Below are 60,948 nucleotides of genomic sequence, written 5' to 3'. Positions count from 1 at the left end.
TCTAGTTTATAAAAATTAGAACATTTTTGTATTAGCAATTGCTATAACAGAATTAAACATTTTTTATGGTTATCTGCTACAAGCTAATAAATGAGAAAGGTTGAATAATAATCTTATGGTTTACTACATTTCAATTTTAGGTGGTTGTAAAGAGTATAAATGTACTAAAGTATTTCCAATTCTGAAAAAAAATGGGCGGGTGCTGTGGCTCACGCTTGTAATCCTAGCACTTTGGGAGGCCGAGGCAGGTGGATCACCTGAGGTCAGGAGTTAAAAATACAAAAATTAGCCGGGCATGGTGGCAAGTGCCTGTAATCCCAGCTACCCAGTAGGCTGAGGCAGGAGAATCGCTTGAACTAGGGAGGCGGAGGTGGCAGTGAGCTGAGATCACCCCATTTTACTCCAGCCTGGGTGACAAGAGCGAAACTCTGTCTCAAAAAAAAAGAAGAAAGAATGACTGAATTCTGAACAAGTTCCGCTATCTTTTATAATAACATTCAAAATTTTAGTTTTATATATACTGTGAATTAAAATTAGAAAAATGAGAAAATGTAAAATGCAATTCTAATTCAAAGGTAATATTACAAACTCTTTCAAAATTTTAAAAATCCTTTCAAAATTTATAGCCTAATAAAATTCATGAAATTGATCTTTTAATTTGGAAACTTCTACTGCATTTAGCTATTACTCACTAGGATATATTACTGAAATTATTAGAAGGGAATTATTTTAGCATTTTATTGAGAAAATTCTACCTCATTCAATCACTTACCTGAGTCTTGAACTCTCACTTTTAATAATGCTGGCAAATAGACATTTACCCAAATGAGTCCTGAAGTGAGTCTATGCATGAGGGATGAGGCCCCCAATATATACTTACAAGGAAGCCATGCCATTAGCACATCCCCCTCCAGACCCATAATTTTAATGTAAACTCTATAAGAATGACAAGTCCTAGCTTTCTGATAATTAGAAATGGAGCCACAAAAGGAAAAACTGAACAGAATTACTAGAAAACACAATAGGAATAACTGGGTTTTAAATTATTCTGTGTGAACTCACTTTTCCCGATAACTTTGGCCTGGTAGATTGTGTGGTCTTAGTCTTTGGCAGCAAAACCAATACCTCCCAATAACCAAAACATTAAAATAAATAGAACACAATGCCAGATTTCCCAATGTATGCCTGTGGTTGAAGTGATTCAGGGTGTCTTCTACATATATTCTCCAGCGGTCTCTAGTTTTTTCACAGTCAGAATTAGACCAAAAGCGCCTTTGTGGGAATTAGAAAAATGCTACCTCTATCAGACTTACATATGCAAAGTCCTCTGTCTTGCAGACAACACATCTGTGAGCCAGCGGACCAGACATGGGAGCAAAATACAGGCTGCTTTTCACCTCTTCTCTCAACTAACTTGTTGAGGTGCGTTTACTAAGAAGAGCAGAATGCCTCCATTTTAAGCTCCTTGAGTTTTGAGATAACCTGTCTTCTTCAAGAGATCTTGGCTGGGCGCTGTGGCTCACGCCTGTAATCCCAGCAGTTTGGGAGGCTGAGGTGGGCAGATCACCTGAGCTCAGAAGTTCAAGACCAGCCTGGCCAACATAGTGAAACCTACGTTGAACCTAAAAGTTAACCTTTTAGTCTCTACTAAAAATATAAAAATTAGCTGGGCGTGGTGGCGGGCACCTGTAATCCCAGCTACTCGGGAGGCTGAGGCAGGAGAATCGCTGGAACCCTGGAGGTGGAGGTTGCAGTGAGCCGGGATCGCGCCACTGCACTCCAGCCTGGGCAACAGAGCTAGACTCCGTCTCAAAAAAATAAAATAAAATAAATAATAATAATAGCTCCTCATTTGATCTCAGTCAGAACTACTCACGTTATATACTTTTTCTTTTTCTTTTCTTTTCTTTTTTTTTTTTGAGATGGAGTTTCGCTCTTGTTGTCCAGGCTGGAGTATGGTGGCCTGACCTCCACTCACTGCAAATCCCGCCTCCCCAGTTCAAGTGGTTCTCCTGCCTCAGCTTCCGGAGTAGCTGGGATTACAGGCGCCCGCCATCACGCCTCGCTATGTTTTTGGATTTTTAGTAGAGATGAGGTTTCACCATGTTGGCCAGGCTGGTCTTAAACTCCTGACCTCAGACGATCCACCTGCCTCAGCCTCCCAAAGTGCTGGGATTACAGGCATGAACCACCGCGCCTGGCTCACTTTATATACTTTTATTGTCCACAAGTTTTATTCTCACTGCTCTCTCCAACCCAATTTAATATATTATCTTCTGCCATTGATAGGCTTTCCTATGTTAACCCAGTTGGCGTTTTTAGGTATTGATTTGTCCTCTTGAAAGGCCTTTCAAGTTTAATTGAAATTTGTTTTTATTTTTCAAAGAAAAACTGTCATGTAAAAATCCTGTACTAAGAAAATATATTTATTAAAACTAAAGCCTTTAATAACTAAGCTCTTAGTTATTAAAACTAAAAGGCTTTAGTTAGTAAACTATATAAGCCTCAGTTATTAAGGCTTTAATTATTAAGACTAATAACTCTTGAAAGCCTTTCACGTTCAATTGAAATTTTTTTATTCCTCAAAGAAAAACTGTCATGTAAAAATCCTATATTGAGAAAATATATTTATTAAAACTAAATGTAAAATAAACACATTCCAGAGCAAAAAAACTGAGAAAATTTGGTGCTAGCCAACTCATCTTACAGAAAATATTAAACAAAGATAAGGCTAAAATCAACTGACCACAGATAATAATTTGAATTCACATAAAATGACAGAGTATTGGTAAAAGTAATTGTTATTACAAAAGAAAGTATAAAAGAATATTACTTTTTCTTTATTATCTTAGTTCATTTCAAACAAACAATTGTATAAAAATATGAATATAGGCTGGGTGTGGTGGCTTATGCCTGTAATCCAGCACTTTGGGAGGCCAAGGCGGGCAGATCACAAGGTCAGGAGTTCGAGACCAACCTGACCAACATGGTGAAACCCAGTCTCTACCAAAAATACAAAAATTAGCTGGACGTGGTGGTGCGCGCCTGTAATCCCAGCTACTCGGCAGGCTGAGGCAGGAGAATCACTTGAACCCGGGAGGCTGAGGTTGCAGTGAGCTGAGATCACACCACTAAACTCCATTGTGGGCAACAAAGCAAGACTCTGTCTCAAAAAAGAAAATCTCTTGACAATAAATTGATTCCACTGGAATAAGTAAATAACTAATAAAAAGATGATTATCAAAAAAGTTGTAGATATGTAATTACCTTTTTCCTTAAAATAAATAAAATTATATAAAATAAGTGTAAAAATGTGTCAAATTTATAACATATGTGGATATAAGAAGTGTAAAATTAATACAACAAAAATGAGAAAGAGGAACAAATACATATAGAACCAACATGTTTTGTATTTCATCAGTATTAAGTTTGTATAAATGTGAAACACATTCTAATGACATAAGATGTATATTGTGGGGCTGGGCACAGTAGCTCATGCCTGTAATTCCAGCATTTTGGGAGGCCGAGGCGGGCGGATCACCTGAGATCAGGAGTTCAAGACCAGCCTGACCAACATGGTGAAACCTGTCTCTACTAAAAATACAAAAATTAGCTGGGCATAGTGTTGGGCACCTGTAATCCCAGCTACTCGGCAGGCTGAATCAGGAGAATCGCTTGAACCCGGGAGGCAGAGGTTGCAGTGAGCCAAGATCGCACCATTGCACTCCAGCCTAGGAGACAGAGTGAGACTCTGTCTCAGAAAACAAAACAAAACAAAAAAATGTATGTTGTAGGCTGGGCATGGTGGCTCACACCTGTAATTTCCAGCACTTTGGGAGACTGAGGCAGGCGGATCACAAGGTCAACACATCGAGACCATCTTGGCCAACATGGTGAAACCCTGTCTCTACTAAAAATACAAAAATTAGCTGGGCATGGTGGCCCGCGCCTGTAGTTCCAGCTACTCCAGAGGCTGTGGCAGGAGAATCACTTGAACCCTGCAGGCCGAGGTTGCAGTGAGCTGAGATAGTGCCACTGCACTCCAGCCTGGCGACAGAGCGAGACTCCATCTCTAATTCTAATTGTAAGAATTAGAGAAACAACTAAGGGTATAATTCCGAAAATATGTGAAGAAAATTATGAAAGAAATTCGAATGTTACATAATAATTATGCTCTTAATGCAAAACAAAGCAGTAGAAGTAGAAAAATATAACAAAATGCATGAGATATATAGAAAATAATATAACAAATATAAGCACAGCTATATAAATAATAACATTACATATAAAAAGATTAAACAGGGCCAGGCGCAGTGGCTCACGCCTGTAATCCCAGCACTTTGGGAGGCCAAGGCAGGCGGATCACTTTAGGTCAGGAGTTTGAGACCAGCCTGGCCAACATGGTGAAACCCCATCTCTACTAATAATACAAAAATTACCTGGGTGTGGTGCTGCATGCCTGTAGTCCCAGCTACTCGGGAGGCTGAGGCACGAGAATCTCTTGAACCCGGGAGGTGGAGTTGCAGTGACCCAAGATCACACCAGTGCACTTCAGCCTGGGCGGCAGAGTGAAACTGCATCAAAAAAAAAAAAAAAAAAAAAAAAAAAAAAAAAAAAGATTAAACAATTAAGGAAAGCTGAGATTTAAAAAATTAAATATAGAAAAATCTAATTGAATGCTGTTCACAATACATGCACTTTGGATACAAAAGAACAAATACTACAAAAGTGAAAAGGTGGAAGCATGCAAATAGCTACCATAAGAAAGTTGTATTTGTTGGCCGGGCACGGTGGCTTATGCTTGTAATCCCAGCACTTTGGGAGGCCAAGGCTGGCAGATCACTTGAGGCCAGGAGTTTGAGACCAGCCTAGCCAACATGGTGAAACCCCGTCTCTACCAAAAATACAAAAAAATTAATCAGGCTTGGTGGCATACGCCTGTAGTCTCAGCTACTCAGGAGGCTGAAGCAGGAGAATCGCTGGAACCCGGGAAGCAGAGGTCGTAGTGAGCCGAGATCATGCCATTTCACTCTAGCTTGGGCGACAGAGCGAGACTCCGTCTCAAAAAAAAAGAAAAGAAAAAAGAAAGTTGTAGTTGTTATTTTAAAATTAGAATAAGTAGAATTTAAAACAAAAAAATTTAATAGACATAAAGTAGGACATTTGATAGAAATAAAATGGATAATAAAAAGGATGGCATGACAATTATAAACATATATACACCTAAGAAATAATCAGCAAAATACATAAAGTCAAAACTGAGAAAAATGAAGAAAAAATAGAGAATTCAACGATAATAATTGAAGACATACATATCTTTTAATAATCATTTAAAAAGCAGTAGGAAGATCAGCAAGAAAATGAAGCACTTGAAAAGAAAAGATAAAAATAACTAGACCTAGCAGACATGCTTAGTATGCCCCCAAGAAGCAACTGCAGATTATATATTCTTCTTAAATGCATGTGGAATCTTCTCTAGGAGACAATATACTCAATGCCATAAAAATAAAAAATGCAATTTAAATATTTAACAAATGCAATATGTGTTCTCTAACCATAGTGAAAGAAAATTAGAAACTGATGATAGCTATAAATCTGTACAGATATGTAGACATTTCTCCTTGAAGGTGAAAAGAAAATTATCCTAAATAAAGTGTTTGTAAAAGTACACCCTCAGGTAAAGCAGGCTTGCTACTTTGTCAGATGTATCCATGCTTAGTCCAGCCTTAGAGAATTTTTTCTTTGCTCTGTTTCTTAATAGGCTCCATGCTGAACTCAGTAATTATAGCCAAGGAACAGTAGCAAAGTTAGAAAGACCACCTTTTGAACTAAATTACGACTTCCTGAAATTTATCTTGAAATCCTTTTGTTAAAAAAAAAAGTCTATGTCTGTAAAGGAAATCTCTATTTGTAAGGTGTCTGCAATACATTAAAAATATTTGGTCGAATGTTGTGGCTCATGCCTGTAATACCAGCACTTTAGGAGGCCGAGGAGGATGGATCACTTGAGCTCAGGAGTTCGAGACAAGCCTGGCCAACATGGTGAAACCCCATCCCTACTAAAAATACAAAAAAATAAAAAAATTAGCCAGGCGTGGTGGCAGGTTCCTGTAATCCCAGCTACTTTGGAGGCCGAAGCAATAGGATTGCTTGAACCCAGGAGGCGGAGGTTGCAGTGAGCCAAGATCAGACCATTGCACTCCAGCCTGGGTGACAGAAAAAAAAAAAAGTATTGTTTTAAATTTACACAAGTCATACATTTATTATGCTTTTCTGACCATCGTCTCTTAACTGAACTTTTACTTACACTATATTTTCCTTGGTTGAAAAAATAATACAACATTTTAGCCTAAATTGTTAGCTCTGTGCTTTAGAAATATACATTTCTTGTTTCACCTAAGTTGTCCCATTAGAAACGCAAGCTTGTTGCCTAGATAAAAATTGCTTAGAGCAATGAAACAGGTAACTGGAAGTTTGATAGGCTAAATGGGAAAAATGAAAAGTATTTAAAAGCCAGCAGATGAAAATTGTTTAGAAAAGCTATAAGATCTGCTTCTATATGTTTGTCCTTATGTCTATATATGTTATGTGTATGTGACCATACTTGGTAAATAAAGGTAGTTTTTAAATTGTTGGTTAAATAGAAATGGATTTGTAGGCCCAGTGCAGTGGCTCACACCTGTAATCTCAGCACTTTCGGAGGCCAAATCACTTGAGGTCAGGAATTTGAGACAGACCTAGCCAACATGGTGAAACCCCATCTCTACTAAAAATAAAAAAAATTAGCTGGGTGTGGTGGTGGGTGCCTGTAGTCCCAGTGACTTGGGAGGCTGAGGCAGAGAATCACTTGAACCTGGAAGGCAGAGGTTGCAGTGAGCCAAGATCACGCCACTGCACTCCAGCCTGGGCAATAAGGTGAGACTCCATCTCGAGGGAAAAAAAAAGGCTTCATAATAATCATTTAAATATAATTCAATACTTGAGCAAATTTTTGGTTTTGAGCCTGTGGACTCAGGTGTCAGGATGGGTGGCCGTGTTGAGGCCTGGCAACAAATTCTCAGTGCCTACACTGGCAGCTACCAGACAGAATCAAGCCCAGTATGGCCCCTTCATCTCTGTTCCAGCTTTTTCTGTCCAGCTTTGCCTCCTCGCTTTTCTTTAAGAGGATGGAGGCTGGGCGCGGTGGCTCAAGCCTGTAATCCCAGCACTTTGGGAGGCCGAGGCGGGCGGATCACGAGGTCAGGAGATCGAGACCATCCTGGCTAACACGGTGAAACCCCGTCTCTACTAAAAATACAAAAAAATTAGCCGGGCGCGGTGGCAGGCGCCTGTAGTCCCAGCTGTTCGGGAGGCTGAGGCACGAGAATGGCGTAAACCCGGGAGGCGGAGCTTGCAGTGAGCCGAGATCACGCCACTGCAAAAAAAGAGGATGGATTTTTCTTCTGCCCTGTGCTCCACACCTGGTATATAAATTCACGACTTACTCAAAACCTGACTTTTATACCTATCTTGGGTGCCTCATGCTTACTTAAGAGCCAAGATGACTGGGAAATACAATGAGAATAACGCCTGTTTCATAGTTTCAAAATCCTTTTCTATAATTTAAAATATTAAAATCATATTATGGTAATTCAATGATCATCATAAGATTTCTGAGTCATTTGTGTGTTAAAATACTAAAATATTGGCTGGGTGCAGTGGCTAATGCCTGTGATCCCAGCACTTTGGGAGGCCGAGGCAGGCAGATCACAAGATCAGGAGTTTGAGACCAGCCTGGCCACATGGTGAAACCCCATCTCTACTAAAAATACAAAAAAGTTAAAAAGGTAAAAACAGCTAGACCTAGCAGACATGCTTAGTATGCCCCCAAGAAGCAACTGCAGATTATATATGTTACACTGTCTCAAAAAAACTAACAAACAAACAAACAAAACATACAATCCTGAGAAGACAACTGAAACTTCATGTACATTTCTGCTACATGGTGGGCCAGTTAAACGTTTTTACAGATATTTTACTGTAATTTTTAATGCATGTTTTCTGGTATTATAAAAGCTTTCTTATGCAAGAAGGCTGATGTCATAACAGTAGCTTAAAGGATATTAGGAAACATGTTTTCTTCATGGGACATTTCTGAAAAAGTCTCCAATGATAAGGATACTTATTTCATTAGAATAGTTGTAAAACGGTTAAATAAGTTATTATAGATCCACTAGTATTGAGCAAAGCTAAGTAAATTGATTGGATTGCTTTTGTAGTTGCAGATTGATGACAATCAGATCCACTTAGAGTGGAAAAAATATGTTGACCCTTATAAAATAGTCATTGGAAGTCCTATGCACCTAACAATAGAACCTCATGCATCTTCTGCTACCAAAGTCTAATTATCACTAAATTCAGCAAGGCTTTAGGGCATTATGGCCAAGCATATTTTCACCAGGTAAAGAAAGCTAATAGTCTACTGACTGAGGATAGTAAAACCCTTTATACTCTAGAACCCAGAGATTGAGTCTGGCTGCCATCTACACTGCAGCAAGACTCGAGGACCTTGAACCTTGATTTCATAATCTTATAACTCAGAAGGGGCCCTCCAATCTCTTGCAATTGTATACCCATTGGAGATTTTAAGGTAAAGCTAACCAGGGAAGATTCTCCTCAAAAGAATATGGCAATCTTGATGTAAATAGCTGTTTACACAAGATAAAAAATCAAGACATCTCTGCTATCATGACACTCTTAGTTCACAGATTTTTTTTATGGCTCTATAAATAACAAAAATAAAAAAGGGGTCTCTTGTGTGCACTTATGGGGTATACTTTTATATGTAGAGAATTTTCACCAAACCTTATATATGAACAAACTTATGCCTTGATAGGTAAAAGATGAAGGGCCAATGTAGGTGAGAAATTTTAATGGGACATTTGTTGCCTCATAATAACAGAAACAGAATATTGGTCCACTGCTCTTAACCTGCTTCGTAAGTTAAAGAGAACTTATTCAGAATTGGTTAGGGAGCATTGCCAGGAAGCTATTACTCCTCTGAATGGGCATAATTTTTAGGTCTTTTTTCCCATGGTTTAGAGTAAATGAGGCAATGGTTAGAAATTTATCCCCTATAATTGGGTCTATAGCAGATTCTACCATAAAGGCAATGGTTACACGATAGACTTTAAACTTTCTTATTAAAGTTGTGCTAAATAATGAATTTCTCTAGATTACTTACTGGATAAACAGAGAAGTATCTGTGCAGTTGCTAATACTTGTATTTGCACTAGAGAAATACATTGGCTATTACAGAGATTCAGTTATAGGAGATTAATGAACAGGATGCTTGGTTGAAATGAATAGATCGTTTATCTAGCTAATTATTTGATTTATTTAATTGTAGTTGGTTTGTTCATGGGGACCCTGGCTAAAAAGCATACTTCAATCTCTTGGTATTACCCTCCTGATGTCAAAATAGTAGTCTCCCTACTGCACTGTATTCTCTCAAAAGTTATAAATGTTTGCATGCAGTCATCTCTAGAATGTCAAATGGTTTCTCATTAACTGGAATGACAAAAACTCAAAGACATATGTGACCATGAGGACACCATGACCTATGAATAACATAATAGATAAGGACAAAAACCCAAAACAATGGAAACTAAGTGGCACTAAGGCCCTGAGTTTCGGTCAAAATCTGACCCACATGAGAACTTAACCAAATGGAGGGAATTTTTAAAACAAAATTATCGGAGGCCACTATTCCTGACTGAGCTTGTGCACTAAGCCCAAACAGACCAACCAAACCAAAATGGAGTCACTCATGCTAAATGTCACATAAACTGAAAATTTAAGGAAAGAGGTAGATCCCTAAGATCTATAGGCCAGGTTTTGTTTTTCATGTGTAAATAGTAGATTTCAACACAAGGAGGTCCTCTTACTGTAAGCCTTTAAAAAAATAATAACCTGAAGGCCTTATTTCCACTTTATAAAACCCACAGTTTTGTTACTTCACAGTGGGATTTGAAACTAAATAAGTACATTTTTAATGGTGACAGATTGATATCAATGTCTAAAGTTTTGGTCTACATCTGAAAATTGAGAAGGTAACTAAAAGGGAGAAATTGTTAAATTAATTATAGCCTAAACCTGCCTCCTTTCCTGTATAAGTTTGGTCAATAGGTGTTTTTCAAAATAGTAAACTGAAACCTAACTAGATATGTAAGTAGACTGTAACACATTCTTGTACCAACCACTGTGTTTTTGCCAATAAAAAAGTTAACTGTTCAAACAATGTTCAAATAAGGCAAATCCCAAGCTGTAAACAATCTGGCTGTTTCAGTACCTCACTTTCATTTTCTGTGTGTCACTTTGCTTTTTTTGTCCATAAATCTTTTTCCACCAGGTGGCTGTGCTGAAGTCTCTCTGAGCCTACTCTGGATCCACAAGCTGCCGGATTTGCAAATTATTTTTTGCTCAATTAAACTCTGATAAATTTAATATCTCTAAAGTTGGTTGTTTTTAAGTTTTCCAATTTTTTACAATAAAAAATAATGTGTTGGGCTTTGATTTTCTAAACTCATCCCTCAGCGATTTTCCCAAATTATTCTACGTTCTTTCAAAATGCTTCTGCAATTTCTTTTTTTAAAAAAATTTTCGAGATAGGGTCTCACTGTATCACCCAGACTAGAGAGCAGTGGTGTAACCAATTATGACTCACTGCAGCCTTGACCTTTCATGCTCAAGCAATCCTCCTGCCCCAGCTCCCCGAGTAGCTGGGACTACAGGCATGCACCATTATGCCATTATGCCTGGCTAATTTTTTTAACTTTTTTCATGAAGACAGGATCTTACTATGTTGCCCAGGCTGCACTTGAACTTCTGAGCTCAAGTGATTCTCCCATCTCAGCCTCCCAAAGTGCTAAAATTACAGATGTAAGCCACCGTGTGCATCTGCAGTTCTTGAGAGTATTACCAATAATTAAACAGTACTATATGGGCATAAATTTGAAAGGAATCTGGCATCTATTCTAGAAGTGTCACTCACCAGGATTTCAAGGGTCGAAGGCAGTTACTTTAGTAGTGTTATTTATGGAGGTGCATGGGCTTTGGGGTCAGACAGTGTTGATCCTGAATCTCAGCCCAGCCACTTAGTGGCTGTGGGTCTTTGGACAAGTTTCTTGATGTACAAGAGTTCTATAAACCACATATACAAAAAAAAAAAAAAAGGCAGAATGATACTGATTGCAAAAATGGTAGCAATTTTTTATCCCTTCTATATCCACGCCCGTTGCCAGGGATTTTTACAGCTGTTCCCATTGAGATCCAGAATCTGTTTTCCGAAACCTAGATCTGGCTGGCCTTGTTTGCTCAAGGCTGTAAAAACATATGAACATGATAGCGTGCCAGTTTGGGGCCTAGCAGTCTTGAATACTTCTGTTTTTCTTTCACAATGCTGCCATCTCCGTGAAAAAAAGCCCATGCTAGGCAGCTGGAGGATAACATACCATGGGGAGGAGAAGCAAGGTGTCCCTGTTGACAGCTCTGACAGCTCCAGAAGCAGAAGCGCACATCCAGAAGCACAGCTGCCTAGTTAACAAACAGCTGATAACACATGTCTGAAGGAGCTCAGCTGAGATCAGAAGAATTGCTCCACCGAGCCCAGCTTAAATGACTGACCATCTCAATTGTGAGCTAAGAAGCCTTGGCTGGGTTGGGTGCAGTGGCTCATGCCTGTAGTCCCAGCACTTTGGGAGGTCGAGGTGGGCGGATTACCTGAGGTCAGCAGTTTGAGACCAGCCTGACCAACAAGGAGAAAGCCCATCTCTACTAAAAATACAAAATTAGCCAGGCGTGGTGGCGCATACCTGTAATCTCAGCTACTCGGGAAGCTGAGGCAGGAGAATCACGTGAACCCGGGAGGCAGAGGTTGCGGTGAGCTGAGATTGTGCCATTGCACTCTAGCCTGGGCAACAAGAGCGAAACTCTGTATTAAAAAAAAAAAAAGCCTTGGTTGGTTTGTTATGCTGCAATACCTAACTAATACGTGCACCCATTGCAGATAGGATGCCAGGATTTAATGACAGGTTGATTACTGGTTGTTATAGTTACCTTCCAACAGTTGGCACCCTAAAACTACTGATTTTTTTTCTGCTCTAAAGTTGGATGTTTTGTAAGATAATATCGAGTAATGCAGAAAAGTATGTAGGAATGTTTGCATGTGATTGGTACTTGTACTCACATAATCCCCACACCACAGGAGAAAACAGATAAACACACCCTGGCCACTAGGGCCAGGCCAAATAGCAAAATAAGTTTACCTTTAATCTGTTTTCTCTATATCTAACCACTGGAAGTGATGACTGTGGAGAGATCTGAAGACATAGAGTTTAATCTTCTGTGGCCCCATCATCTTTTGTTTACTGTCTGATCTCTGGAAGAAAGGTGGGCAACAGGTGGCCAGCAGTGGTGTATCTGTGGTTATTTTATTCTTGCTGCCCTCTGCTCTTTCTATGGTGACTATCTGTTCCACCCTCAAAACTGTAGAAAGATGTTGGTAAAGAGAGGCTGTCCCCTCACTTCTGGCAGAAAAGGGGTGTTCAGGCCCTTCACCCTCCTGATGTCAGGGCTGCATTTCAATGTGGCAGCTATTGGCCATGTGTAGCTACTGGCTGCCTAGAATGTGGCTGGTCTGAACTGCAATGTGCTAGAAAGGTAAAATGGAGTTAATTTCAAAGATTCAGTTCCAAATAAATATATATACTTTATTAATAATTACATATCACTCACATATTAGAATAAGGTTTTAGATATATTGGGTTAAATTGTTACAATCAATTCCACCTGTTTCTTGTTTCTTTTTAAAGTTTGGCTGCTAAAAAATGTACAATTCACGTGTCGCCCACATTTTATTTCAGAGGATTGCCTTCTTTTTAAAATTTCAGGCTGCCTGCTTAAAAAAACAGAAGCTGGCCGGGCTCTGTGGCTCACGCCTGTAATCCCAGCACCTTGGGAGGCCGAGGCGGGTGGATCACGAGGTCAAGAGATCGAGACCATCCTGGCCAACATGGTGAAACCCCGTCTCTACTAAAAATACGAAAATCAGCTGGGTGTGGTGGCGTGTGCCTGTAGTCCCAGTTCCTCGGGAGGCTGAGACAGGAGAATCGCTTGAACCTGGGAGGCGGAGGTTGCAGTGAGTTGAGCTTGTGCCACTGCACTCCAGCCTGGTGACAGAGCTAGACTCTGTCTCAAAAAACAAAGAACAAAAACAAAACAAAACAAAAAAACCAGAAGCCGGGAAGTTCATAAAATCTGAAAATTTTGAATAATTGGTATTATATTCTTTGCATTTGTGAATAGACATATAATATATTATTTATAAATGCATATGGCCTTATTCACAAGGTTAAATGCAAATACTGTCTGGGGTGGGCCTGACTCAGCTCAGGGAGGAAGCCCTGTCTGAAAAGGCTGCAGCTTAGGCTGTCACTCTTCCTTCAGTCCAGCATCTGATCACATCTCCTGTCACTCAGGGCCTGAAGGGGCGGGGGCGTTAAACGTTATCCAATCAGGAGCGCTGGGCTGGGAACCATCCAATCAGGCACGCAGCTGGAGCGGACAGCACAGCTTCCGGGATTTGGCGGGGCCTTTGTCTCTTGCTGCAGCCGGTGCTCCAAGTCTAGTCTTCACTGCTCTGCGTTCTCTGCTGTTAAAGGCTCGCCGCTGTGACCCTGTTACCTGCAAGAACTTGGAGGTTCACAGCTAAGACTCCAGGACCCCCTGGAAGCCTAGAAATGGTGAGCCTGCTGGGTCCGACATCCCGAGAGAGGGGGAGGGTCTGGTTGGAACCGATTGGAAGTGGCTGTGGCGGGCCTCGGGCCTTCCCGCAGTCGGCTCCGAGATCCGCGGCCCGAGTTCTCCTTGGCGCAGCTCGGCCCTCAGTCTCCTTCAGCAATAAGATGGCGGCTGGGCTGACAGCCGGGACCCCGGGCGTCCTGTGTCCTCGCTGCGCAGTGACTGTGCTTTGGCCTGGAGCCTTCGGTGGGCAGCTGTGCACCCGCAGCGTCGCATCTCTCGCGGAGTGTGCAGGGACGACGGGAGAATCGTCAGAGAAGAATCCTGACTCGGGGTGCGGGGTGCGGGGTTTATAGGAAGAGCTTTGGTCCGTGTGGTTTCCAGGTCCTCTTTTTTCCTATTAAAAATTTATGGGAGTCAAGGTAAAAATATTGAATAATTTAATCAAAGAGCGATTCAGGAATTTTAGAGCACCCAGCTATGGTTTGTAGTTTGTGGTCCGTGGGAGGGGCTTGAAAGAAACACTTTTATAAGATGCATAATGAAAAAAACAAGTTTAATAATTGGTTAGATACAGTTACGTCGTTTTTTAATTTGTATAATTAAGGTAGAAATTTCCTGGTCATGTAATCAGAGGTTGTCAGTTTATAGTTGGTTAAGCCTGAATTTTGTTCCCTCGGTGTTATTTACTTTCCCCTCCCGCCGCCAAAAATGCATTTGAGTTAGATTTTTTTAAAGTAGGAACCCAGGGACTAGAGCCTCCTCAGTGTAATTGCCTGCCACTTAATTATTTTCACATCCACAGGGGACTGATTTTCCCCTGCAGTTTTCACATGTGTCCCAAGCAGGGTCTCAAGTCTACCCCCCATCCCCCATTCCTCCAGCTTAACTCTGGCTTGCAGTAAAATACTAAATTTCCAGTTCCTTCTGACATTCCCAAATGCCAACTTACCCTCCCTAATTTGCATTGTCAACTGTGTTTCCTTTAGTGTACATTTTCGATGCCATATTTTAATTAATCATTTTTGACAAAGCATTGGATGGCACGTTTTAAAAGATTTGTTTCCTGTTTGTAAATATTTCCTATGAGAAGAAAGCAAAGAATAATCCCCTGACATTGTATTGTAAATCTCTGTGCCTCTTTTCTTTTTATCTTCCTTAGGCACAGAGATCTTATCAGAATGTTTTTGGGTCATGATTGCTTTCCCTTTGGAAACTTTATGGGGTGATGTGTTCTCAGCCACCCTTCAGTTCTTTTTCTGGTCCTGGGTTTCAGTACTGTCTGGGGCAAGATACCTACCATGGCAGTGTTGCTAAAGTGTCTAGTAAATATCAGCTCCTGGGTCATTTTCTCTCGTAGAATAACCTGAAGTATGGAATGTAGCTTCTCAGGGGAGCAGGTGGATGCCCTGGGGCTGCGAAGCATCTCCTGGGCTACTCTTCCTTTGAAAAGCTTACCCCTTGAGATATTAAGATTGTCTTTACTCAACCCAGCTTTCATTTCTTGGAGAAACATTGCTGGTCAGCCAATCAGATGCTGGTATTGGGAGGAAAACACCAAAATTATTTCTGTCCCCAGGATTCTCTAAGATTTGTGGGAAAAAAAAAAGTATTCCAGAAGATACAACAAAACCTGACCTGGAGATCGAGACCATCCTGGCCAATATGGTGAAAGCCCGTTTCTACTAAAATACAAAAAATTAGCCAGGCATGGTGGTGCATGCCTGTAATCCCAGCTACTCGGGAGGCTGAGGCAGGGGAATCGCTTGAACCCAGGAGAGGGAGATTGCAGTGAGCCAAGATCATGCCACTGCACTCCAGCCTCGAGACTCCGTCTCAAACAAACAAACAAACAAAAACAATCTGACCCCAGTGAGATGGTACAAGAACTTGCAAAGTAAAATACACCTGGGGTATAGTGTCTTCTGAGAGGGTGGTTATTGAGTCTCCCTCTGTTGCCCAGGCTGGAGTGCAGTGGCGTGGTCTTGGCTCAGTGCAACCTCTGCCTTCCGGGTTCAAGAGATTCTGCTGCCTCAGCCTCCCGAGTAGCTGGAATTACAGGCACGCACAACCACACCCGGCTAGTTTTTTGTATTTTAGTAGAGACTGGGTTTCACTATGTTCCCCAGGCTGGTCTTGAACTCCTGAGCTCAGGCAGTCCACCTGCCTTGGCCTCCCAAAGTGCTAGGGTTACAGGCGTGAGACACCACGCCTGCTGACAAATCTGTTTTCTGATCAGCACTGCCACTTCCTGGGTTTGTCACCTTGAAAAGATTTTTTTTACTTATTTTGACTTTCATTTTATTAGGGCTTGAAAGGTAAGACATATTTACAAAGGGCATAAAAGAGGTGAGTTTCAGGAAAAAATTAATATCTGATCACGTATTCCATTTGTTAAAAATTCTTTTACCTTTTTCTTTTTTCCCAGAATGAGTTTAGGAATTTTCTCACCTGTCGTTGTTGTTTTTTGAGACAGACTCTTGCTCTGTCACCCAGGCTGGAGTGCAGTGGTGTGATCTCAGCTCACTGTGACCTCTGCCTCCCGGGTTCAAGCGATTATGCTGCCTTAGCCTCCTGAGTAGCTGACATTACAGGTGCGTGCCACCATGCCTGGGTAATTTTTGTATTTTTGTTAGAGACAGGGTTTCACCATGTTGGTCAGGCTGGTCTTGAACTCCTGACCTCGTGATCTGCCCGTCTTGGCTTCCCAAAATGCTGGGCTTACAGGCGTGAGCCACCGCGCCTAGCCCACTTGTGTTTTTTATGGCTGGGTAATTACAAACATAATTCTAAGGCTTAGCTTTTAGAATGCTACCAAGGAAAAGAATAGGGATAATCTCTCTTCCATTTTGGCTGTAGAAAATGAATACATTTCCACAAGAAAATACGGGAGATAATTGGTGAGTTACATAGATTCACTTTGCAGAGTAAATTTGTTACAGTGAATATGTCTGTTCTATACCATGTTTTCTTGATTTCTGAGTTTCACGCTAAATTTTACGAGATTAAACTTGGTACCTACTAAAAGTGTTCCCATATGACTACATGATTTTTAATGGAAATAATAAAATAATAAATCTGTTGTCTGAAGGTAATAGATACTTTTGCTTTTCTTACTGAGGTGTGAAATGTAAGCACCTTAAAATTTCCTTCCCTCATATTTATACTGTGTTTGAGTAATTTTGCTGGATTTTTCAAACACTTAGTTTCAAAAACCAAGAGAGTGACTCTTAACATGGAAATTAAAGCTTCAGCCCAATGACTCCAAGCTATGGCTATTATTGAGCCTGCAAAAGGAGGTTATTAAAGGCCCAGTTAGGTTCTTTTTGGGGAGCCTCCCCTGAAGATGTCCCAGCCTGCCCACCCCAGCCATAGAAGAAGTCTTTATACTGAGAGAAGCTACAGAGCCCTGGAAAGCTGGGGACCCACAGGCAGATGGAGTTAACATTAAGATGGAAGGGGATTGGGAGGGTCTTACTGAAGATAAAGCTGTCATTGTTTTGAGGCAGTTTCTAGAGGCAGTTTGTTTTGAGGCAGTTACTTTCTTTTTTTTTCCTTTTTTTTTTTTTTTTTTTGAGATGGAGTCTTGCTTTGTTGCCAGGCTGGAGTGCAGTGGCGCGATCTAGACTCACTGCAACCTCCGCCTCCCGGGTTCAAGCGTTTCTCCTGCCTCAGCCTCCTGAGTAGCTGGGACTACGGGCGCGTGCCACCACACCCAGCTAATTTTTGTATTTTTAGTAGAGACGGGGTTTCACCATGTTGGTCAGGATAGTGTCCATCTCTTGACCTCATGATCCGCCCGCCTCGGCCTCCCAAAGTGTTGGGATTACAGGCGTGAGCCACTGTGCCCAGCCTGGCAGTTACTTTCTAAAATAAAACAAAGTTAGAATTATGTAAAAACATTTGAATTCCGAAGGAGTATTGCAACAGGAGGAAGTACCAACTATAAGATCTTTAAGGATTGCAAAGTTTAGGCAGACAAGGGCATTCTTTCATAGGAGCAAACAAGATTAGAAAGAAGGTGGGTGGGGAACTGCAAATGGAGGGAATCAAACTTTAGGCCTGGCATGGTGGCTCATGCCTGTAATCCCAGCACTTTGGGAGATTGAGGTGGGCGGATCTACTAAAAGTACAAAAATCAGCTGGGTGTGGTGGCGGGCAACTGTAATCCCAGTTACTCAGGAGGCTGAGGCAGGAGAATCCCTTGAACCCGGGAGACGGAGGTTGCAGTGAACTGAGTGTTACTGCACTCCAGCCTGGGCAACAGAGCAAGACTCTGTCTCAAAAAAAAAAAAAAAAAATCAGATTTTAGATGAGAGAATGTTTTACCTTGAAGTCAGTATATTCTTAGAAGGGACATAAAGTGAGGTTGTATGTTGGCTCAGACTGAAGGTAGCTCAAAGCGCAGGAGTTGGTGGGAAGGAGATAAGTAAAGTCCGATTAAGAAATATTTTTGGCCGGGCGTGGTGGCTCACACCTGTAATCCCAGCACTTTGGGAGGCCGAGGTGGGCGGATCACGAGGTCAGAAGACCGAGACCATCCTGGCTAACATGGTGAAACTCCATCTCTACTAAAAATACAAAAAATTAGCCGGGCATGGTGGTGGGCGCCTGTAGTCCCAGCTACTCGGGAGGCTGAGGCAGGAGAATGGTGTGAACCTGGGAGGCAGAGCTTGGAGTGAGCCGAGATCGTGCCACTGCACTCCAGCCTGGGCGACAGAGCAAGACTCCGTCTCAAAAAAAAAAAAAGTATTTTTCTTTTGACCACTGAAGCCAAATTCAGCTGATTTTTTTAATGAGAAAAATAAAATGTGCAGTCTTTATCTGACTACGTGATAGGTAAGAAAAGAGAGCACCATCTAAGTCATAATGGTAAGGGTGGTTCTTTCCATAAACTGTTCCTGGAGAACAGAAAGGATGGAGAATTTTGTTAATCACAGCTATTTGCCAGGATTATCTATGTGCTTCATTTTTCCCTACATCTTTTTTTGTCCTATACATTTTTTCCATTTGACTTTTCCCAGGTTGTATCATTTATAATAAACTGGTCAACATAACTACAGTGTTTTGCTGAGTTCTGTGAGCAGCTCTATCAAATTATTGAACTGGAGGGAGGTTATGGGAGTCCCCAGTTTTTAAGCAGTAGCTAAGAAGAATAGATGGACCAATGAGGTTTTTGACTGACATCGGCAGTGAGGACAATGTTGTGGGACTGAGCCCTGAATCAGCGTCCGTGCTGACTCTGGATGGTGTCAGAATTCAAATGTTAGAAAATGAATTGGTGTTGGAGAATTGCTTGGTGTTCACCAGTCTACAGATCTGGGGACAGAAGAAAGATATCACGGAGGCCTGGCCTGGAATGGAACTCTGGGTGTCTGGGAATGGGAGGCTCTGCTCTCCTGTACACAGGCTGTCACACTGCCCGTTGTCCTAGGATTCCAGGTCTCCTGCCATGGTGAGAGAGGACTGAAAACTTAGAGGAAAGAAGCTCTGATAACAGACATCCTTTCCCCACAGCTGCCACCACATGATTCCCACCCACTTACAAACATACTCACTAGACATTGATGTGCACACACTCCTCCCAGGACTAGGCACCACCCTCAGGAATTTCACCGCAGCATTTTTGAACCTGTTTCTTGCTCACAAATTTGTCTACAAGTCTCCTGGCATATCCCCACCTCCAGACACTGAATCTGCAGCATCAACCTGCTTTTTCCACCAACCTAGGGTTCTGCACCACCTGTTCATAATCTCATCTGCCTGCATGGACACAAATAAATGAGAGGACAGCCCCACCTGGGCCACTATCTGTAGCACAAACCAGTCTTTCCACCTACATTGCACTCTCCCCTACCCATGGATCTTTTCTGTTTTGTTTTTGGTTTGGGGGTACACATGCACGATTGTTCTATAGGTAAAATTGTGTTGTGGGTGTTTGGTGTAGACTATTTTGTCTCTGAGGTACTAAGCATAGAACCAAATGGGTATTTTTTTCCTGATCCTCTTTGTCCTCCCACCCTCTACCCTCAACTAGGCCTCAGTGTCTGTTTTTCCTCTTATTGTCTCCATGTGTTGTTGTTATTTAGCTCTTATAAATTATAGCATGCATTTGGTTTTCTGTTTCTGCATTAGTTTTCTAAAGATAATGGCCTCCAGCTCCATCCATGTTGCTGCAAAGAAAATGATCTTGTTTTATAGCCACACAATATTCCATTATTTTTATCTACCATATTTTGTTTTCATTAAATCTTTATTTTATTTATTTCTGAAGACAGGGTCTCACTCTGTCACCCAGGCTGGAGCGCAGTGGCGTGATCTTGGCTCACTGTAGCCTCAATCTCAATCTCCTGGGCTCAAGCAATCCTCCTACCTAAGCCCCCCAAGTAGCTGGGACTACAGCATGCACCACCATGCCTGGCTAATTTTTCTTTTTGTGTTTTTTGTACAGACAGGGTTTTGCGATGTTTCCCAGGCTGGTCTCCAACTCCTGAGCTCACGTAATCCACCTGCCTCACCCTGCGAAAGTGCTGGGATTACAGGCGTGAACCACTATGCCCAACCATAATGTATTTTCTTTATCTAGCCTACCATTGAGGGTATTTAGGTTAATTCCATGTCTTTGGTACTGTCACTAGTGCTGCAATGAAGATGCATGTGCATGGGTCTTTATGATAGAATAATCTATATTCTTTGGGTATATACCTAATTAGGAGGTGGGTCAAATGGTAATTCTGTTTTTAGTTTTGTGAGGAATTGTCACACTGCTTTTCACAATGGTCGAACTAATTTACACTCTCACCAGCAGCGTATAAGCATTCTCTTTACCCTGCAACTTTGCCAGCACATCTATTATTTTTTGACTTTTTTAGTAATTGCCATTCTTACTGGTGTGAGATGGTATCTTGTTGTGGTGTTTTTTTTTTGTTTGTTTGCATCTCTCTAATGATTAGTGATGAGCACTTTTTTAATATGCTTGTTAGCCACATGCATGCTTTCTCTTTTTTCTTTTCTTTTCTTTTCTTTTTTTTTTTTTTTTTTTTTGGAGATGGAGTCTCGCTCTGTTACCCAGGCTGGAGTGCAGTGGCATGATCTCAGCTCACTGCAACCTCCACCTCCTGGGTTCAAGCAATTCTCCCTCACCCTCCGAAGTAGCTGGGATTACAGGCACACCCCACCATGCTTGACTAATTTTTGTATTTTTTTTTAGTAGAGACGGGGGTTTCACCATATTGGCCAGGCTGGTCTTGAACTCTTGACCTTGTGATCCGCCTGCCTCGGCCTCCCAGAGTGCTAGGATTACAGGTGTGAGGCACCGCACCCACTTGCTTTCTCTTGAAAAGCGTGTGTTTATGTCCTTTGCCTACTTTTTAATAAGGTTTTTTTTTCTTGTAAACTTGCTTAAGTTCCTTATGGGATTCTGGATATTAGACCTTTGTCAGAAGCATAGTTTGCAAATATTTTTCTTTATTCTCTAGGTTGTCTGTTTACTCTGTTGATAGTTTCTTGTGGGTTTTGTTTTTGTTTTCTGTGAAGATGCTCTTTAGTTTAATTTGGTCCCATTTATCGATTTTTGCTTTTGTGGCGATTGCTTTTGGTATCTTCATCATAATATCGTTGGCAGTTTCTATGTCTGGAATTGTATTTCCTAGGTTATCTTCCAGGGTATTTTATAATTTTAAGTTTTACATTTAAGTCCTTAATTTATCTTGTGTTTATTTTTGGATATAGTGTATGTAGGGAGTCCAGTTTTAATCTTTTACATAGTGCTAGCTAGTTATTACAACACCATTTATTAAACAAGGAATCTCCCCTACATTTCTCTTGTCAGTTTTGTCAAAAATAAGATGATTGTAGGTGTGCTACATTATTTCTGGGCTCTCTATTCTGTTGCATCGCTCTCTGAGCCTGTTTTTGTACTGGTATCATGTTGCTGTGGTAGTGTTCAGAGTAGAGAGCTATTGCTTTAAAATGCAAATAGCCAAAAAGAGAGCACTATATTCAACCATTTCTGTAGGAGAGTGAGAGCCTACCTTCAGCAGGCACCTGGCTTCAAATTGCAAAACTACCTCCTGTCACGAAGATGTGAAAAGTTTATTTTGTCATTGAATATAGCCAATTAGCTTACACGGATGGCCTCCCCAGTTGCCAGGTGAATTTAGGATGAACTGTGTATAACATGGTACTGTAAATTCTACTTATGGACTAATTATTGTGACCATCTTTGTGTCTTTGCAGTCTCTTAAGCAGATTGTGATGCGTGTCACATTCTGGTTTAATTGTGTAATGAAACAGTTTTCTTTCTGTTTTATCATTGTGGAGTTACTCTGGGGCTGGAGAAAACTTTTCTTTTAATTATATTTTCCAAACACTGTTTAAACTTACCATACATGATATTAACATATAAGGTGCCAACCAAGCTTTAATCTAGATGGGCCTTTTCGTCTCAGGCTTCCAGTCAACTCATGATTGTGCTGCAAAATGCATGCTGTCCCCTGAATATGCAGGCAGAATCGTGCCTCTGCCTATTTGGTATCTAGTCCTGTATAATCACATCTAGAGAGGCTAGACCCAATTTCTAAATACTTCACAGAACAGCAATTAACCATTTTATCTCTTTCAATGACTCTCGTATCTTTAGACATGACACTGATTCAGAGACTGTGGGGCCCGTTAGAGTAACATGCATGCATTGAGTGTAGACATGTAGGCATGAGAATCTCCACTTTCCCCTTCCTCCTCTTTTTAAAATGCCCACAAATGTGCAGGTAACACTTACTGCTATTCTACACATCCAGGACCTAAACTAGCAACTCCACATTCTGAATCTGGGTCTTGCAGTAAACCTTTTATCTGAGAAATGCAAATCCTTTTAGTTATAAGGCTCAAAGAGACATTAAAACGAGACCACAATTATGTCTTTCTCTCTCCTTTGAGCTATGTATTTATCTCTTGAAACTGCTTGCTGTTGCCACAAGTAGCTATAAATTAAACTAATAATGCCACACTGAACACTATAACCCACACCCTATACAGCTTAGCAATGTATGTCAATCAGTAATCAAGGTTATTTTTAGTAAATAAGTAAGAATTCCTGACAATTTTGTATCAGCCCACTCTCTATCTCTTTTTGCCTTTAAAAATCCACTTGTAACTGCTGCTAGATTCTAGGCAACTTGAATCTTTGCTCCCAGTTTACAGTCTTCAAGTTTGGCCCAAATGAACTGTCTACTTACATTCGTGGTTCCTCAGCTTTTTCCTGTTAAGGAGGAAATTTAGGACATATTATTTAGAATGTGCCAGAGCAGCCTTTATGAGGGGATCTCTCCTTTGGTTGTACTTTTCTTGCTGTAACACCCAAGAGTGCAGAGCAGGTTGACCCCACCTAGAATCTGCACGTAAGGTCTGGCCTTTGCCTGGGATTTACAAGACAGGAGCAGACTTTGGATTGAAAATGTACAGAAAACCAAGAGGAGGCATTTTCTGCATTGTGAGATGTCAACATAGACATCTTAAAGCTACCTCCTTTGAGAGTGTGGCTATTTGAGCTTTTCAGATCTTGTTCAGTGACCTGTTACTGTTATGTGAGAGGTGCCAGGTATAAATAGAATCTGATGGCAGAATCTGTAAATGTAAACAAAGCATCTTAGGAGTGAGAGATCAAGGCCACAAAGTATCCAGAGCCATGACTACAACTGTACCTACCTGTAAAAAATGTGATACTGGAGTAGAGTATTCTTGTCCTTTCTGTTACCCAAAGACTACCTGATCAGGACAGGTGATCCAGGTTCTGGAGCTCCACCAGGGCATTTCTGTTTTCTATTTAGAATCAGCCCAAGTCTCTACTGCCTGGCTTACCATTGGGCCATCAGCCCAGGATCACTGAGAACCCTCTCACAATCACCTAGGCATCTTTGAAACATTTGAGGATGTCCAGAGTAAAACTGTGTTAGGCTGACAAGAGTGTTCATTCTGCTTTTGTCTCAGTGTAAGAGAAATGAGTCACACCAAAAAATGGGGGCTTCATTTGCGCCCCTTCTTTATATTGTTGTGACGTCTGAGGTCATCATTTGAATGGATGTTTATGGACAGAAGAGTTGTTATTATTATTTCTGTTTATTTTACCTTGTTAAGAATACATATTTATCTTCTAATACAATTATCCTAGAAAACCCTAAGAGATTTGTTTAAATTGCTTATTAGTATATGTTATAAAATTGATAGGGCAGTGGCTAAAAAAGATTAAAATTACACAAACTGTGGGATTTAAGTTTCTCTTAGGTAAGCTTAGGAAAAACAGAACAGGAAATACCCCAGTGGCATAGAGAGCAGAATTCTACATAGTATCCTCTCCCTGCCCCAATTCTGTTCAGATTCACCCTTTTTGGAGGCCTTATTGAGATCTGGCTTCACCTTGGAGTCTAGCCTCACAGAACTGATTGAAAGAGAAGTATTTTGGGTGATGAATTCGGCTGCCTTTCTAGAGCTGTTGCTCAGAGTTTCCTGAAATCTAAAAGCAGATAAATGGGAAAAATAAAGTAATATTTTAGGGCCTTAATTTCTTAATTTTGTATTAAAATCAGTGCATGCAGAAACATGCCATTTAGCAACTTATTCCTTATTCTATTCCTGAAGACCCAGCAGTTGCTCCACAAGCCACAAACAAGTAAATATAAACACAATAAAAATTCCTCCAAACTATGTTAAACTCTTTTCTTTATTACTCTCATCTGACTATATGTAGCTTTTATTCTGTACTTAAAAAAAAAAAATTACAAGAAATAAAAATGCTGGGCCCTTTATCTAAATTCTGGCAATTATTAAACAAAACCAACTCCCAGGGTGTTAGGAGGATTAAATCACGTAATGTTTTATTCCTAGCAGTGCTCCGTAACATACTCTTGAGGACATAGTACCTGTTTAATAAACATTGCATTAGTGCATGTGTAAATGTTGTTTTCCAAATGCAGACTTATTTGGACATTGCTGGCCTCTGTTTCCTCTGTAAACTTTAAAGAGCCAACAAAGAATATACTTTAGGATGAAGATTGGTTGTCTTTATTTGTACCAGAAGTATTTGTATTGTGACAAGAGTGCTGAGTGTAAGGGATTCTGTGATGTGCCTGCTTTCTCTAACTAGTGCTAATAATGAGCGCAGGGGGAGCAACATCAGCATCAATAGAGGACTTGTTTCATGGACCATTTTCAAACCTGCAGAATCACATTACATAGAGTGGGGCCAAAATCACCAAGTGATTTATAAGCTTATCAGTGCTTGAGAGATAATAATTAGGGAAGCATTTATCAGCCCAGGCTTCTAATTAAGATTACATAGCCAGTTTGCAGAAATCTCTATTTGTGCCCTCCCCACAGGTTCTGTTCTATTGTTCTGGAAGCATCCATATTGCTTTAAGGGCCTCATGTGACTCAAAGGTGAGGCCAGAATCAAGGATGAGGGATTCAAGATACATTTGTGAGTGTTAAGTTCTATCTTCGCACTAAAGGGTGGTCACAAGGCCTGTTTTCTTTGGGTTTGGTAGGGACAGGGCAGAGTGGCCCATATTTCCATTACTTTAGCAAAAATTGTTGGTGTCTGTGGTAGGAGAGGGCACCTGAGGATGGGAAAGGAGAAACTTATATCATTATCTCCATAGAGCAGCTTATTTTTCTTGAATCTCTTCTGTTATAAAGGACAGAAATGGGTGGACTTTTTCTGCAGGTCTTGGACCTTCTGCCTGTGGGTGTGGTGGTAGCAGGTAAACAGGTGGTGCCGACACCTTTAAAGGCATATTCTTAAGATTCAGGTGTAATTTCTCCAGAGAATCATCTGATAAAGAATCCCAGAGCAGGAAGAGAAAGAGGAAAAAAATGGCTGTTTTTCCACTAAAAGTGTCTCAGATCAAGAGCTGTGTCCACTGTGCCTCCTGGAATGCCATGTGTTTAGTACTTACAAACCTTCTCTACTTGTGCTTTTCCTCCCTAATGAGTTTAACTACTGTAAAAAATTTTTCATTATAGTCAAGTGTCTGAAAAATTTTTTTAAATTTATTTTTGAGACGGAATCTCACTCTGTCACCCAGGCTGGAGTGCAGCGGCATGATCTTGCCTCACTGCAACCTCTGCCTCCTGGGTTCAAGCAATTCTCCTGCCTCAGCCTCCTAACTAGCTGGGATTACAGGTGCGTGCCACCATGCCCGGCTAATTTTTGTATTTTTAGTAGAGACGGGGGTTCACCGTGTTGGCCAGGCTGGTCTCAAACTCCTGACCTTGTGATCCGCCTGTCTTGGCCTCCCAAAAGTGCTGGGATTACAGGCGTGAGCCACCACACCCAGGCAAATATTTCTTCCTATATACTGGAGCCTTCTCTACATCATGGCTTCTTATATGCCATGTAGAATTCTCACCATGAATTTATGATCTTAAAAATGTTCCCTTTATGACTATTGAATATGGGAGGATGAATATACTCAAGATTCCTATTGGGGAAAAGCTGGGGTCCTTAGTCAAGGAGAACATGTAATATTGAGGTTTCATCTGTCTTCTCCATTAGCTCTATGCAGAACAGGATTAAGAAAATGCTTTTTGAAACAGGATGGCATTTACTACCCAGAAAGTTCTGAAGAAAATTATTAGGAGATATATGTTGTCTAGGGTGCTAAAGAAAGACTATTTAAAATTACTGTTAAAAATTACAGAACATGGGAGATGTCTGTATCTCAAACTTTGCATAAAATGGATGTTTCTTTATGGTTAAATTCAGGTCTATAATTTACTTTTTGGGGAAGTAATATCCCAGCAGTGATGCTGTGTCCTTCTGTTCATCAGCACATTATAAAAATTTGTCCTAGTTCAGTGGATATTAATGATTCACTTGGTTAAAGAGCTCTCTGACAGATTTTTTAACTATAGAGTTAGTAATTTTTCTCTCGATTATTAAGTATCAGTTTTCTTTCTTTTTTTTTTTGAGACAGAGTTTCACTCTTGTTCCCCAGGCTAGAGTGCAATGGCGCAATCTCGGCTCACTGCAACCTCCGCCTCCCGGGTTCCAGCGATTCTCCTGCCTCAGCCTCCTGAGTAGCTGGGATTACAGGCGTGCACCACCATGCCCGGCTAATTTTTTGTATTTTTGATAGAAACGAGGTTTCACCATGTTAGCCAGGCTGGTCTCTGAACTCCTGACCTCAGGTGATCTGCCCACCTCAGCCTCCCAAACTGCTGGGATTGTAGGTATGAGCCACTGGGGCCAGCCAGTTATTAAGTATCTTTATGCAGCTGATGTGCATAAACCATTACAGTTAATCTGGCAGCTGCCCTTCTTTATTAGGTTTTCTTTGCATGTATCTGTCTTTGGAAAATGAAGGCTCTCATATTTGTTTACGGGTCAGAAAAACTGGGAAAACCCACACTCCTCCCACTTACTGGATGCTTGACAAAATAATCTTCTTGGGCAAAAATCATTGGCATTATTGGTGATCTTCTTAGAAATTAAGAAACTTAGACTTTATTCCAGATGTTCTGAAAAAATATATGCATAACAAGATCTTTAGTTTATCATACACATTAAAATTTGAGAGGTCCCTTCTAACTCCATGTCTTTTCCAGCTGAAACATATACACTCAAAAATGTACGTTTGTGTTCATGCCCTTAATTTTATACTTTATCATCCAGAAAAGTATCATATATACACTGGTGTTATGGATCTTATGTCATTCTCTTTTCTCAGAGTTAGAGAATACATTAGAAAATATTTCTGTATTGAAAATTATTTTATTGGATCATTTTAGTCACTCCTGTAAGTCAGAACTTGTTCTCTTTACTCTTTCATTTCACCTTAAGTCAAATAAAAAATTCTGCCCACAGCCACTTAGTAAACATATGTGTGTTTGTGTGTGTGTGTTTTTTTCAGGGACCGCTGACATTTAGGGATGTGAAAATAGAATTCTCTCTAGAGGAATGGCAATGCCTGGACACTGCGCAGCGGAATTTATATAGAGATGTGATGTTAGAGAACTACAGAAACCTGGTCTTCCTTGGTGAGGATAATTTCAATACACAATACTCTAAAAGTTTCATTTCTCCTCTTTGTAAAATGTTTTTTGGTAATTTATGCTTTGCATAAATGAGTTTCAGATCCCAGTTTTCAAGAAAACAGATTTGTCAGTGTAGAAAAGAACTTCTTCAAGATGTTTCATTTTGACCTGAACTCACCACATTCCTGAGCTGATCTATATCCTTCACTCTAAATTAGTGGTAATTCCAGAAATTTATTGGCATAAAATATTGTTGCTACCACCAATTTTTCATTTAGTAGTACTGGGCACTATTAAATAAAATTAGAGATCTACAAATGTAGGCTGGGCGTGGTGGCTCATGCCTGTAATCCCAGCACTTTGGGAGGCTGAGGTGGGTGGATTACCTGAGGTCAGGAGTTCGAGAGCAGCCTGGCCAACATGGTGAAACCCTGTCTCTACTAAAAATAAAAAAATTAGTCAGGCATGGTGGTGGGCGCCTGTAATCCAACTACTCAGGAGGCTGAGGCAGGAGAATCGCTTGAACCTGGGAAGCGGAGAGTGCAGTGAGCTGAGAGCGTGCCATTGCACTCCAGCCTGGGTGACAGAGTGAGGCTCTGTTTTAAAAAAAAAAAAAAAAAAACTACAAATTTAAAATATTTAGATATTTTTCATAAATTAGTATTTGGGGATTAATTTACTAGATTAATCTGTTACATCCTCTTTATTGAGCATATTACTATGTTGGTAATTGGAGAATATGAGCAAGATTTATGTTATTTATTTTTAATAAAACAGGTATTGCTGTCTCTAAGCCAGACCTGATCACCTGGCTGGAGCAAGGAAAAGAGCCCTGGAATATGAAGAGACATGAGATGGTAGACAAAACCCCAGGTAGGTGACAGTTAATACAACAGACGACACAAATGAGAGGTCCAAAAGTCAAAGAGAAGGCCAGTCTTTTTTTTTGAGACAGAGTTTTGACCTTGTTATCCAGGCTGGAGTGCAAGGGTGTGATCTCGGCTTACTGCAACCTCTGCCTCCCAGGTTCAAGCGATTCTCCTGCTTCTGCCTCCTGAGTAGCTGGGATTACAGGCACCTACCACCATGCCTGGCTAATTTTGTATTTTTAGTAGAGACGGAGTGTCTCCATGTTGGTCAGGCTAGTCTCGAACTCTCGACTTCAGGTGATCTGCCCGCCTCAGCCTTCCAAAAGTGCTGGGATTACAGGCGTGAGCCACTGCGCCTGGCCTCAGTCTTTAAAATGTAATTTGGGAAGCTGTTTCCAAAAAAAATAGTTTCTGGGAAGCCTGAAACTTTTATTTTGCTCTCACATAGGCGCATCTTCTGTCTAATGCTTTTAAATTTTCTAAGGTGATCTTCTTCAAGTTTACAGTGAGAGCCAAAGTCCTTTCCATGGGAGTAAGAGACTGCACAATCTGACTACTTTTCCATTGCTTTTGAGGACACACAAATCACTGCATAATTTTGAGAAACTCTGTTAAACTACTTTTCTTTTTGTTTTTTTGAGACGGAGTCTCGCTCTGTTGCCAGGCTGGAGTGCAGTGGCGCGAGCTGGGCTCACAGCAACCTCTGCCTCCTGGGTTCGAGCAATTCTCCTGCCTCAGCCTCCCGAGTAGCTGGGACTATAGGCATGCACCACCACGTCCAGCTAATTTTTGTATTTTCAGTAGAGATGGGGTTTCTCCACGTTGGCCAGGATGGTCTTGATCTCTTGACCTCATGATCCGCCCGCCTTGGCCTCCCAAAGTGCTGGGATTACAGTTGTGAGCTACTGTGCCTAGCCCAGAAGTGTATTATTAATATTATTATTATTTTTCTGAGATGGAGTCTCACTCTGTTGCCCAGGCTGGAGATCAGTGGCGCAATCTCAGCTCACTGCAAGTTCCGCCTCCCGAGTAGCTGGGACTACAGGCGCGAACCACCATCCCTGGCTAATTTTTTGTATTTTTAGTAGAGATGGGGTTTCACCATGTTAGCCAGGATGGAGAAATGTATTATTTTAATGGTATTACAAATAAGATTTTTTCCTCTTTTATATCATGTAGCTTATTTTAAGTGTATGGAACCATAACTTGTATGTTAATTTCATATTGTGCTGATTTATTATTAGTTTAGACAGATTTAAATGTTTATGATTTTCTCTATATAAGATTATGTGATCTACAAAGAGCAACTTTTTACTTATCTGTTTTCAATTTCAATGGCTTTTTAAATTTTTTAAATTCTTTTGCCACGTAATTCCAGTGCTATGTTAAAATAGAAGCATTGACGTTGGCACAATATAGTTTTGCATTGGTGTCTGTAAATTTGAAGGAGCAAACAGCTCTTCAAGTTTTTATAAACTGGTTTTAGAAGGTAAAGATCTTTTGTTGGGTTCCCAGGGTGATGGGATACCCTCTGGATTTGTAGTAGAGAGGGGTGTAGCTTGGTCACAAGGCTGCTGGGTCTACACTAGGGTCCACCTTTACTGGCTTGTTACAAGGGGCTTGGATATTTGTAATTTCCATTTTATTTTTGGACAGACTGAATATCCTCCAGGACTTTGCTCTGTAGGGCAGACACTAGGGCAAGTTTCTGTAGTCGGGTCTGCATATAATGGACCTTATATCAGGATGTGGATGAGTATGGCTTTCATTGAGTACCAGAGAGGATTTCCCCAGGCCACTGTGTAGGTTTCTGTGTAGATATAACTGGCCATAAACTGTGGCTCAGAGAGTTGGAACTGAGTCATTAAACTGCTTCAGAGACCACAGTAAATGCCAAGGTCTGCAAGCTGGCCTGCCTGCATGGCTATAAGTGGTTGTCTTCCTCCAGGCTGCTGGAAGGGCAGGACCTTTTCCAGACTGTGGCTGGGAGAAGTTTGGGACGGTTGTAGAGTAAGTTCAGAATTCTCAGTGGGACCAAGTTTGGTGGGCCATTTTCTGGTCTGTAGCCAAGAACAGGAGTCCTTTAGTTTGCTGCCTGAATGAGGGCCTGCCTTCTGAAAACAACAGCCCTCAATCTTGGGTTTAGCATTTCACAACTCCCTCCCTGGATCTCAAAGCTCTTTTAAAGGCGCTTATTTTTGAGATGGGGTCTTGCTTCATAACCCATTCTGGTCTTGAAATCCTGGCCTGAAGCAATTCTCCAACCTCAATGTATGATAAAGCTTTCATTACAGGTGTGAGCCATGATGCCTGGCTCTCTCAAAAGGCCTTTTTATGAGGGATGGCTGACAAATTTTCTTGCTGTTGGAGGATAACAAAATAAGGCACCTTTTAGTGTCCTATCTTCCTGATGTCACTCTTCCTATACATTTTTACTTTCTATTTTCTATTTCAAATTTGTCTGTAACTTTAGAATCAGACCTTTGGGGCAATATGCTAGAATTTACATGTTATGCCTGAAGTAAATTAGATAATTAGTAGGCACTCCGTAATTACTAAAATAGTTACTTATAAATTTAAGTTTGCTGCAGGCAAAAAGGAATAGTATTTTCACCCACTTTTTAGCCTATATCTAAGTAATAACATAATGTATCCCCCAAATATTTGTTTTATATATCAGAGGCACTAACTATATTCAGCAAAATAAAAATTTTTTCTTTATTTGGCAACGTAAGGCTGTTCTTTGCTTCTATAGTTGGATTGCAGCAGTTTCATCTTGTGTAAGAATAGCATATATGTAAAACATAAAAATTATCTCAATTTTTAAAAATGCTTACTTATTAAGTTTTTTATTAGAATCTTCTATGTATGATTATACTGCATTTTCTCTGAAATTTTACTGCCGTACAGTGCATGCCAGTGATTCAAATACTTGCCTTCCATGAGTACAGTTACACTCAAATATTGCAGTTATCTAGACAAATTCTTTTTAATGGTACATCAATATTGCAAAGCAGGTTTTATGAGTAAACATTTCTTTTAATGTTTTACAGTTCCATATTAGTGTTTTTTTGTTTAGTGTAGGTTTCTTGTCAGTTTTTGTTTCTTATTTTTACGGTTTTAGCAATTTGCACTTCTGTTTGTACACTTCAAGTGAATGTTGGGTTTAACTAAGAAATAAGTCAGCCATATGTCCATCATAGTCTGATTATATATGTGTGTGTTTTTATCTATAAATAAGACTTTAATTTTGGTTATGGCATATCTTGTGTGTATTCTTTCTTAGCTGATTTTCAATGGTTGTTTTGTCTAAGTGAGTAGTCATGGAAATAGTCTTTCCACCATGTGTTTAATGATAAATATTATATAATTTCCTTTGGGTAAGAGAAACACTTTTGTAATTTGAAGGTAATTTTTGGAAATATTTGTAATTTTTTTTTTTTTTTTTTTTTAGTTTTTCTTTTAAAAAATAATTGTTGTAAAAACACGTAACCTAAAATTTACCATCTTAAATCTATTTAAGTTTACATTTCATTGCCAGGCATGGTGGTGGCTCACATCTGTAATCCTCAGATTTTGGGAGGCCAACACAGGAGCATCACTTGAGCCCACATTTTTTTTTTTTTTTTGAGATGGAGTTTTGCTTTTGTTGCCCAGGCTGGAGTACAATGGCGTCATCTCGGCTCACCATAACCTCCGCCTCCTGAGTTCAAGTGATTCTCCTGCCTCAGCCTCCTGAGTAGCTGGGATTACAGGCATGTGCTACCATGCCTGGCTAATTTTGTATTTTTAGTAGAGACAGGGTTTCTCCATGTTGGTCAGGCTGTTCTCCACCTCCCGACATCAGGTGATCCACCCGCCTCAGCCTCCCAAAGTGCTGGGATTACAGGAGTGAGCCACCGTGCCTGGCCGGAGCCCAAATGTTTGAGGCCAGCTTGGACAACATATGGAGACCCTCTTTCTACAACTTTTTTTAAACATAGCCAGACATGGTGGTTGTCACCTGTGGTCCCAGCTACTTGGGAGATTGAGGGGAGAGGATTACTTAAGCCTGGAAGTTTGAGGCTGCAGTGAGCCTTAATTGTGCCACTGCACTGCAGCTTGGGTGACAAGTGAGACCCTGTCTCCAAAAAGCTGTACATTTCAGGCATGTTAACTATATTCACATAATTATGCAAAAGACTTCTTGAAATTTTACATCTTGTAAAACTAAAACTCAGTACCCATTAAGCAATAACTGCCCATTTTACCCTCTCTCCAGCCCTTGACAAACACCCTTCCACTTACTGTTTTTATGAGTGTGACTGTTTAAGATATCTCATATAAGTGGGATCACACAGTATCCATCATTTTGTTACTGGCTTATGTCAGGTGACAAAATATTCTCAAAGTTTATCTTAAAATGTGACAATTTTCTTTTTTAAGGCTGAATAATATTCCACTGTATTTATATGTTACATTTTTTGGTGTGTTTATAAATCAAGAAGACAGTTGGGTTGCTTCAGCCTTTTGGCTTTTGTGAATACTGGTACAATAAACATGGATGTTCAAATATATTTTTAAGATCCTATGTTGCATAGTTTGGATATAGATTCATAAATGGGATACTGTGTTTAATAATAATTCCATCTTTAATTATTTGAGAAACATGTATATAATATTTTAAAATAATGGCTGCATCCTTGTTTTTCACCAAAAAATAAGATGGGTTTTATTTTCATTGCATCAACAGATTTGGTGCCTTTTAAAAAATGTATAGTGGCCATTCTAACTGGTATGAGGTGATTTTGTTCTTCATTGTGTTTTTTATGCATTTCTCTATAAATTAGTAATTTTGTCTGTCCTTTCAAATGCTTTTTCCCATGTATATATATCTCTTGATAAAGATTCAATTATTTAAAATTCAATATTATTGAACTTTATATGATACTTAATATTATAAACTTTATGTGATAAAGTTCAATTATTTCTTAATTTCTGTTCTTCATATCTTCATTTCTCATCAAGTTATTCAACTGTATTGTTCAGTTTGAAAAGTTGTTCATATATTCTGAATATTAGCTCCTATCACATGTGATTTGCAAACATTTTCACTTATTTCCTAGGGGACATTGTCACTCTCTTGAATGTTTTCTTTGATGTGTAAAAATTTTGAAGTATAGCGTAATTCAGTTTTTCTGTTCTTTTCTTTGTTGCTCATGCATTAATATCGTAAATGGTGCCAAGACCAACGTAATGTCTTTCCTCTATATTTTTCCTAAGAGATTTGTTAGTTATTTTTTTATGTTTAAGTATTTTATTTAAAATATTTTTTGTATATGGTTCCAAGAAAGGATCAAACTTTATAGGTGTTAATATCCAGTTTCACCATTATTTTTTGAAGAGATTATCTTTCCTCTATCGTGTGCTCATGGCAACTTTGTGGAAGATCATTTGATCATATACAGAAGGGTTCATTTCTAGGCTCTCTATTCTGTTCTTTCATCTCTTTATCTGTCTTTGTGTCAGTACCACATTGTTTTTGTTATTGTAGCTTTTAATATGCTGTGAAATCAGGAAGTATAATGGCTGTTTGTTCTTTTTCATGGGTGTTTGGATAGTTATAGATTTTAATCAAATTTTAAAAATTTAGACAATATTTCTGTTAAAAACTGTGCTATAGTATTTTTATAGAGATTATGTTGAATTTCTTTACCACTGTATTGTATTGACATCTTAACAAAATGAAGATTTTTTGTTTGTTTGTTTTTTGAGATGTTGTTTCGCTCTTGTTGCCCAGGCCAGAATGCAATGGCTGGCGCGATCTCGTCTCATTGCAACCTCTGCCTACCGGGTTCAAGTGATTCTCGTGCCTCAGCCTCCCAATTACAGGTGCCTGCCTCCACGCCCAGCTAATTTTTTTGTATTTTTAGTAGAGACGGGGTTTCACCATGTTGGCCAGACTGGTCTCAAACTTCTGACCTTAGGTGATCCACCCGCCTTGGCCTCCCAAAATGCTGGGATTACAGGCATGAGCCACTGTGCCCGGCCCAAAATGAAGTTTTTTGACCCTTGAGCAAAAATATGTTGAAGAATGTGTTTTATTTTCACATTTCTTTTAATTCCTAGTTTCTTTCGGTTTTGGTCAGAATACATACAGTTTATTATTTTGGTCTTAAGTTTATTTATTGTTGTTGTTTCTGAGACAGGCTGGAGTGCAGTGGCATAATTTTGTCTCACTGCAGCCTCAGTCTCCTGGGCTCAAGTGATCCTTTTCCTCAGCCTCCTGAACAGCTGGGACTACAGACATGCCCTACCATGCCTGGCTAATATTTTGATCATTTGTAGGGACAGATTCTCACTGTGTTGCCCAGGCTGGCCTCAAACTTCTGGCTTTAAGTCATCCTCCCACCTTGAAATCCCAGAGTGTTGGGTTATAGTCATGAGCCCCTGCACCCAGCTGGTATTCTTATATTAGTAAGACTTGGTATGTGTCCTAACAGAATGCACCAGCTGCAAATAAGGATATTGTGTATTCCCTTGCTTTTGACTAGAAAGTTTTGTACATGTCTGTTAAGCCTAGTTGGTATATGATATTGTTTGGATGTTCATGTTCTCCAAACCTCATGCTGCGATGTAATCCTCAATGTTTGATGTGGGACCTGGAGGAAGGTGCTTGGGTCATGGGGGCAAATTCCTTATGAATGGCTTGGCACTATCCTCTTGGTAATCAAAAAGTTTACACTCCATCAATTCAAGTGAGAGCTAGTTTATTAGAAGAGTAGATAGTTATGGTAGTTACAGATTCCTGGTAAATTGACCCGTTTTACAATTATATAATATCAGTCTTTATCTCATGCTGGTACTTGACTTAAAGCATATATATATATGTCTGATATAATTATGACTGCCTCACCCAATTGTGGTTGCTATTTGCATAGATATAGATCTTTTTCATTCTGTTACTTTCAGCCTATTTGACTTAGTGCCAAAATGGATCTCTTTTAGGTAGTGTATTGTATGCTTTCTTATTTATTTATTTACATAGTTATTTATTTTTGAGATAGGGTCTCACTCTGTCAACCAGGCTGGTTTGCAGTGGTGTGATCATGGCAATGAGCTGCAGCAATAACCTCCCAAACTCAGATGATGATCTCATTTCAGCCTGTCAAGTAGCTGGTTACAGGCATGTGCCATCATACCCAGCTTAGTTTTTTGTATTTTCTGTAAAGACAGAGTTTTGCCATGTTGCTGAGGCTGGTCTCAAACTCCTGCAATGAAGTGATCAGCTCACCTTGACCTCCCAAAGTCCTGGGATTACATTTCTTTTTATTAAGTAGTTTATATTTAAAATGATTTTTTAAAGAAATGATGTTACTATTACCAGTTTCATTGTTATTGTTTCTTGTGTTTTTTAGATATGTTTTTTCTCATTTCCTGTTTCACTCCTTGAATTTTTGTTTAATCTCATAGTGACATGCTTTATTTTTTGTTTTGCATAGTTTCTATAAATATCATCTTTGTAATTATCTTGAAAAATGAAGATTATATAAAACATCTTAAAGTTAAAACATTTTCTAGTTTGTTACTAATATTACAAATTATTTTATATTGTGTTTCTATTAACAGATTTATTCAGATTTATATTTTGTTTTTCATATTCTACAGAAGAACTTTAAGGGTTTGATGCTCCATCATTATGATAGTAAAGAATTCTATGTGTGTCTATATTTACATTTAATAGAGAGCTTTATATTTATATATGGTTTTATGATGCTGTCCAGCATTATTTTATTTTTCAACATAATGGAGTCATTTTAGCATTTCTCTTTTTATATATGCAATTTCTCACTATGTTGCTCAGGCTGATCTTGAACTCCTGGTCTCAAGTGATCAATTGCCTTGGCCTCCTAAAGCTGTAGGATTACAGGCATGAGCCATGGTGCCTGCTCACCATGTAGCATTTCCTGTAGGACTGTGCAAGGGATAATAAACACTCTTACCTTTTATTTTGGAAAATCTATTTTTTTCTTGCTTTTAAAGTAAAACAATTTCTAACCAAGTTATTGATTAGGAATATTTTTTCTCTTATTACGTCAAAATTTGGAAAGTTCTCAGCCTTTTTTATCTTCAAGTACCCTCTGTACTACTTTTTTTTTCTATATTCTTCTAAGATTTCTTCCATGAATATATTGATTTAATTGATGATGGCCAGTAAGTTTTACATTCTGTGTTATAATTTCGTTTTGGACTTTGACTACATCACACAGTTTTTTTATGGCCTGCAAAATTTTTGTTGACAGTTCACTGGTTATCTCGTAAGAGTATGCGTATAAATGACACATTACTTTTATCTTGCAGCTCCCAAGACTCTCTTCTTGTCTGTAACTTCTGAAATTGTGCTTATATATGTGTTTGTTATAAGTATCTTTGTGTGCATCCTAGTTTGTCTAGCTTCTTCATTTTTTATTTTTCAGTTTCTTTTTGTATTTTTTACCTCCACAATTTCTGAGGGGATGTCGATATTTTGAATATTTTTGTTTTCCTCATTTATGTGATTTTCAAAAATCGTCTGTGTTTCTGTTTCACTCATTGAATATTATTCAATTTATTTTCAATTTCTTTAATTTATAACTTTATTTTTTATGGTTGCTTTATAAAAATTTTATATTTTTTTGACAGGGCCATGTTGCCCTAATATTTTGTATACATTGTAATGTTTGATTGAGATTTGGACATTAAAAAAAAGCTGCCTATTACAATCTTTATTATGTAGCCTTGTCCTGGCATAGTCTTAAACCAATTGTCTTGGCTAGAGATTCCGGGAGTCTCTCAAACATGTTCTTAGGATGTGCCTTGTCTGAAATTTTGTGTTTACTTTTTAGTTAAAGGAGTTCATTTGTGTTTTTTGTTAAGTCAGTAATCAGTTGCTACACGTGTTCGCTGTCTGTGGTGCTGCTGCATTCTCTCTGCTGCTGTAATGTTTACCTTTGGTCTCAGCAGACAAACTGTCATTCCAAAGTATACCACCATTTCCTTCAGCACTTTATGGCATGGGAGACAGAAACCAGTGTCTTGAAAGGCCCCTAGAGGCCAGAAATAAAGATGTATGTGCCAGTATTTTTCTTGTCTTTTAAAAAGAAACCAGGAGTTGGCAATTTACTGCTGAAGACACTAGGTTATTGAGGAGCAGGAAGAGCCGTGTTGGGTAAATGTCACAGTTTTCTTTTCCTTCTTTGTAGCTCTTTGCATTGTTCTCACCTGGGGCACTGTACACATTTAACTCATTTATAGCTTTTCCACAAATGTATTTTGGTCAGTATATTTTTGTTACATTTATATTTCTATAAGGAATTAGGGCTTGTAGTATTTTGCTGTGCCATCTTGCTTATGTTGTAGTTTGTACAATTTTATAGGTTAAATTTGTAAAGTATATTCATCTGAGTCTAGTAAGTGAAGTAACTTGTTATTTTTATTTTTTTCAGTTATGTGTTCTCATTTTGCCCAAGATGTTTGGCCAGAGCAGAGCATAAAAGATTCTTTCCAAAAAGTGATACTGAGAACATATGGAAAATATGGACATGAGAATTTACAGCTAAGAAAAGACCATAAAAGTGTGGATGCATGTAAGGTGTACAAAGGAGGTTATAATGGACTTAACCAATGTTTGACAACTACTGACAGCAAAATATTTCAGTGTGATAAATATGTGAAAGTCTTTCATAAATTTCCAAATGTAAATAGAAATAAGAGAAGACATACTGGAAAGAAACCTTTCAAATGTAAAAACCGTGGCAAATCATTTTGCATGCTTTCACAATTAACTCAACATAAGAAAATTCATACTAGAGAGTATTCTTACAAATGTGAAGAATGTGGTAAAGCCTTTAACTGGTCCTCAACACTTACTAAACATAAGATAATTCATACTGGAGAAAAACCCTACAAATGTGAAGAATGTGGCAAAGCTTTTAACCGGTCCTCAAATCTTACTAAACATAAAATAATTCATACTGGAGAGAAACCGTACAAATGTGAAGAATGTGGGAAAGCTTTTAACCGGTCCTCAACCCTTACTAAACATAAAAGAATTCATACAGAAGAGAAACCCTACAAATGTGAAGAATGTGGCAAGGCCTTTAACCAGTTCTCGATTCTTAATAAACATAAGAGAATTCATATGGAAGATAAACCCTACAAATGTGAAGAATGTGGCAAAGCCTTTAGAGTATTCTCAATTCTTAAAAAACATAAGATAATTCATACTGGGGAAAAACCGTACAAATGTGAAGAATGTGGCAAAGCCTTTAACCAGTTCTCAAACCTTACTAAACATAAGATAATTCACACTGGAGAGAAACCCTACAAATGTGATGAATGTGGCAAAGCCTTTAACCAGTCCTCAACGCTTACTAAACATAAAAGAATTCATACAGGAGAAAAGCCCTACAAATGTGAAGAATGTGGCAAAGCTTTTAAACAGTCCTCAACCCTTACTGAACATAAGATAATTCATACTGGAGAGAAACCCTACAAATGTGAAGAATGTGGCAAGGCCTTTAGCTGGTCCTCAGCTTTTACTAAACATAAGAGAAATCATATGGAAGACAAACCGTACAAATGTGAAGAATGTGGCAAAGCCTTTAGTGTATTCTCAACCCTTACTAAACATAAAATAATTCATACTAGAGAAAAACCCTACAAATGTGAAGAATGTGGCAAAGCCTTTAACCAGTCCTCAATTTTTACTAAACATAAGATAATTCACACTGAAGAGAAATCCTACAAATGTGAAAAATGTGGCAATGCTTTTAACCAGTCCTCAAACCTTACTGCACATAAGATAATTTATACTGGAGAGAAACCCTACAAATATGAAGAATGTGACAAAGCCTTTAACAACTTCTCAACCCTTATTACACATCAGATAATTTATACTGGAGAGAAACCCTGCAAACATGAATGTGGCAGAGCCTTTAACAGATCCTCAAATTATACTAAAGAGAAACTACAAACCTGAAAGATGTGACAATGATTTTCACTACACGTCAAACTTTTCTAAACATAAACCATATTGGTGCCCTAGAAATGTGAGGAATGTGACAAGGCCTTTAAATGGTTGTCACACTTGATTATAGGTAAGATAATTTATACTGGAGAAAAATCCTCCAAGCATGAAGAATGTGGCAAACTTTTAACCAATCCTCACACCTTATTGCACATGAAAGCATTTATACTTGAGAAAAATTGTATAAAGAATATGGAAAAGCCATTTATATCTGCTCACATGTTAAAACATCAGTTCATACTTAATAAAATGCAATTACTGTCAAAAGATCTTTCAGAAAATATAAGCCTTTAATACGAGGAAGAGTATTCTTAAGACGAACATTACAAATAGAAAGAGGGTTGTAGTACCTTTAGTTTTATGATCTTATTGTACACATTTTGTACCAGAGGAAAACCCTAAAGCATTAGTTGCTCAAACTTTGTTTGACATCAGGGAATTTATATTGGAGAAAAACCCTGCAAATGTAATAAGTATGGAAAAACATTTTTTCAGAAACTACAGCTTGGAAAACATCAGAGAGTTCATACTAAAATATATTTTTGCAGATGCAGTAAGTATGAAAAATATTTAATCCAAAATTAAGTCTATGTAAATATCAGAATTCACAGTAGAAATCATAAGGCATAAGGCACTGACACTTCAGACATTACACTAAATTTAGAGTGTTGAGTATAGGAAATCCAAAACTAAAATTGTTAGGTAAGTTATTTATATATAACTTTAAAAGAAGGAGAAGATTTTTTGGAGATTTATAATTACATTCAAAGTATACTTTTTTCTTGAAAAAAATTACAGATTTTTTGAAAAGCAATTAATGATGTAATTTAACTCAAATTCATGTTTTTCTTCATTCCTATTGTATTCACATGTGAAAGCAAGTGATCAGTTGTTGCTGAATCAGAGATATGAGAGACTCTTTTTTATAGGTGGGCATTATTTGTGCCCTTTTCTGTGGAAGAGTAAGAAAATTAAAATATAAGATGCATGAGGAAAATGTAGAGATGCTCTTTGTGATTAACTTAGAATATTAAGTGCTACTTGAGGTACATGTTCAGACTAACATTCTTTTGCAGTATAGTGAGAAAAAACATTTTAAATTAAAATTAATGTATCATTTTGTTGATTGTGCTTTTATGTAATAAAATGCAGTACTTTAAAAAATTTAGATTGTGAACTTAATTTTGTAATTAAACATTTTTTTTTTTAGCATGCTAAGACTTGTGTATTCGATGAAGTGTTATTATGCCACTAACTTTAACCTTACCCTACCTTACTCAAGGGTGTGGGGTAAAAGATGGTAACAGTATATTATTTGGTAACATAGTGGGCTTACATCTCTAGTAATCTTTTCCAGTGGCTTAAACTGCAAATACATTAAAGAATATTGTTCTCATAGGTTAAATTTTTATCTCTTTTAAATTTAAATTTAGTTTTCTTAATTTTTGTGGGTACATAGTGTGTGTATATATTTATTGCCATATATGCCATATTTTGATACAGACATACAGTATGTAATAATGACATCAGGGTAAATGAGGTCTTCACCTCTAGCATTTATTCTTTGTATTACAGACAATCCAGTTCTATCTAAAAATGAGGAAAACATTATTTTAATAAGGTGACTAATTTACTAGAAAACTAAAAACCTCAAATATGTGTAAGGCAAATCTATACACTGCTTTGTATTGAATTCATGACTATAAGATCTTATGGCTTATGGTTCATAACCTCCCCAGGCAATTTCTCTGTTTTACTTGCCTGGTACTCATGCTAGACCCATAATTTTTTTGTTTCTTATAATTATTTTGTTTTATAGTTTTTGAAGTATTCAGTATGTGAGCTCATCAGGGACTATAAGAATTATTTTAATAAAATTTAGTGCACACAAAATTTTTAGATGTAATTGCACAATTAGTGTATTTTAGTTAGAACGTTCCATTTTGTTATTTTGCTTGGAAAACCCTATATAAGCCTACTTTTGAGATTTCGCTCTTGTTGCCCAGGATGGAGTGTAATGGCATGATCTTGGCTCACCGCAGCCTCTGCCTCCTGGGTTCAAGTGATTCTCCTGCCTCGGCCTCCCGAGTAGCTGGGATTACAGGCATGTGCCACCATGCCTGTCTAACTTTGTATTATTAGTAGATACAGGGTTTCTCCATGTTGGTCAGGTTGCCTCGAACTCCCGACCTCAGGTGTTTCGCCTGCCTTGGTCTCCCAAAGTGCTGGGATTACAGGTGTGAGCCCTGCACCCGACTGTAAGCCTACTTGTATTTAGTTATTGCTGCTTTCAGATTTTTTTTTTTTTTTGAGATGTAGGCTTGTTCTTGTTGCCCAGGCTGGAGTGCAATGGCATGATCTCGGCTCATTGTAACCTCCACCTCCTGGGTTCAAACAATTCTCCTACCTCAGCCTCCTGAGTAGCCGGGATTACAGGTGCCCACCACCACACCCTGCTAATTTTTGTATTTTTAGTAGAGACGGGGTTTTGCCTTGTTGGCCAGGGTGGTTTTGAACTCCTGACCTCCTGATCCACCTGCCTCAGCTTCCCCAAATGCTGGAATTACAGACATGAGCCACTGTGCCCAGCTGCTTTCAGATTTTTTAATTGACATAAGTATGTATTGAGCCAATTTGTTCAGGTATGTACTAGGGAGGCTTCATAAGTCAGGATTTTTTTTTTTTTTTTTTTTGAGACAAGAGTCTTGCACTGTTGCCTAGGCTGGAGTGCAGTGGCATGATCTCGGCTCACTGTAACCTCTGCCTCCCAGGTTCAAGTGATTCTCCTGCCTCAGCCTCCCAAGTAGCTGGGATTACAGGCACCCACCACGAAGCCCAGCTAATTTTTTGTATTTTTAGTGGAGATGGGGTTTCACTATGTTGGCCAGGCTGGTCTCAAACTCGACCTTGTGATCTGCCCCGCTTGGCCTCCCAAAGTGGTGGGATTACAGGCGTGAGCCACTGCACCCGGCCAGGATGTTTTTATATATAAGTGCAGCAAACAAACATGACACTGCTTGCTGTATAACAGTACACTCTGTCTTGGCTCACTGCAACCTCTCACCTCCCAGGTGCAAGCAATTCTGTCTCAGCCTCTGGAGTAGCTGGGTGTACAGGCACACACCATTACACCTGGCTAATTTTTTGTATTTTTAGTATAGATGGGGTTTCACCATGTTGGCTAGGGCCTGGTCTTGAACTCCTGATCTTAAGTGATCTGCCCACCTCAGCCTCCAAAAACACTGGGATTACATGCATGAGCCACTGTGCTCAGCCTTCAATGCCATTTTTTATAGATTTAGAAGTAAACTATTTTAAAATTCATATGGAATAATAAAAGAGCCCAAATAGCCACAGCAAGTTTAAACAAAAACAATAATCCTGGAGGTCTCACGTTACCTAACTTCAAATTGTACTGCAAGCTGCAGTAACCAATACAGCATGGTTCTGGTACAAAAATATACATATAGGCCAATGAAACAGAAGAGAGAGCCCAGAAAAAAAAGCTACACTTCTACAGTCAACATATGTGTGACAAAGTCAAACCAAGGGAAATAATCCCCTATCCAATAAATGGTACAGGGGAAAACTGGTTAGTCATATTCAGAAGAAAACTGGACCCCTACCTCTCACCATATAAAGAATATAACTCAAGAGAGATTAAAGGCCAGGCGCAGTGGCTCATGCCTGTAATCCTAGCATTTTGGGAGGCCGAGGCGGTTGGATCACGAGGTCAGGAGATCGAGACCATCCTGGCTAACATGGTGAAACCCCGTGTCTACTTAAAAAAACAAATAGAAAAATTTAGCCGGGCATGGGGGCAGGCGCCTGTAGTCCCAGCTACTTAGGAGGCTGAGACAGGAGAATGGCATGAACCCGGGAGGCAGAGCTTGCAGTGAGCTGAGATAGCACCACTGCACTCCAGCCAGGTCGTCAGAGCAGACTCCATCTCCAAAAAAAAAAATTGTACTTAAATAGTAAGGGGATTTTATGTCCAGAAGTTTAACCAGCGTGACTGCCTAAGAATAAATACTGTAGTACAGGCTATAATAGCAGAATATAGAGTTCAATCCAGTACATTTCCCCCATTAAAGGAGCCTTGCCCAAATACAACTGGTACATAGTCTTTCCTGAGATTTATCTATTGGGGAGCCGCACAGATCACACAAACCAAGGAAGTCAAAGGCAAATCACCAATAAAGGGCTAGAATTGTATGGGTAAGCATGACTTACCCCATTGCTTAGTTCCTCTGGATCTATGGCTGAGTGTCACACCGGCATCCATGGGTGACACCTTTAACAAGTGCTGTGGTTCAGGGGACCAAGGAGGACAAACAGTTTGGGGGACACCCCACTGTCTTCCCCTCCACACTGGGCCATTCCAAAGAAAAGAAAGGAGACTAAAAAGACTTTTTCTCATCTTTCTAGATGGGTAACAGATCATCCTCGACCTTCACTACTCTGGAGTGCATTCTGAAGCATTGGGATGCCTTTAACCCCAAGAGTTTTTTGTTTTTTGTTTTTTTTTTTTTTTTTAAACCAGCTGATTTTCTTTTGTGCAAGGGTTTGGCCTTCTTACCATCTTGAACCAGCCTGGCCCATGGAGGGAAGCCTTGGTTTTAATACCACCTAACAATTAGATCTTTCCTGTAGATGGGAGGGGAAATGGTCCAAGATCCCCTATGTACAGGTGTTCTTTTCCCGGCAAGACAACCTAGACCTTTGCAAACATTGAACAATCAACTCAGCTCTTTTAGCAGTCATATCAGGCAGGCCCAAAAAAGAGATTCCCCAAAACTAGAGAATAAACTTTCAGGGGAATCATCTGAGGCAGCTGTAGAGTGTCTGGCCCCTTCTTGTTCCCCTAATTTTGGGCCCCCTCCAACCATGCCATCAGCTCCTCCAGCTCCACCATTTCCAAAACTCCCCACTACCCCAGCTTCAATTTTATCCTTACAGAAAATGCCCAATTGAGGTGATGCCACAAGGATTCAAGCTGCTTTCACATTGCAGGACCAGGAACTTAGGCAGATAAAGGGAGACTTAGGCCAATTTTCTGATGACCCTGGTAGGTATATTGAAGCTTTCCAAATTTTAACTCAGGTGTATGACCTCATGAAGGGATGTTATGCTGCGCCTAAGCCAAAACCCTAGCCACAGTTGAAAAATAGACAGCTCTGCAGGTAGCAGAGAATTTTGGAGATGAGCAATGTGTCTCCTGTAGTAGTCCAAAAAGAAAAAGAGAAAATAGGAAAGGTGAAGAGTTAGGGGAACCATCATTTCCAATAGTAAGAAAGGCAGTACCTCTTTATAACCCTGATTGGAACTCCAATGACTCCATAGATGAATGGAAAAGAAAACATTTTGTAATGTGCGTATTGGAGGGCCTACAAAGAACTAGGGCCAAACTTCTGAATCACTCTAAACTGTGATAGACCAAAAGCCAGATGAGAATCCCTCAGGCTTTATGGCGAGGCTGAGAGAGGCACTAATAAAACATACCTCCTTATCCCCTAATTCAGTTGAGAGACAGCTCATCCTCATCCTAAAGGGCAAGTTTATTACACCAGCAGTTCCCAATATTAGAAAAAAACTGCAAAAACAAGCTGTAGGACCAGATAGCACCTTGGAAAACCTCCTGAGGATGGCCACCTCAGTCTTTTCTAATAGGGACAAGGAGGAGGCTCAAGAGAAAGAGAGAAAGCACAAGAGAAGGATATAGCTGCTTTGCAGACTTGCAAAGCCCAGGATCCCCAAGGTGCATCTACTAGTTGCTACTGGTGTGGCAACTCAGGGCACTTTAGGAAGGAGTGCCCAGGCAGCAAGAAGAAGCCATCTTGACCTTGTGCAGCTTGTGGTGGGAATCACTGGAGATTGGACTGCCCCCAGAGATGGAGGTCACTGGATTCAGAACCAGTCTCACAGTAGTCCAACAGGAATGACAGGTCCTGGGGCTCAAATTCCTGGCTCCAGTGGCTCAAAATGCCATTACTGCATAAGAACCCCAGGTGATTATAGAAAGTGAAGAAAGGAGGGTGGACCTCATAGACACTGGAGGTAGCCTTTCTCTTCTCCTCTGTAGTCCAGGCCTCCCCTGTCCTTGTAGCATAACCATGATGGGTGTCTCAGGAAAGGTGCCAACCTGATATTTTTCTCAACTTATTAGTTGTAGTTTGGGGGGCCTATTATTTACACATGGCTTTTTAATCATGGCTGAAAGTCCTATTCCTTTATTAGATAGAGATATTTTAGCTCACATGGGGGCCAGCGTCTTTATAGCCCCAGGACAAACTCTTTGTCTCCTCCTGGTGGAAGCTAATATTAATCCAGAAGTGTGGGCAATGCAAGGAAGAATTGGTCAAGCTATAACTGTTTGGCCAGTCTGGATCCATCTTAAGGATCCCACTTCTTTTCGTAACAGAGACAATAGCCCCTAAAGCCAGAGGATAGGAAATGGCTAGAAGCCATTATTAATAACCTGAAAATATGGGGCCACCTCAAACCCTGTAACAGCTCCTGCAACACCCCAATATTAGGAGTGCAAAAACCTAGAGGAAATGAAGGCTAGTTCAGCACCTTGCCTCATTAATGAAGCTGTAGTTCTAATCCATGCAGTGGTACCTAATCCCTATACCTGAGGGAACTAAATGGTTCTCAGTAATAGATCTAAAGGATGCGTTTTTCTGTATGCCATTACATCCTGACCCTCAATAACTATTTGCTTTTGAAGATTGCTCTGGCCAAACAACCCAGTTAACATGGATGGTGTTGCCGCAGGGATTTTGATACAGTCCTCACTTATTTGGCCAGGCACTGTCAAAGGACCTCTCTGAGTTTTCCCATGCTCAGATCAGGGTCTTGCGATCTGCAGATGACCTACTGCTCTGCTCATTTTAGTATGCAACCTGCATTGCTTTAATATATTATTCCTTCAGTTTTGATCCTTCAGGATATGATTCAGTTCTTCAGGATATGATTCAGTTCTTCAGGATATGATGGTGACATACAGATGGGGTTTTGGTGAGGATGTCCTTTCTGTTTGTTAGTTTTCCTTCTAACAGTCAGGACCCTCAGCTGCAGGCCTGTTGGAGTTTGCTGGAGGTCCACTCCAAACCCTGTTTGCCTGGGTATTAGCAGTGATGGCTGCAGAACAGCAGATATTGGTGAACTGCACATGCTGCTGCCTGATTGTTCCTCTGGAAGTTTTGTCTCAGAGGAGTACCTGGCTGTGTGAGGTGTCAGTCTGCCCCTACTGGGGGGTGCCTCCCAGTTAGGCTACTCGGAGGTCAGGGACCCACTTGAGGAGGCAGTCTGCCCATTCTCAGATCTCAAGCTGCATGCTGGGAGAACCACTACTCTCTTCAAAGCTGTCAGAGAGAGACATTTAGGTCTGCAGAGGTTTCTGCTGCCTTTTGTTTGGCTATGCCCTGCCCCCAGAGGTGGAGTCTACAGAGGAAGGCAGGCCTCCTTGAGCTGTGGTGGGCTCCACCCAGTTCAAGCTTACTGGCCACTTTGTTCACCTACTCAAGCCTCGGCAATGGTGGTCACCCCTCGCCCAGCCTCCCTGCTGCCTTGCAGTTTGATCTCAGACTGATGTGCTAGCAATAAGCGAGGTTCTGTGGGCATAGGACCCTCTGAGCCAGGCACAGGATATAATCTCCTGGTGTGCCATTTGCTAAGACCATTGGAAAAGTGCAGTATTAGGGTGGGAGTCACCCGATTTTCCAGGTGCCATCTGTCACCCCTTTCTTTGACTAGGAAAGGGAATTCCCTGACCCCTTGCACTTCCCATGAGAAGTGATGCCTCGCCCTGCTTCAGGTCATTCTCGGTGCACTTCACCCACTGTCCTGCACCTACTCTCCAACACTCCCCAGTGAGATGAACCCAGTACCTCAGTCAGAAATGCAGAAATTGCCCGTCTTCTGCATCGCTCATGCTGGGAGCTGTAGACTGGAGCTGTAGATTGGAGTTGTTCCTATTCGGCCATCTTGGCTCCTCCCCATCTTAACCTTCCAGTTTTATGGATGCTGGTAGAAGGCATGAGACACTGAAGTATGACAAAAATCCCCACTATTTACTGTATAACTGAAGGCCAAAGCTTCATATTTGTATTCGTCCATACTACATTTTTTTAGAGGGATTTCAAAAAGCTCAAGTGGACATTGCACATGGGAAAGATTTGTGTCACAGCTGAGCAATCTTAATATTAAGAAACCCCAATCTTTTTAAAGTAGGTTACATGCAAACCTGTCCAACTTTTGCCTCACAGAGAAAAATTGTCTTTATTACATTAGTTGAGTAATTTATCTGTCATTTACCTGAAGATAAAAACGACTACCCTTCTTTCCAGGCTATTTGTGTACAAAAATCTTTGAAAAATAACCTGGAATAGGGCAGATATGTCATGTAATAAATAACAAAACAACAACTCTAAGAGACTTTTGGAGAATTATATCTCAGCAGCATGCATTTTTTCCATTAAATGTTGCACTAAACAATCCTCTGATGAAAAAGATCCGTTGAAGATTTTTGACATGAAGACTAACTTTGGTTGTTTTGTGTTGTGGGATTGCTAAAGATTGAAAGATACAGGGAGAAATAGAATTACCAGGGACTTTACAGAAATGGAAGTTCTATGTTTGGAGTAATGTAATTCTGGGTGAGTGAATGACAGGTGAGAGTTAGTGAAAATAAAACACAATTTAACATTTTTACATATTAAGAACACACTGAAATTGGTTAGCTTATTGGAAAAATTTAAATGACTACCAATGTATACAGCATATTTATTCTGAATGAATTGCTAATCTAGATTTGAAAGACAAAATAATTATTTTTACAACATCAACTGCATTTCCATATACCAACAATGAGCAATTTGAAAGGAAATTAGGAAAACAGTTGTTTGCAACAACCTTAAAAATATAATGTTTAGCAATAAATTTAATAAGGAGGTAAAAAAACTGTGCAATGAAAACTACAGGATCAGAATATTTCTGAAATAAACTGAAAAAGACTTAAATAAGTGGCAAGGAATTCCGTGTTCATGGACTGGAAGACTTAATCATGTTAAGATGACAATACCACCCAAAGAAGTGTACAGATGTAATGTAATCCCAATTTTTAATTTTTTCCAACTATTTTTTCTCTATAAACAGAAATAGCCCATTCTAAAAGTCATATGGAATTTGAAGGTAGCCTGAATGGACAAAATAATCTTAAAAAGAAGAACAAAGGGGCTCACAATTTTAAATTTCAGAACATACAAAGCTATTATAATTAAAACAGTTTGATACTGGCAGAAGAACAAGTATAAAGACCAAAAAAACCCAGAATAGATAACCCAGAAAAAACCCTGGCATAAATTATTAATTGTCTTTTGACAAGGGTGCCTAAACCATTATGTAAAGGAAAGGGCAGTTTATTCAACAAGTGACACTGGGAAAACAAATCCGCATTTAAAACAGTAAAGTTGGCTGGGCAAGGTGGCTTATGCTTGTAATCTCAGCACTCTGGGAGCCTGAGGCAGGTGGATCACCTGAGGTTAGTTGAAACCTGAGGTTGGCCAACATAGTGAAACCCTATCTCTACTAAAAATACAAAAATTAGCTGTGCGTGGTGGCAGGCGTCTGCAATCACAGCTACTTCAGAGGTTGAGGGAGGAGATAGCTTGAACCATAGAGGTGGAGGTTGCAGTGAGCCAAGATTGCACCATTGCACTCCAGCCTGGGTGATGCAAAACTCCATCTCAAAAAAAAAAAGTTGAATTTTTATCACATTCCATGTACAAAAGCCAAATAAAAATGCATTCCAGACATAAAAATAAGTGTTAAAACTTTAGTGGTTTCTGATGGTTGTTTTATTTCTGTGGGGTCAGTATTACTACCATGAACACCTTTAGACACACAAACTGGAAAATTTAGAAGAGATAGATACATTCCTGGACACGCAAGCCCTCCCAAGACTGAGCCAGGAAGACATTGGTTCCCTGAACAGGCCAATAACAAGCTTTGAAATTGAATCAGTAATAAATAGCTCACCAATAAAAAAAAATCAGTAATAAGTAGCTCACCAATCAAAAAAAGCTATAAGATCTGGGATAGCTCACCAATCCCAGACCTTATAGATTTACAGCTACATTCTACCGAATGTACAAAAAGGGCTGGTACAATTCCTACAGAAACTATCCCAAAAAATTGAGGAAAGTCTCCTCCCCAACTCATTCTATGAGGCCAGCATCATCTTGACACTAAAACCTGGCAGAGACACAACAAAAATAGAAAGCTTTAGGCCACTTGATGAACATCAATGCAAAAATTCTCAACAAAATACTTGCAAACCGAATTCAGCAGCACATCAAAAAGATAATCCATCATGATCAAGTAGCTTGCCTCCTTAGGATGCAAAACCACAGAGATATCACTTTACACCACTAGAGTGGCTATATAAAAAATAAAACAACAAAAATGAAAACAAGTATTGACTAGGATGTGGAGGAAGTGGAACCCTGGTGCATTGCTGGTGAGAATATAAAATGATTTATTGACTATGAAAAATAGCTTGGCAGTTTATCAGAAAGTTCTATGTAGAATTACCATATGTTCCAGCAACTCCATTACGGGTATATATCCAAAATATTTAAAAGCAGGGACTTAAGCTGCAACCTCTGTCTCCAGGGCTTAAGCAATTTCTCATGCCTCAGTCTCCCAAATAGCTGGGACTACAGACATGCACCACTACACCCAGTGAATTTTTGTATTTTTAGTAGAGACAGGGTTTTGCCATGTTGCCTAGGCTGGTCTCAAACTCCTGAGCTTAAGTGATCTGCCTGCCCCAGCCTCCCAAAATTCTGGGATTACAGGCATGAGCCACCATGGCTGGCCTGTTATTCAATCAAAGAAATGCATGCAGAGATATATTCAGGTTTTAAAATTTTATTTGCTTATGCACTGATACTTTCACATTAATTTTTATGGAAGCATTTACAGTACAAAATGTAAAAACAAACCCAGACATCTTTTAAGAAATAAACAGATAAAGAAAATATGGTATATACACACAATGTAATATTATTTAGCCTTAAAATGAGTACAATGCTAATGAGTACAGTGGCTCATGCTTGTAATCCCAGAACTTTGGGAGGCAAAGATGAGAGGATCTCTTAAGCCTAGGAGTTTCAAACCAGCCTGGGCAACATAGCAAAATCTCATCTCTACAGAAAGTACAAAAATTTGCTGGGCTTGATGGTGTGTGCCTGTAGTCCTAGCCGTGGGGGAGGATCATCTAAGCCTGAAGAATCACCTGAGCCTGGAGAGTTTGAGGCAGCTGTGAGTCATGATTGCATTGCTGTGCATTACAGCCTGAGTGAGACTCCATCTCAAAAAAAAAAAAAAAAAAAAAGCAATGCTGATACATGCTGCAACATGGATGAACCTTGAAGACATTATACTATGTAAAATAAGCAAAATAAAAAAGGATACATATATAATGTCAAATTTTGTGTGTAGGGGAATGTCATATGGGGCTGGCCCATTCTGAGCAGGAACAGATTGTTGGGAGGTTAGAGTCCTGGTGGCTCATGATGTTTACACATGAGGTCATGGCTGGCAAAGTAGGGAGGCAAGTGCTGGTGTGGTACCCATCTACTCCAATGATTGTTCTGAGCCCTAGAGCTGTTATCTGGTGCCTTCCAAGGCTGAAGGTCTGTGTAGACCTTATGTCTATAAGTCTATGCTTGATCTGGGGAGCAGAAGGCTGCATGGGGTATAAGGAGCAGCAGTGATGGCCAGGAATAGCTCTGAGGCTTCCAGTTCTGTCTGCCACTTACTGTCTTTGCAGAGCTCCACTGCAAAGCTCCACTGCAGAGCTCCACTGTGCAGAGCTCCACACAGAAGACTGGCAAAAAGGTGTTAATGGGGTAACACTCTGTTTCCTTTGGTGAGGGGCGGAAGCTTGCTGCTGCCAACAAGGGCCAGCATTGAAATGAGGTGAATGGAGGAGCAGAGGGTTTTCAAAATCAGCCCAGAGATGGCTGATGAGGGACCCCTGCCACCACCATGGCAACTCTAAAGGACTCTGTCCCATATATTAACATGTATACATAGTTGAACAAACATACCAAGATATAGTATAGAAGTAGATATTTATTCTGTTGCTTCTATTCCTCTGAATAACTTGAATGCAAACTGTAACAAGTAAAAGACTGCATAAGTAATAAAAAACACACTAACAAAGAAAAGTCCAGAACCAGATGGCTTCACTGATAAATTGTTTTAAACATTAAAAGCTGTAACTCCAATTTTTCTGAAACTCTTTAAAAATTGCAATCAATCAATGCAATATACCAACTCAATAGAATTAATTTTAGAAAAATACATGATTATCTCAATTGATAGAGAAAAAATTTGAGATAACCCAAAAGTCTATTATGATAAGAGCACTTAGTAAACTAGATATAGACTAATACTTCCTCAACATAATAAAAGGTACATGTAAAAAACTCAAAACTACCATTATATGCAATGATGAAAGACTAAATGCTTTCTCCCTAAGATCAGGAATGAGACAAGGATACCTGCATTCATCACTTCTGATCAACATTGTGACAGAAATCAGGCCAGAATAATTGGGCAATACAAAAAAAGAAACACTTCGATTGGAAAAGAAAAAGCTTATTTTTATATACAGATGTTATAATTTTGTACATATAATTAAAATCCTAAGTAATAATCATAAAACTCTTAACACTAATAATCAGATTCTGCAAAGTTGTAGGATACAAGATCAATACATACACATTAATGGAATATAATTAAGGGTCAGGAAATAAATCCATACATGTAATTTTTTGACATGGACTTGGCAAAGCTGCAGGAGCTGTTGGAAACCACTTATTTCATGTATTTTAGCCCCATTTTAGAAGATCCTTCCTTACTGGGGAATAGTTAATAACTTTCCATCCGTGGGCAGAAAGCCTATTACCAGAATATGTAATTTTCAAAGAAAGCTTCCATTTTAAGATAAAAGTGAATTTAAGACAAAGTTTGAAACATGTAAACAAACTTTCTTTACTACTTTAATGAAAAAAGTGTTTGGTGTTTTATTTTGTCCAAATTTGAAAATAAATGTTCATTTCAATTCTTCCAATAGGCATAAAAAATAAACAGGTTATTGAAAAAAATTCTTAGAACATGTTCAAATTTTAATTTAGTATTAAATAAGTTTACAAAATATGGCCTGGGTCCTGATCTATTTATATTTCTAGTGAACCCAGGGAAGCATAAATGAGCTGGAACACATTTATCTATCAGGAAAATAACTTCGGCCAAGTTGCACCAAGACTAGCAGCAATACTGACTACAGGTGTGCACCTGCCACCAGGTACAGATACTACTCTCATGATTCCACACAGTGGAGGTAAAATAATGTTACCTTTGGTGATGTTGATCAGCTCTTTCACCTGCAACGTTACTAAAGCCAGAATCTCCATTTTGTTCACAGAGGTAATGTAGCTTTTCATCTTGTCTTCTTTCCTTGCAGAAACAGATATGAAGAATTCTGTGACAATAAACTGGGGACACATAGTGATTTTTTTTTTGACATGGAGTCTCACTCTGTCACCCAGGCTGGAGTGCAGTGGCTCAATCTCGGTTCACCGCAACGTCTGCCTCCTTGCAACTTACGCCTCCCAGGTTCAAGCGATTCTTCTGCCTCAGTCTCCTGAGTTGCTGGGACTACAGGCATGAGCCACCATGCCCGGCTAATTTTTGCATTTTTAGTAGAGATGGGGTATCACAATTGACCAGGCTGGTCTTTTTTTTTTTTTTTTTGAGATGGAGTCTTGCTCTGTCACCCAGGCTGGAGTGCCGTGGCACAATCTCTGCTCACTGTAAGCTCCGCCTCCCGGGTTCACACCATTCTCCTGCCTCAGCCTCCAGAGTAGCTGGGACTACAGGAGCCCGCCACCACGCCCGGCTAATTTTTTTGTATTTTTAGTAGAGATGAGGTTTCATCATGTTAACCAGGGTGGTACCGATCTCCCGACCTCGTGATCCACCCACCTCGGCCTCCCAAAGTGCTGGGATTACAGGCGTGAACCACCGTGCCTGGCCCAACCAGGCTGGTCTTGAACTCCTGACCTCATGATCTGCCCACCTTGGCCTCCCAAAGTGCTGGGATTACAGGCATGAGCCACTGCGCCTGGCCCAGAGTGAATGTTTTACAGTTCCACCTGTGTACAGACAGAGATATCTTTTTAGTTTACAGGCCAGTCTCTCTCAAGCACTTGAAACCTCTCTGCAAATGACTCTTGGCACTGGCTACACTGAGACAAATGGGATATTAAATTCTATGAAGGAGGAGTTCCTGAGTTCCCAAGGAACACGTGGAGAGGAGGTGCCTTTTCAACTTGGTCTCCCAACAGCACTGTTATGTGTGTTAAAATATGCTGTTAATCTACTGCAAATTAGTGTGGGGTGGTATCTGACACTTCAGTATAACCTAAACCATGCACTTAAAAACCTAATCACTGAATTAATTTAAAAGGCATTCTTATAGTACATTTAAGATGACAAATGTTAAGTTGGTCTTGCAATTTTTACCCTTCCATTTTGACCATACTATGTTATGTTAGAGAACTTGAACCACACAAAATAATTTTATTACAGATTTAATAAACAGATAAAATCAAACTGTCAAATAATCAAATAAAATCAGATGTTATTTATTTGAGAATGTGTTTTCCAGAGCAAACATACGTGACATTTAAACTCCATTATTTATATTTTATAAAATGTAAGTAATTCAAGTTAATAGGTTCTAATTTTTAATTCAATTGAATTATTTTTATCAGGATCAATACATTTAAATAAAAATTAGTTGACTTTTTCACATCATAATTACAGATTCTATATCGATGATTATTTCCACCCAGCCAACTTTTCTGGGTCAAATTGTGGATACGCAAATGTTTTTGAGAATATTTTTCTCTTATATCAATTTTTAGGCAGTAATACATTGTATCATGTTTAATTTTAATTATTATCAGTTTTCTTTTTTGTGCATTATTTTCACAGTTCTATGGATCATGGACACTGAAGTATCCTCAGGGTTAAAAATGTTGGAGTGCAAGCATTCTACCTCTTTGATTTGTATGGTTTCAATTATGACTCAGCATTTTAGAAACATGTTGGCTATGATGGATGCTCAAACATGTTGGCTCTGTAATCTTCCACCCTCACCCCATTTGAATAAGAACCTACTTTTTTAGATACTCTTACAGGGGTAAGGCAGATACAACTACACTAGTGGTTCACTTTTTTGGGGGTAAGTAAAAACTGTTTTATTTTATTTCATTTTTTTTGAGATGGAGTTTCACTCTTGTTGCCCAGGATGGAGTGCAATGGCTGATCTCAGCTCACCACAACTTCCACCTCCCAGGTTCAAGTGATTCTCCTGCCTCAGCCTCCCAAGTAGCTGGGATTACAGGCATGCACCACCATGCCTGATTAATTTTTTGTAATTTTAGTAGAGACGGGGTTCCTCTATGTTGTTCAGGCTGATCTCAAACTCCTGACCTCAGGTGATCTGCCTGCCTTGGCCTCCCAAAGTGCTGGGATTACAGGTGTGAGCCACCGTGCCCAGCCTAAAAACTGTTTTTATACTCAAACATCCTGTTGGGCAAATGCCAAATTAAAAAATTGTGACATTTATTAAAAATTGGGAAGAAAGACTTTAATACTATTGCAGTAGATGTTATGGCCATTGTAATAGGGTTCAGAAATTGATCATAATGCTAAACATGGAAGACTCAAGATTTATAGTCAATAAGCAGAATAAGTCAGTGGATAAAAATTTACTGAAGGGGTGGAGCCAAGATGGCCAAATAGGAACAGCTCCAGTCTACAGCTCCCAGCGTGAGCGACACAGAAGACAGGTGATTTCTGCATTTCCAACTGAGGTACCGGGTTCATCTCACTGGGGATTGTCGGACAGCGGGTGCAGGACAGTGTGTGCAGCGCACTGAACATGAGCCAAAGAAGGGTGAGGCATCGCCTCACCCGGGAAGCACAAGGGGTCAGGGAATTCCCTTTCCTAGCCAAGGAAAGGGGTGACAGATGGCACCTGGAAAATCAGGTCACTCCCACCCTAATACTGCGCTTTTCCAGTGGTCTTAGCAAATGGCATACCAGGAGATTATATCCTGTGCCTGGCTTGGAGGGTCCTACGCCCATGGAGCCTCGCTCATTGCTAGCACATCAGTCTGAGATCAAACTTCAAGGCAGCAGCGAGGCTAGGGGAGGGGTGTCCACCATTGCTGAGGCTTGAGTAGGTAAACAAAGCAGCCAGGAAGCTCAAACTGGGTGGAGCCCACCACAGCTCAAGGAGGCCTGCCTTCCTCTGTAGACTCCACCTCTGGGGGCAGGGCATAGCCAAACAAAAGGCAGCAGAAACCTCTGCAGACCTAAATGTCCCTGTCTGACAGCTTTGAAGCGAGTAGTGGTTCTCCCAGCATGCAGCCTGAGATCTGAGAATTGACAGACTGCCTCCTCAGGTGGGTCCCTAACCCCTGAGTAGCCTAACTGGGAGGCACCCCCCAGTAGGGGCAGACTGACACCTCACACAGCCAGGTGCTCCTCTGAGACAAAACTTCCAGAGGAGCGATCAGGCAGCAACACCTGCTGTTCACCAATATCCGCTGTTCTGCAGCCTCCGCTGCTGATACCCAGGCAAACAGGGTTTGGAGTGGACCTCCAGCAAACTCCAACAGGCCTGCAGCTGAGGGTCCTGACTGCTAGAAGGAAAACTAACAAACAGAAAGGACATCCACACAAAAACCCCATCTGTATGTCGCCATCATCAAAGACCAAAGGTAGATAAAACCACAAAGATGGGGAAAAAACAGAGCAGAAAAAAGGAAAATTTTAAAAATCAGAGTGCCTCTCCTCCTGCAAAGGAATGCAGCTCCTCACCAGCAATGGAACAAAGCTGGATGGAGAATGACTTTGATGAGTTTAGAGAAGAAGGCTTCAGATGATCAAGCTACACTAAGCTGAAGGAGGAAGTTCGAACCCAGGGCAAAGAAGTTAAAAACCTTGCAAAAGGGTTAGATGGATGGCTAACTAGAATAACCAATGCAGAGAAGTCCTTAAAGGACATGATGGAGCTGAAAACCATGGCATGAGAACTAGGAGATGGATGCACCAGCCTCAGTAGCTGATTCAATCAACTGGAAGAAAGGGTATCAGTGATGGAAGATCAAAAGAATGAAAAGAAGTGAGAAAAGAAGTTTGGAGAAAAAAGAATACAAAGAAACAAACAAAGCCTGATTGCTGTACCTGAAAGTGATGGGGAGAATGGAACCAAGTTGGAAAAACAGTCTGCAGGATATTATCCAGGAGAAATTCCCCAATCTAGCAAGGCAGGCCAACATTCAGATTCAGGAAATACAGAGAATGCCACAAAGATACTCCTCAAGAAGAGCAACTCCAAGACACATAATTGTCAGATTCACCAAGTTGAAATGAAGGAAAAAATGTTAAGGGCAGCCAGAGAGAAAGATCGGGTTACCCACAAAGGGAAGCCCATCTGACTAACAGCGGATCTCTCGGCAGAAACTCTACAAGCCAGAAGAGAGTGGGGGCCAATATTCAACATTCTTAAAGAAAAGAATTTTCAACCCAGAATTTCATATCCAGCCAAACTAAGCCTCAAAAGTGAAGGAGAAATAAAATCCTTTACAGACAAGCAAATGCTAAGAGATTTTGTCACCACCAGGCCTGCCCTAAAAGAGCTCCTGAAGGAAGCACTAAACATGGAAAGGAACAACCAGTACCAGCCACTGCAAAAACATGCCAAACTGTAAAGACCATCGAGGCTAGGGAGAAACTGCATCAACTAATGAGCAAAATAACCAGCTAACATCATAATGACAGGATCAAATTCACACACAACAGTATGAACCTTAAATGTAAATGGGCTGAATGCTCCAATTAAAAGACACAGACTGGCAAATTGGATAAAGAGTCAAGACCCATCAGTGTGCTGTATTCAGGAAACCCATCTCACGTGCAGAGACACATATAGGCTCAAAATAAAGGGATGGAGGAAGATCCACCAAGCAAATGGAAAACAAAAAAAGGCAGGGGTTGCAATCCTAGTCTCTGATAAAACAGACTTTAAACCAACAAAGATCAAAAGAGACAAAGAAAGCCATTACCTACTGGTAAAGGGAACGATTCAACAAGAAGAGCTAACTATCCTAAATAAATATGCACCCAATACAGGAGCACCCAGATTCATAAAGCATGTCCCTAGAGACCTACAAGGAGACTTAGACTCCCACGCAATAATAATGAGAGACTTTAACACCCCACTGTCAACATTAGACAGATCAACGAGACAGAAAGTTAACAAGGATATCCAGGAATTGAACTCAGCTGTGCACCAAGCAGACCTAACAGACATCTACAGAACTCTCCACCCCAAATCAACAGAATATACATTCTTTTCAGCACCACACCACACCTATTCCAAAATTGATCACATAGTTGGAAGTAAAGCACTCCTCAGCAAATGTAAAAGAACAGAAATTATAACAAACTGTCTCTCAGACCACAGTGCAATCAGACCAGAACTCAGGATTAAGAAACTCACTCAAAACCACTCAACTACATGGAAACTGAACAACATGCTCCTGAATGACTACTGGGTACATAACGAAATGAAGGCAGAAATAAAGATGTTCTTTGAAACCAACGAGAACCAAGACACAACATACCAGAATCTCTGGGACACATTCAAAGCAGTGTGTAGAGGGAAATTTATAGCACTAAATGCCCACAAGAGAAAGCAGGAAATATCTAAAATGGGCACCCTAACATCACAATGAAAATAGCTAAAGAAGCAAGAGCAAACACATTCAAAAGCTAGCAGAAGGCAAGAAATAACTAAGATCAGAGCAGAACTGAAGGAGATAGAGACACAAAAAACCCTTCAAAAAATGAATGAATCCAGGAGCTGGTTTTTTGAAAAGATCAACAAAATTCATAGACCGCTAGCAAGACTAATATAGAAGAAAAGAGAGAAGAATCAAATAGACGCGATAAAGAATGATAAAGGGGATATCACCACTGATCCCACAGAAATACAAACTACTATCAGAGAATACTATAAACACCTCCACACAAATAAACTAGAAAATCTAGAAGAAATGGATAAATTCCTCAACACATACACCCTCCCAAGATTAAACAAGGAAGAAGTTGAATCTCTGAATAGACCAATAACAGGCTCTGAAAATGAGGAAAAAATTAATAGCTTACCAACTAAAAAAAGTCCAGGACAAGATGGATTCACAGCTGAATTCTACCAGAGGTACAAGGAGGAGCTAGTACCATTCTTTTGAAACTATTCCAATCAATAGAAAAAGAGGGAATCCTCCCTAACTCATTTTATGAGGCCAGCATCATCCTGATACCAAAGCCTGGCAGAGTAACAACAAAAAAGAGAACTTTAGACCAATATCCCTGATGAACATTGATGCAAAAATCCGCAATAAAATACTGGTAAACTGAATCCAGCAGCACATCAAGAAGCTTATCCACCATGATCAAGTGGGCTTCATTCCCGGGATGCAAGGCTGGTTCAACATATGCAAATCAATAAACGTAATCCAGCATATAAACAGAACCAATGACAAAAACCACATGATTATCTCAATAGATGCAGACAATGCCTTTGACAAAATTCAACAATCCTTCATGCTAAAAACTCTCAATAAATTAGGTATTGATGGGATGTATCTCAAAATAATAAGAGGTATCTATAACAAACCCACAGCCAATATCATACTGAATGGGCAAAAACTGGAAGCATTCCCTTTGAAAACTGGCACAAGACAGGGATGCCCTGTCTCACCACTCCTATTCAACATAGTGTTGATAGTTCTGGCCAGGAAAATGAGTCAGGTGAAGGAAATAAAGGGCATTCAATTAGGAAAAGAGGAAGTCAAATTGTCCCTGTTTGCAGATGACATGATTGTATATCTAGAAAACCCCATGGTCTCAGCCCAAAATCTCCTTAAGCTGATAAGCAACTTCAGCAAAGTCTCAGGATACAAAATCAATGTACAAAAATCACAAGCATTCTTATATACCTATAACAGACAAACAGAGAGCCAAATTGAGTGAACTCCCATTCACAATTGCTTCAAAGAGAATAAAATACCTAGGAATCCAACTTACAAGGGATGTGAAGGACCTCTTCAAGGAGAACTACAAAACACTGCTCAATGAAATAAAAGAGGATACAAAGAAATGGAAGAACATTCCATGCTCATGGGTAGGCAGAATCAATATTGTGAAAATGGCCATACTGCCCAACGTAATTTACAGATTCAATGCCATCCCCATGAAGCTACCAATGACTTTCTTCACAGAATTGGAAAAAACTACTTTAAAGTTCATACAGAACCAAAAAAGAGCCTGCACTGCCAAGTCAATCCTAAGCCAAAAGAACAAAGCTGGAGGAATCATGCTACCAGACTTCAAACTATACTACAAGTCTACAGTAACCAAAACAGCATGGTACTGGTACCAAAACAGATATATAGACCAATGGAATAGAACAGAGCCCTCAGAAATAATGCCACATACCTACAACTATCCGATCTTTGACAAACCTGACAAAAACAAGCAATGGGGAAAGGATTCCCTATTTAATAAATGGTGCTGGGAAAACTGGCTAGCCATATGTAGAAAGCTGAAACTAGATTCCTTCCTTACAGCTTGTACAAAAATTAAATCAAGATGGATTAAAGACTTCCATGTTAGACCTAAAACCATAAAAACCCTAGAAGAAAACCTAGGCAATACCATTCGGGAGATAGGCATGGGCAAGGACTTCATGTCTAAAACACCAAAAGCAATGGCAACAAAAGCCAAAATTGACAAATGGGATCTAATTAAACTCAAGAGCTTCTGCACAGCAAAAGAAACTACCATCAGAGTGAACAGGCAACCTACAGAATGGGAGAAAATTTTTGCAATCTACTCATCTGTCAAAGGGCTAATATCCAGAATCTACAATGAACTCAAACAAATTTACAAGAAAAATACAAACAACCCCATCAACAAGTGGGCAAAGGATATGAACAGACACTTCTCAAAAGAAGACATTTATGCAGCCAAAAGACACATGAAAAAAAGCTCATCATCACTGGC

General features: G+C 39.8%; 1 protein-coding gene across 2 annotated transcripts; it reads left to right on the top strand.

Moving 5' to 3' along the window:
* Positions 1 to 13,553: 13,553 nt before the first annotated feature.
* LOC100459151 (zinc finger protein 92) lies at positions 13,554 to 40,890 on the top strand. Of its 2 annotated transcripts, XM_002817904.5 has the most exons (4): positions 13,565 to 13,781; positions 27,687 to 27,813; positions 28,588 to 28,683; positions 38,144 to 40,890. In XM_002817904.5, the coding sequence occupies exons 1-4, from the start codon at positions 13,779 to 13,781 to the stop codon at positions 39,676 to 39,678; spliced, it is 1,761 nt and encodes a 586-aa protein (XP_002817950.2). In that variant the 5' UTR covers positions 13,565 to 13,778; the 3' UTR covers positions 39,679 to 40,890. The 2 variants fall into 2 exon arrangements, with proteins under 2 accessions (XP_054416492.1, XP_002817950.2); XM_054560517.2 differs by lacking the exon at positions 28,588 to 28,683 and having other exon boundaries at positions 13,554 to 13,781.
* Positions 40,891 to 60,948: the final 20,058 nt, after the last annotated feature.

The sequence above is a fragment of the Pongo abelii genome, chromosome 6 (assembly GCF_028885655.2).
Source record: "Pongo abelii isolate AG06213 chromosome 6, NHGRI_mPonAbe1-v2.0_pri, whole genome shotgun sequence".
Lineage (NCBI taxonomy): Eukaryota > Metazoa > Chordata > Mammalia > Primates > Hominidae > Pongo > Pongo abelii.
This window is presented reverse-complemented; position numbering and strand designations above follow the sequence as displayed.

Excerpts from the sequence above, each read along its gene's own strand:
- LOC100459151 (XM_002817904.5), top strand. Across the intron at positions 27,814-28,587 it reads CAGAAACCTGGTCTTCCTTG|GTATTGCTGTCTCTAAGCCA; the intron begins GTGAGGATAATT and ends TTAATAAAACAG. Across the intron at positions 28,684-38,143 it reads GATGGTAGACAAAACCCCAG|TTATGTGTTCTCATTTTGCC; the intron begins GTAGGTGACAGT and ends TATTTTTTTCAG.